Source organism: Pyrus communis, chromosome 1, assembly GCF_963583255.1.
Source record: "Pyrus communis chromosome 1, drPyrComm1.1, whole genome shotgun sequence".
NCBI classification, from domain to species: Eukaryota; Viridiplantae; Streptophyta; class Magnoliopsida; order Rosales; family Rosaceae; genus Pyrus; species Pyrus communis.
Window position 1 is genome coordinate 20,974,046 of NC_084803.1, and position 72,089 is coordinate 21,046,134.

Consider the following 72,089-nt stretch of genomic DNA (forward strand, 5'->3'; position numbering starts at 1 on the left):
TTAGCACCCAAGTCAACTGCAGCCTCTCTTCCATAATGGTGTGAAACTTGATATTTCATATCTCCAACTAGATATGAAATGCAATGCCCACTCTTGAATTTTTCAATAATTTTCTCAATTCTTGGCCCCACAAAACCTTTCCATTTCAAGGCATCAACTCTTCTATTTGCCATCCTCACTGTCAGGTTCTTTCTCCAAGGACGAAAGATAAAATGCTTCGCGGGGAACTCGTTTCATGTCTTTCATTGGGGGAACGGGCCTGGGTGCTCTAGTTGGAGCGGGATTTGCAACATTGTCAAAATTGGCTTGTCCCTTGCCTTGACAATTTATGCATTGAAAGCCTCACACAAGTTGTTAAGCAAGATGTCACATTTGTAACATGTCCTAAAATGTGACCTACTCCAATTATATGCTAGTTTAGCATGTAACCAGTCCCCAAGCATCTTTATTTTCTTGTTGCAGGTTATCCACAATGTTAGGGATTAAATTTATTGATTTCAAATGTCAGGGACTAAAATGATGAGTTAAGCCAATGTTAGGGACCATTTATGATAAAAATCCACAAATATATATATACACCAAAATAAAGAGAAATAAATTAATTTTGAACTCATCATTTACGAGATTTGGATTTAAAGCATAGCAAATAAAAGTTATATCATTATAAACATGGTATACAAATTATAAATTAGCTAAAACATCTATCCTAACCAATACCAATCATATATCAATTTGTACAATTGAAATATGATTATTTTTTCCGCAATTTCTAATTAAGAAGTCAGACATGCATATTAGAACATCTATCCTAACCAATAAGCAATAATAGGAAGAGGCTCAAGATTATTTATACTAGTAGGCAATGTTTTTGGTCTCCCACGTTGAATTCATACTTTGTGCAATGCATACAAATAAAAAGTGGATGACATAGGGTTGGTTTGGGATTGTGGTGATTATATTAAAAGGAGCTTATTAAAAAAATCTAGATTATTAAATGTGTTCAGTAAAACATACAAAAAGTGTTTTTTTTTTTAAACTGTTGTCAATGGCAGTAGAAAAGCATAGAAAAAACTGAAGTAGAGTCTACCATGTTTCTATAAAAAGTGTTTTTTTTCAAGGTAAAGTAATTAGTGCTCATTTAATGATATTTTCAAATGACAAGTATATCATCACATGTTTTACAAAATTACAATCTTTGCTGTTACATTTTTGTCTTTGACAATTATTATATCACATTAAATATTATATCATTTTTAGTCATTTAATATATTCAAAGCAATTTATATAAAAATTTACTAAGCACTCAGACACTGCTTTTTTTTTAATTAAAAACCCTTTTATATAAAAAAAAAAGTTTACCAAACACTTAACAACTTTATTTTACAGCTGTTTATTCTCATAACAAATTAGAAACTGTTTTTTTTTTTTAAGCACAACAATACCAAATTAGCCCATCGTTATTATTATTAATTAATAAAATTGACGGAATGCAACAACGCCAGTTGCATCATTAAATTTAAAATAAACGATAATGAATTAATATATTGTTCCTTTTACAATTGTGATGCAAATTATGTTACCTTATATTGTAATTAGGCCTAATTGGAGTAATAGTCTCCATGGTGATAGGGTAGTTGGAAGATAGCCCCTGTAGTAAAAAAACTAGGATTTAAGCCCATGTGGTAAAGTCTGTTAGGATTTACGAACTAAATTAAAAATTCTGTCAAGTTTCTGTTAATTATTAGCATATGAGCCGCACATATTAGGCTAAAACAAAACTCTCCATACACATATTAGGCTAAAACGGACCTCTCCATTAATTGTTAATGCGTGGGGCTAGCTCACGTGCTAATAATTAACAGAAAGTTGACGAAATTTTCAATTTTCGGCATAAATCCTAACAAAATTTACCACATGGGCTTAAATTCTAGTTTTTTTACCACATGGGTTATCTTCCAACTACACTATCATCACAGGGACTATTAATCCAATTAAGCCTTGTGATTATGTTTCACGTCATTAATAACACTTGGCCTAAAACGGCAATCTTATTATTTGTACTTCACCATCTTCCTTTAGCAACAAAAAACAAAAACAAAAAAAAACAAAAAACAAAAAAAAAAAAAACTAAATAAATAAAAGAACAACTCATTTATAAAAGATGGCAAGTTCCAACAATTTTCAAACTTTTTGCTGCAATCTTGATTTTAATTTGTAGTTGTGAGATGGTGCCATGGTGGTTTTGTGAGGACAAGCAATAATAGGTATCACACTTCATCCATGCAAAAACAGAACTGCAGCGAAGTGTGGAAAAGAAATATATGATGATACTAAATTGTTGGCATGTCAATGACACCCACCATTATTGCATTCAACTTGTAAGAATGGATCAATATCGTTACCATGTATTAGCGTTTGACGTTCTTTCAACACCTCTTTCCAAACTAGCCAAGTCCGAGGCTTTGGTAAAGAGTGCGCAAATTTGGGTGAATTGTGTTGAATTTTCACACTATAACTTGCCATCTTCAACTCCTTCTCTAAAAGCATAATTAGTGTTATCTATCTACTCTCTCTATATCAAAATGTAGTTCCGAATGAAATAAAATAGTGTTCCAACATAAATTTTGACCAACCAGACAGAATACCTTACAATAAAAAACTTTGAAACCAACTGTATTGACTAATCAAACGTGCTAGTCAACCAAGTACAGATTATTAGGTGCTCACAAGTATATAAACCAAGCAAACTTATAATGCTAAAACAATGCAGTGTGATCTTCAGTTATGTTTTAGCCTGAATTCTTGAGTTATGTTTACTTGGTTAACAAAGTGTCAATACTAGCAAACCCTACAATGTTTACCTCTAACAATGGTTATTTGGTCATAAAGGAGCTTTGTAAAGTATTGAACACAAGGAAGCTTTTGGCCAGAAAAACCCACCTCTGGGATAAGAAACTGGGGACTCTCCACTGAGTCCAATCCACTAGTTTAAACAAAGATTCATACAAAGACCACACAAGTTCAATTCCTAAATCCCTATCTACATAGCAGTTTTACCTTTGTGCAACCTTGCCTTACACCAAATGGACTCATTCAGTCTTCACGAAGTGGCAGCTCTTCTTGAGCTCATCACCTTGTCGCACCGAGATCAGCACGATCAATGATATGATAATGATTTTATGATATGCTTATAAAATCTAAATTCAAATGACCAGTTAGATTCTCCAGTCAAACAGTTGAAGGAAGATCTAACTTGAATCCAAAAGCTTGGTCTATGAAGGATATGAAACTTAAGGTATAGACCATAACTTAATGTAAAACCATGAAAACAATGCAACCCTAATATGCAGTGATTGGGTGTTTGTGCATGAGATGGTTTTGTGGCTAGGGTTTCAATTTGGAAGCTTAAGAGCTAGTTATAGGCTAAATGCACTCTTTCTCTTGAAATGTAAATAGCTTAGTTGAATACCAAATGAAACCTTGGTACCTCTTTTAATGGAAGAGTTTGATGTTTCAGACAAGAGGAACCAGAGAACACGTGTCACAAACCAAAGAAACCTTTTCAAATCAAGGGTGAGAGATCCATGCACGGAAAAATGTGTTAGATGGCCCATGTGGGCTGTCTTAATTTACGTGTCTAGACAACTGGACAACAGAAGGAATTTCTGACTAGACAACTACACTAAACAAAAGGAATCTGGAAAAATAAGCTTGATATGCATATGCAAATGTATAGTTCAAACCTTTTGCATTGAAGAAGGCTAGTGCTTTGACAAGTTCAATCCCAATAGTAATCCCAGATCAACATTGTACTCTAACTCTAAATTATGAGCATGTGTGGTAGCATTTACAAATTTTGACAAGGGAAGTCAAACAATAAACCTAGTACTTAACAATCTCCCCAATTGGCATTGCTTGACAAAATAACCCCAAACCTATAACTAAATTCACACTTCACCACACCCAAGAAATCATGCAGTGACAAGAGAAGAGCAAGTAACAACTCCTGCAACAAACATACATTTCTCGACAAGAGACAAGTGAAATTCATCATGGATTATTATAACATAAGCTCATCTTAAAAATGACACCATTGCATGAACAACACAGGTTATTCCAGTCTTACATTTAAAACACTTATATTTTTTTTTCTCCCGCATTTTTTCATGGTAAGACAAAGGAAGAACAATGAAGGAATAAACAATGAAGCATAACAAGAACAAAGAAGGGTCAATGCATCTAGGAAAACCAAAACAGTTGTTGTGCTCTTTTCAAGTGCAAAAATAAGGATAGTATAATGGCATAAGTAAGGATGTCGAACCACATGGACTAATTAAACCTCTACAAATTACTAGTTTTATGTGAACCCTAACTAAACAATGAAAATGCAAACTGAATTTAGATTTTTCAATTGAAAACTAAAATAACTTAAAAATGCAAGAAAGATAAAAAATAAATGATAGGTCTATTCAGAAATAATGGGAATGGAACTAGGGATACCGATTTCACCGTTACAAGCCAATTCCATGAAAATTAAGTCAAAACGCATTTAACTTTCCAATCTGCAACTAGGGTTCGTTTTACTCATTTATGATCATCCATTTGATGTGTGGTTATGATCAAGTACTCCTAATCTGCAACCTAGTTGTGATGTTCAACTTAGATTACCAAATAAGAATCCATCAAGACCTCGAAAACTTCCAAGAATCAAAGAAATCACATGGCAGGATGCATGCATAGCAGTTTCTTCATTCATTCACATGTCTACCAAAATTAAGCATGATGTGTACTATAACCTTGATCATATAATCTATAAGAAACCATAATGGTGATCAAACATTAAGATAAACAAACAAATTAAACTATAAAATCAGTGAATGAAACAAGAAAACAGATTGATGAATCGAATACTTTAACTTAATAACATAGAATAGTTTTGCAAGGCTACATCGAAATCCCCAGCTATGAACTTAATTACACAACATGATTACAGAATATATAAATATGAAGAACAACATGAGTTGAATTAAATTCATAGAAGAAACCCCCTTGAAGCAATTCTGATGTTGAACTTCTCCAAGAACAGCGTTGCGGCGTGGTTTATTCTGTGGCAGCGGATGGTTAAGGGAAATAGGGTTTTGTTTCTGGAAGAAAGGCCAAAGAAAGAGAAGAGAGAGAGCTCTGGGCAACCCCAAGGGGGCTTGAAAAAGTGATCTGAAACCCTAGTATTTATAGGCTAAATGAGGTTGTAGCTGATTGCAAGGTGATCTCAACCATTAAGCCAAAGTTTTGAACGTTTTTCCTTATTTGGCTCCTCCAAATCAGGCTCGATATTCCAATTCCTTTCCCATTTTGCTTCTGGTCTTCTAACAAGCCAAATTTGTCTTGGATTCTTTATTTGGGCTTTAAAACAGGTCACTAAACTTTTTTCCACGTTTGAATAAGGGTCAACCCCAAAAATGGCATGTGTTAGTGTACATGTAACTGCACACTAACACAAAATAAGGTAAAATGCAACCAATTTAACTCAAAAACATCACAAAGAGGCTAGAAATGGATGGTATAAATGCATGAAATATATGAGTTATCAAATACCCCCAAACCTGGTTTTTTCTATTCCTCGAGCAAAACTATAACTAAAAACGCACAAAAATAATAAAATATAACTATACCAGTTTTGCTGGCTAAACCATTGCACTGAGCATGTGCAACAAGCCTCTAAACCTCTAGGTGTCCCTAGTCGGAGGAGTTGTGTCTCCTGAGGGTTTACAGTGATGATGCCCACAAACATCTACAGACTCTGCAAACAAATTAGTTAAAGCATACTTGAAACAAACTCACCCCACTAACAGCCATTTAGTGATGACAATAAGTGGGAGGAAATTCTAAAACAATTGTAACCCTTTGGGCAGCCTTTATGCCCATTACTCTCACTTAATTTTTCATTTCCTCTGATATTTGAATAGGTGTTAGCTGGCTTGTTCTTGGCTGCATCAGTTTTGGCTGTTAGTTTTATGGGATTTATTGCTTTCAATGCTTTCTTGTTAGTTACAAACTGCTCAGCCTCCTGGGAACCTTTCAGTGTTAGAACGACCATAACGTTTTCTAGAAAAATGATATTAACAATCCGCGAAATGTTCCAGAAAATAGACATCCGTAGCTTTCCAAGCATATAAGGCTCATTCTCTAATTCATTCTGAGCTGTCCGCAACTTGCTTCCAAAGTCAGCTGACCTGCACAGGAAGTTTTGACGAATTTATTACTTAAAATTCCACTTGTGTTATTTTTCTTTTCTTTACTTGACAAATCCTACAAAATACAAAAACAAAGTAAATAACTCAAAAATATAAGGAACTAACTAAGAAAAGACAAGTGAATTTGATATAAAATATATATAAATATGAGCTTATCAACGAGATTCAAGATAAAACCAAACTAAGAGTAGCAAGATTAATTACAACAAAATCCAAAAGGAAATGGAGTTTCAACTTTAACAACCACTGTTTAAGATTTAACAAAATGGAACTCTCCTATAACTCTTGCTCTCAAATAAACTAAAAATCCCTACAAGAATTCCCTCATAATCCTAAAACTCCTTCAATTGTGACGAGTCATCTGAGCCGACAGGAGATCCAACAATAATAACATCTTCAATAGGGGCATCTCCAAGGCCTGTACCACTACCAAAATCTTCTGCATCTTCATCTTCATCAGATGAATAAGTAAATCTGATGTGTTTGCCCTTCGAGGTAGAAGTGGAAGAGACATGCTGATGAACATTGATGGTCACACATTTTCCTTTAGCAGCATAGATTGCTTAGCAGCAATGGCACTTGAATGCCCGGATGATAAAGCTAAGACACAGAAGATGGATCCACGGGACGTTGAGGGGCAAGTTTTGTAGGTTGCAGAGATGGCTCGAGGACAAACAATGGAGGATTCATGGATGTTTGACTCATAGATAGTGTGGAGAACGAATGACTGACAAGTGGTGAAGACACTAATTGACTGACCAAGGACTTAAAATAAAAAAAAATTGTTTTCTAAGGGAGTTGATTTCGAACTCAAGATATATTATTTTCTATCTTGGAAAGCATTTAGTGGATGGACTGGTCTAGGATCACCCTAAGCAACAACACACATTACATTGCCCAGGTTCATCATATTTATGTCAAGATCCTTAGTGGTTCTAGGACACAAATCATCCAGGACACTTTTGAACACTAGCACGCTCACATAACTGAGTGATTAGACAAGGATGAATAGTAGAGCCCCTCTGTTGAGTTCCAGAGTGTTTAGACTTAGACAAAATTGACTTGAAAATCAGAAAACCAAAAGGCACATCACAACAACACTATGGCTGACTCAAGGGTAGGGTTGCCATTGTTTGACCTTAGTCTGATCAGTGCAATAAAACAAGATTGTGACAAATGATTCCTTATAGGCTTAGTACCTAGTGTCGGAGTAAGGTGGTACTCCAATTATCGCACTGAAACTCTTTATAGATACTAATTTTGGGAAGTGATATCTCTCGGAATCAACGTTATCTAGGGGGCTTCGAGCTCTGTCTTGGGCCTACAAACTTACTCGTGTTTCGCCTGAATACTCCATACTCCGAAGTAAGCTTACTTCAGAAAGATTGGAGGATTATACTATGTTTCACAATGTGGAACCAAGTGATGAGAAATTTGAAGTATTCTACTCTATCAGGCTTAAAGATCTAAGTAGGACTACTTAATCAAATACGATCAACATGCAAAAGATCAATTCGTTCAAAGAAAAGGTGCAAGAACCCAAGTCCATGACTTGGGCACATTTTCAAATTATAGAAGAAACAGGCCCCTTCCAGGCCAATTAAATCGTCTTAGAATTAAATGTAAAACTACATCTCAGAACTAGTCCCGACATCGATGACATTACCTTATCTGCAGCAGACAGAATTCCACCGGGAGCCTTGGATCGGTAGGAGTGGCTTCATCCAGTGTTGCCTCGAAGTCGAAACCTGACTCAACTTCTTCAAACACCTCTAGCTCCGCGACCTCCCCTATATATATGTATGTATGTATGTATGTATGTATGTATGTATCAAACTCAGGCTGTTTGATTCCTATATAAGTATCACACTCACTAAAACTGCTATGAAGGCTTACAAGTAGAGAGAAATATTTAGATAGTACATATTCTTTAAGAGAAAAGCTTAACTCCTTAAGATTGAGGAGGAGTTCCTCATCAATTTACTTCATGTTCTATTCAGCAAACTTTTTATTTATAATCAAAACTGTTATGTTATAAATATCTTTTCTACAAAAAATAAAAAATTAAAATCAAGACCGTTTATTTAATTGAGTTACAAGTTAATTATGAATCACATGACACATACAAATCCTGATAATATTAAACTTCAAATTCAATATCTAAAATAAAAGAACACCTCAATTTTAAGTCAGTTAGAAGATGACAGATTGACGGTTGATGATGAACACTTTTACCACTGAAAGACTGCCTTGGCTTAATCATAAAGCACGGTGATAAAATATCTTCATTTTTATTCATCACGAGACAAGTCATTTTCCTACAAGACGTGCCAAACTTTGTAACACTTATTAATTGGCGACCCAATCGACCTCCATCGGCATCTCCGCATCTCCCCAATCGAATCTCTACCCTCAATTCCCAAATCTCTATTTTAATAACCCATGTCCACGTTCCCCTCGTGGGTTCTTCTCATAATCCAATTATTTTTTGTTGGCACTTTCTCACAAGGACAACTCTCTTTTCTCTGATTATCACCGCTCCGTTGTTTACACAAATATATATAAAAAGGACGAACTCCGAAAGCCCCATCTGGGACAGAAGAGGGATCTCCGTCTGGGGGGCTGCTTTGATTGTTCTCAGCCGGCGGGTCTTCAATTTTTAGGTATGTTTTCTCATCTGGGTTTTGCTTGAAATGCTTTGATTTCCCACCATTACTTACTAATTGTGATTAGATTGTTGATATTGGATTTGCATGCCTTTAATTTGGCTTTGGTTTCCAAGAAAATGTGGCAAAAGAAAATGGACAGTGAGATTAGGACTAATGGGTTTGCGGATTCTCTCTGCAAGTGTTGAATTTTGACTACAAAAGTAAAAAAATTGATGCAAATTTGGATTTTTTTTACGTTGGATTTGATAAAGATCATTGCTTTAGGATCTGGGTTCACTTTTTGGTATTTTATAATTTTGTCTTGCGACCAAATGGAGAATTTTTAATTTCTGTTAAGTGTGACATTGTATGATTTGGGGTTGAACAGAAAATGGGGAGCGAAGTCGAAAATTTTGAAGATCCAAAACTTGCACCTGAAGCAATGGAGAACAATCGGGCATCTTCGTCAAAGGAAGGCAAAGGAAAGCGGCTGTGGAAGAAGGTGAAGTATCAGTTGGTTGAGTACCACAGTTTGCCGAACTACTTGAGGGACAATGAGTTCATTTTGGGCCATTACCGGTCCGAATGGCCATTGAAGCAGGTCTTGCTTAGTATGTTTACCATCCACAACGAGACGCTAAATGTTTGGACGTAAGCCTCTATCCGTTTACGAGTAATATTTTTTGAAAATTGTATGTTTGTACATAAATGGTTAATAGGTCTGATGCTTTCAGATAAAAGCTATTAATCGGGTGTTTTTTCAAACAGTTTCTATGTTTCCCCCTTTGAACTTTGCAATATTTAATGAGAAAGTAAAAACTGTTTACAATATTCCTTTTTTCTTCTGAAGTTAACTATAGTGGATTAAACTGTGAATATGACAATTTATTGCTTTCCAGGCATTTGATCGGATTCTTCCTTTTTCTTTCCCTGACCATATACACTGCAATTAAGGTTCCAGAGGTCGTTGATCTTCATGCTTTACAGCATTTTCCTGATGTGCTCAAAAAGGCTGATCTGCACAAATTAAGTGAAGAATTCATGACATGCCTCCCTTCCCTACCCAACATGCCAGATCTAAACAGACTTAGAGAAGAGTTAAAGACATCATTAACTTCAATGGATCTGCTGCCGTCACTCTCTGGTTGGCATGTTATGGAACTTCTGAATAATTGTTTGCCACAACGATTCTCCCATGGCAACCAAACCGATGTTTGTGTTCTGGTAAATGCTCTACCTTTAAAGCCCCGGTACCCCATTTATAAGGCTTTGATGTTCTAGCATAATGTGCTTAGAGTTTTATCATTTATTGAGATCATTTTTAGTATAAATGTGGTTTGCAGAACTGTTTCCCTTAATGGTTTGGCTTCTTAAATTTTTGTATAGCTATCCATGTAAGATGATAGGTAAGAAAGTCGAGTGATTGTTGCCCATTATTTCCTAAATGGTTTATCTCATGTGGTGGATATGTTCTTAACGGTGAACGATCCATTATAATCTTATTGTGTGACTAAATAGTGCTAGTTGCAAAGCATCCGTAGCCCCTTGATATTAAATTTAACACACACACCCCAATCCATTATAATCTTATTGTGTGACTAAGTAGTGCTAGTTGGAAAGCATCCGTAGCCCCTTGATATTAATTTTAACACACACACACCCCGATCTATTATAATCTTATTGTGTGACTAAATAGTGCTAATGACTAAATAGTGCTAGTTGCAATGCATCTGTTGCCCATTATATTAAAAATAACACACACACACGCACAAACACAGAAACGCACACAATTTAATTGTGCGACTCTTTGGAGAATTAAATTTGTAAAAGGATGAGCAGTTAGAATGCCCAATTCATATAATCCATTGTCAATGTTAATGTAGTTTTGCAGATGCGTCGAGCTAATAGATTACTTTTATTTGTTGTTTGGATTAATGCAGCGTAGCATGAAGGAGGATGTAGCAAACATAATAGCACCACTGATGATTAGACCAATCACAAGATGGCCGTTTTTTGCGTTCTTGGGGGGAGCCATGTTTTGCTTGCTGACCAGCAGCGCATGCCATCTTCTCTCTTGCCACTCTGAACGCATGTCATATATCATGCTCAGGATGGACTATGCTGGAATTGCAGCCCTTATATCCACTTCCTTCTACCCTCTCGTCTACTACACCTTCATGTGCGACCCTTTCTTCTGCGCCCTCTACATGGGATTCATAACCCTCTTGGGAATTGCCACAGTCTTGGTTTCCCTCGTCCCAGTCTTTCAAAATCCCGAATACCGAATTGTCCGTGTATCTCTTTTTCTTGGCATGGGCCTGTCCGGGATTTTACCCGTTATGCACAAACTCATCTTGTTTTCTGATCAACCTGAGGCACTCCATACAACCAGGTATGAGATTCTGATGGGGCTTCTTTACGGGGTTGGAGCCCTGGTTTATGCCACAAGGATTCCAGAAAGATGGATGCCAGGGAAATTCGACATAGCAGGGCACAGCCACCAGCTGTTTCACGTATTGGTAGTGGCAGGCGCATACACCCATTACCGTGCAGGGCTCGTTTACCTCAAATGGCGCGACTTAGCGGGTTGCTGAATTGGTGAAATAGGAAGATCTCCTCTAGACTCTAGTACTAGTGGTAAGGTCTTTGTTGTTATGTTATGTGTAGGTGAAGAATGGAGTTTGTGTAGTGCAGATAATGTAATTTCCAATTTGTGACCGGAATCAGGCACAGAAAATCGTGTTTGGTTAGGGAAAAGGAAAAAGGAAAAAAATTGTATTGGAGCATTTAATTGGACATGTATAGAACTTGTGGTAAATAAAGATTTTGTGTTCATTTCAAAATTCAATAAGATGATGAAGCTGGTTTTCGTTCTCTCTCCTCGCAGTGCGACTGTGGAATACTAGAGCAAAGAGGAAGTGAAAAAAACTGAGTTTTTGCTTTCATTGAGAGTTGAACTCAAGACCTCCCGCTTACTAAACGGGTGCTCTAACCAACTGAGCTATGAAAGCTGCTTGGTGGTTATACCATCAGAATTATTTTTGACAACACTTCCGCCTGTGGATTTACTTTATCCAGACATTTTATCCAATTTTCCTTTTCCAATGCGGTCGCTTTTCCCATTCATCCATACTTTCTGAACTCATTAGCATGGAAATTGTGAGAAGAAAATTTGTATATTTAAGTGATATCCCTATTGTCAGAAGTTTTAAATTTGATTCTCGCAAAATGTGGATTTGAACTACATTCTTGCTACTCTATTGCGATGCTTATCTCATTGCTCACTCCCTTAACGCAAAAGATACCGTTTGTTAAAAAAAATAATAATAAATAAATAGATTCAAGCAATAATTAATAAATGAATTTCTAATTATGATTAATGATTTTTTTTTATTTTTTATTTTTATTTTTTTAATGTGTGTAAGTAATGAGTTTGGTTAAAGTTTTCCTTTAATTTTATTAATTCTTCGATATTAATTTTAAGGATCAACTAAATTGTACAAGAAATGTCTCATATGTGTTCCGGACGTTCAAACTTGAATTAGCAGAATTAGTAAATTATTTAAAGTCGTGAAAATTCCCACTAAATTAAATTAGTAGAACTTCGTCCAAACTACAATAGTCGCAATCATAACTACACAATCAAAGGAGATGATGCCACGGAGCTTTGTTCCCCTCCATACTTAATGTCTCACAATGAATCACATATGCATTTTGACGTGAACTAAACAACAAGAAGTTCATCTAAACTACAAAAGGAGGGAGGTTAGCTCCGAAATATGGTGAGCTTGGCCTCAAAACCCAGTGAGAAGCGTTTCTCAGAAAACAACAAAGATGATAATCCAAATTTTACATTGTCATTTTGTGTTTGGTTGAACCGCAGTAAAGTAGAAGCCATAGTCCAAACTTGACCTTTCTTCTTTCTCCTATCATAGGTCGTTCATTTCTGCTCATAAAATCCCAGACCACAACAAGCACTGCAATTATTACCTGGTCCAACTTCAATTCCCCGAAACTACAATGTATGTCATTTCAAGTAAATGATCCTTACACTCCGGGGTGTGCAATCGCGTAGTCAGGATTTTTAAATAATGGGTCATAATATCAACAAAAAAATTTCATAAAGCTATTTCGTCAAGCACTTAGTAAACACTTGTCAATTCCTGTCAATATGCACCGGAAGTTTATGCCACCGTATGTCGACAACTAATATTACTTGTAGAGATTTGTTGAGAGTGGATGCAAGATACTATGGAGTAATTTTGAAGATTGCCAAGGTTTTTCAACTAAGGTATTTCATACAAAAAGAAAGAAAATGAAGACAGATATGATAAAAGAAAATAGTAGTAGAAGAGGAGGTTGTAATTTAGTTTGTCTTAGTTGTTTATATAGGTCAAATACACTGTACAAACAAATACACATAGGATTTTTGAAGTTATTAGGGTCAAAGACAACCTAAGACCCATCTATCACACTTGTGGTGTGTATAAGTGAAGGTTTGGAATATATAAAGAAATCGGAAGTGCTGCCAAATTGAAAAACTTTGGTCAATATAAAATCACATGACTATTCTTATGTCATTGTTGAAGAGTGTATTCTGGTGTGACGATCGATCACACGCTAAAACATTAGATTTTTGTGTATGTTGTGAATCAGTGTCACAATGGTAATATTAATAATGTGCAGATTATTAACTTGTAATTTTAAAACATTATTTCCCTCTAGGTGTCAAGTAGGGCATTTTCTTCAATTGTTAGATGCGGAGAGAGAGATACATACGATGCTTCTTCTTGTAGCTATTATGTTTCTGGTTATCACCTACTTACAATTTTTCAACTAGTAACTTGAATGGCTAACCACTTGAAACTTGATCCTGCATTCATCTCGAGGTAGGCCGAGAACCAACAGATCTACGTCTTTGTTTTTAATGTTCAATTTTTTTTATCAGCTTAGTTAATTAAAAACATTCATTTTTATATTCGAGATTTCGAGTTCAATTTTCCATCCCCTCATTATAATTTGTAAATATAAAAGAAGAAAAAAATTACTTTTTAAAGTAATATCGAATTTGTTACAAAATTCTCTCTTTTGTTGGTTATGTTTGGAGAAAAGCGAACTCTAAATGTATTCTTATATTAACTCATTATCTGCATGTGGTTAATATCCTTGTAGATTGGATTTTGAGTGTTTTTACCCATGCGCTTTAAGTTTGAAATTCTATCATTCTCTAAATTAATGTACTAATTTATCTATGTTCTTAATAATAGTAAATAAAAATAACTTATTATCTCACAATGTATCATAGTTTGGAATGACCAAAGAGTTTAATTTTACACCATCTTACGAATATAACTAAACCAATCATGAACTGGACTTCAATTAATCATTGAGGCTTTGCTTTGATTGATCACTAAGGCTTTGCTTCGATTTGATCACTGAGGCTTCCCACATCCGCCTTCAAGCTAACGAGGAAGTACACCGCCTTGGTCGTCTCGTTCCGGAATTCGGATTTTTTCCGGATCTCTTATATCAAATTCATCAAATCTATCAATATGGGTATTTAAAATTTAATTCAATGACTAAAATTATTATAACTTTTAAAGGGGGTTTCTGTTTATGACTGTTGAATCAAATTTCAAAGATCCGAATTGATGAATTAGGTGGATTTAATGGAAGGGATCCGAATGATCCCTTTCCCTTCATTCCGGCTATGATTTCACATTGTTCAAGAAACCCCCTCTGTAATTTGTGATCTACTTATGGGGTCTCCTCCAGTCATTGTACTCAGTAGCCTTTTAGCCTTTTAATGAATCTATGCTTCTTATTTTAAAACAAAAAAAAGAAATAAATTATGAACTTGATTTCTTTTAGGATAATGTTATTCATACACTTATTGTTATTTGTCACACATCCTTATTAACTTCGGTCATTGATTTTTTTTAATTCATTCAACCTAATAGTCGAAAATTAAGAAATATGTGTAAGAAGTATAAATAGATGTGTGAATAACACTATCCTTCTTTTATACAAGTGATATGTGAAGTGGCGAAAATCAAATCCTTAACCGCAAATGCAAGGATACACGCTGCTTGGTTACTTGAACTAAAATCTCTTTGCTATGATCTTGAGATCATGCGACAATGATTTGCATTAGTGGGTTGCAAATTTATAAGCTGAAATCTGATGGATCATCACTTGTTTGAAAGTTGCCACCGAAATATAAATGGGTTATTACCAATCAACATCATACCTAAATCAATTCGAGATTATGCCCACTCTAATTACCAAATCAATTCCTTCCCAATACAAGTTTCGAAACATCCCCATGTTCATTATGACACGAAGTGGGTCCATGTCCCTTCTTCCCTCACCAAAATGACCGTAATACCCTCACCCGTTCCACTCTTGTGAACCATGCCCACATTGTAAAAACTGTATATGGTCTGGGTTATAAAAGTAAAAGCACAAAATTCTAATTTCCACCCCGAAGTGTCGGTTCGTAAACACATGCATCCACGTGTCAGCTTGATGAAGGCGTAAGCCAGACAACGGGACCCCAACGACTGCCGTAGATCATGGCGCACTTTAGCATCTTTGGCTCTACTAAACCGATTATGCACTCTACACTCCCCCGCTTAAACCCTTCTGCTAACAAGTCCACAATAGAAGCTGTACGAAACCCTTATTCAGTGGCCGCAAAACGACACCGTTAAGAACCCAACCCTGTCGCATTTGCCATTTCCAATACTCTCCTCTGAGCTTCCTCCAATGTCGAAACCCTATACCAGAACCAGGCCTTCTTCCTGGGTCGCCGACAGCCTGCTCTTCTTCGGCGGCGCATTTCTCGCTCTTCTCCTCTTCCTCACTCTCCGGACCTTCGTAAGCCCTTCTTCCATCCCCAATTTCAGTCGGACGGTAACTCCGCCGCCGACCGCCGCCGAACCTGATCAATGCGCCGACGACGATAACCTGCGCCTGGACCCGACGAACCAGACCTTCTACGACGACCGGGAGGTCCGGTACACGCTCGGGCAGCCGGTTCAGGACTGGGACGAGAAGCGGCGGCAGTGGCTGCTGCACCACCCCTCGTTGGCGGCGGGAGCCGAGGGAAGGATTCTGATGGTGACGGGATCCCAGCCGTCCGCGTGTCGAAATCCTATCGGCGATCACCTGCTATTGAGATTCTTCAAGAACAAGGTGGATTACTGTAGAATCCACGAACACGAAATCTTCTACAACAACGCGTTGCTGCACCCGCGGATGGGGAGATACTGGGCCAAGCTCCCCGTAATCCGGGCCGCCATGGTGGCCCACCCGGAGGCCGAGTGGATCTGGTGGGTCGACTCGGACGCGTTGTTCACCGACATGGAGTTCAAGCTCCCGCTGGACCGGTACAAGAACCACAACTTCGTCGTCCACGGGTGGACCCACCTCGTCATGGAGACGCACAGCTGGACCGGGCTCAACGCCGGCGTGTTCCTAATCCGGAACTCCCAGTGGGCCATGGACTTTCTCGAGGTGTGGGCCAGCATGGGCCCGCAGACTCCGGACTACGAGAAATGGGGGGAGACCCTCCGGTCAACGTTCAAGGACAAGGCGTTCCCGGAGTCGGACGATCAGACGGGCCTCGCTTACTTGATATACAAGGAGAAGGATAAATGGGCGGACAAGATTTATATGGAGAGCGAGTACTATTTCGAAGGGTACTGGGCGGAGATTGTGGGGACGCTGGATAAGATCGAGGCCAGGTACGCGGAGATAGAGAGAGGGGAGGAGGACAGTGCAGTGCGTTTAAGGAGGCGGCACGCGGAAAAGGTTAGTGAGCAGTACGGTGCGTTTAGGGAGGAGTACTTGCGTGAGGCCGGGTATGGTAAGGGAAGCTGGAGGCGGCCGTTCGTCACGCACTTTACCGGATGCCAGCCTTGCAGCGGGGCCCACAATGAAATGTATTCCGGGGAGTCGTGCTGGGACGGGATGCGGAAGGCGCTGAATTTCGCGGATAACCAGGTGCTCCGTAAATATGGGTACGTGCACCCGAGCACAGGGGATAGTGCGGCCACTCCGGTGCCGTTTGATTACCCGGCCGAGTTCTGAAAAGGTGCGCATTAGCATAGAGCTTTTTGATTGATTGCTTTTTGCTTTTGGAAAAATTTGTTTGATGAAGACACGGATGGTACATCACGTATTTTTATATAAGTGATGAGAAATTTTATTTTTTAAGTTATTAACTTTTTTAACACACATATCTCATTATTTATATAGTAACACGTATATACCATTCCTGTATGACGGTCACACTGAAAAATCTTTTTTGCTTTTGGGGGTTTGGCTTTTGTAAAGCTGAATTAATTAATTAAGGGAACTGTTAAGGACACTTTAAAAATCTCATTTTCTTTCCAAATATAAAAAACTTGAAATGTAAAATGAGATTTTTAGAATCCCAATAACAATTTGGTTAATTAATTAGCTAAATTATGGTTGATTGGAGTATGATGAGATGAAAGCAGTTGACTTGGACTAAATTCTATACATGGCAACTACGAAGGTACCTAAAATATTGGATGATTGTTCTGAGTTTGGAAGTTAAGTTGCCCATGTCAAATGTTTGTAGGGCAGCTGTTGATGATGATGACAAATTGGGAAAAACCCTAATGAAATCTTAATTGTTGTCAGGAATAAGGATGAATGTAATTGTTTTTTTTAATGGGAAATTTAAGACTTGTAAGTTATATCAAACACGAAAGAAACACATTTATTTTTGTTAGTTTCTCATGATTGTTTTATTAGGGATTTTGTGTCACATAGCTACCTTACCTACCCCTTTTTATTTTGGCATTGTATCAATTCATTCAAAACGATAGCATCTACACTTAAGGAGTGGGCTAAGCTTTACAATTCCTGGCCATAATGATGTGGTTTAACTTCACATTTAACGAGAATCAAATTTAAGATCTCTCACTAACAAGTGAAGAGGAAACCACTAGACTACGTACTAAGGAGCGAGAGACTTGCTTCTTAATCAGAAATATTGACAGATTTGCATAATTAATGACTTTATGTTGGGGCATTTCTAGATAGAGTTTGGTGGATTCAAAATAAATGACTTTATTGAAGTTTATGATGGTTTTTTTTCCTTCATGTTTTGATGGCAGGAGCTTATATGGAGGAGGCACTTTCACGTCACATAGGAGACACTTTAATCTCTATTTTATGTTGAGATTTTCTTCTACATTATTTCTCCCCCTCCTACTTCTTACTCTATTTACATACGTACATATATATATATTGGAGATGTATATATAAGTTATGAGTGCATCTCTCCCTTCCCTTTCGCCTCTGATTTCTATGGATGTACTTCTTGTAAATTCACATATCACTATGCAATAAATTTGGTTCACAAAACTCGCAAGCTCCCACAACTTACAGCCTCTTTACCATTCTAGCCGAAATTTAGCAATACCAAGACTTGTGCCAAAGAACGAACTAGCTCTTAATTCATTGGTACATGTTTTAAGTTTGAAACACCCCGCTATCTTCCCTTTGCTATAACAAGAAAAAATAAATACAAGAAAATGAAAAAACTTAGATGTGATGAATGTAGGACATCAAACGACATTGCACAAAACTGGCAAGTGGCAACGGTACAACTCCTAATCAATGTTCTTGTTCGATATCTAGGATTAGAATGCATTGTCACTTAGTACTACGATCTAGTGGTGTTCCTCTTCACTTGTAAGTAGAAGGTCTTAGATTCAACTCTCACCAAAAGCAAATTTGAATTACATTATTGCTAGCTCATTGTGAGGCCAAGCCTATTCCCTTCCCGTAGTGTAGCCAACATCATTTGTTCAAAATAATAATAATAATAATAATAATAATAATAATAATACAAGTTCAATGAGTATTAAGGGTGGAGGTGGATTTTGAGGAGATTAGACATGAATCAAACTTCTCCCTTCTAATCCTACCATCTTATAGAGATTGGGACCGATAGTATTCTTAATAAGTAATTTATCATCCATCTTCAAGTTGGACATAACTTTTTTATTTCTTCTTTCAACATATCTTGAATATAGTGGATTATTTATTCAATCCAATCTTAGACATGAAACGAGACTAATAAATTGAAGGTAGAAGATACATTCGTAAGTTACTCCTTTTATTAATGGGAACTTTAAATCCCCTCAAAATAGGAGGATTATAAGTAATAAGTTTTCTTTATTATAATTTGAAAGTCGCATTTATTTCTTCATCCAACATCCAAAAAAAGTTTTGCGTACCAAATCGATTCGAACCCATAATTGCGGTGGAAGATTGGGTAGAACAATGTCAAACCCATAGGCAAACCAAACAATGAAGTTGCTAAGCCGATGGTTAAAATGTTAATTAGGTAGTCCACTAGCGCTTCAACAATAGTGTTCAACCGAGTTACAGTGCCGTCGCTATCTGGTACACAACGTCTGGTTGTCTACGGCGTTTTTGGAGGCAATCAGTTGTTCACGCCGTTTCTCAAATTTCTTCATACCGATCCCATATTTGGAGCGAAACCCACCTTCTTGAGTCCCAGGTATGTCGTTTTTGCCAAAGTTTAACAAAAAGTATGGAACGTAGGCCACATCCAGTGTGCTGAAAATCCCACTTCAGATAACAGTAGTACCACGCCCGGCCAAGTTTCTACTGTTATCTGACATGGGATTTTTGAGTTTCATTTTCCAACAATTCAGTTAAAGAGAATGCCATTCTCTAAAGCTAGCCACAGTTTTCAGTTTCAGTTTGATTTTAATACAATGCAGGAGAACGAAAACTGTGATGGGAAGAGAGAATTCCATGACAGTAATGTAGGTCAATAACATAATTCTTGTATGCGATTCAACACTTACAAACCAATACAAATCATTCATGTAAGCAACATTGAATAGTTTAATATTTGCCCTTCCTTTCAAACTTGCTCTCTTTCTCTAGCCTGCTTCTTTGCCTTCCTCCTTTGCTTTACTTTGTTCTGATTACTGCAAGCAGGTGGCTCATCTCCTGAACAAATGCAGCCTCACGTTAATTTTTGGAGCTGTTTGATAACCATTTCCTTTTCGGTTTCAAAAATTTGAAAACTGAAAACAAAATGGGTATTAATGCCCTTCAGTTTGTTACATAAATTATCAAAAGAAATATGTCAACTTTCTAACCCGGTTCCTCGGTGACAGCAGCGCCAGGTTTCTCAGAGGCATTACGTCGAACACCTTGTGCTTCATTGTCACATTGATCGGTTGCTGAAGGTAATAGAGGCCCAATAATTTCCCTACGGCGAGAAGCATCTTCCTTGAGCTTCTTTTTACGCAGTCTCTTCCTCTGAGCCCTTGTAAGTCTCTGAGCCTCACTTTCGTCATTGCCGTCGTCTTCGCTGCTCGTTGCTGAAGACCCACTTTCCCCTAAGCCGTCTGCTTCAAAGTCCTCGCCTAAAATGCTCAACGGCACGTTTCCAGGCTCATCTTTTGGCTGTAAAAATAATCCATGTATAAAAAGTTGCAGAAAAACTGTAAAATCAGAGAGAGAGAGAGAGAAAGAGAGAGTACTGGAGGTGATGGAGGAGGATGGAGCATGTTGAGGACGGCCTCATGCAGCTTGCGTCGTTTCTCCTCCCTGAGCATTTTTATGGAATAAGACCATCTCCACCAAAGGAAATGTCAAATTATAAAAATCAAATTACAATTGATGGCTGATATGACAATATGAAGCCTTATGTCAAATTTGGTAATTCTCCGACTTGTCAAATGTTATTTTATTATTTAAATAAAGCTTTAAATGATTGTAATTATTAAAAAAATGTTGAAATAAAATTTTTATTGGTTGAAATGTTAGTGGAATAAGGGATCCACTATTAAAATGAATTAAAAATAAATTTGACATCAAATCACTAAGCTTCCAAATCCAGTAAACAAATAACACTTCGGTTGGAGAGACTTTTGATGTCAAATATGCACAGTGACATTCTACCTAAGATTTTGATATCTCCTTTGAAAACGCTAAAAAAAAACCCAATTGGTTCAATTCGATGCTTCATTTACATGTTATTTAACTCAAGCTTTGTGTTTGAAGAAGAAAGTTAGCTAACTTAAGCTTTTGAGTATGAAGAAGAAAGTTTGCCTGCCACTCTTTTTTTATTCACAAGTTATTGTTGACACTAATTTACGGGAGCAACTTACTTAGTTTTTATAAAATGTAGTGCAAAAAAATGTACACATTCAGTCATATCAGTAGCTCAGAATACCAAAAATGACAGTGCAGTCGTCCTAATTTTCAAAGAAGAGATTAAAATTTGAGTGCAATTTTAGTGCAAGAAGCGAACACAGTATCCTGACTAACTGATATCATCAACGTCTACTTTAGTCGTTTACTTTAGTGGTATAACATTGCTTTGCAAATTTGTAATTGCAGCTTTCAATTAAGAAGATTTTTAACATCTAAAACAAATTGAAGTTACATCCACATCCAATACTATTTATGTCCATAGAGTTGTATATTTACAAATTTATTGAACACCATTCCTTATTCAAATGAGTCAATTGTTCTAAACTAAACCAAAAACCAATCAAGCATTAAACAAACACACAATGATTTTAGAGTTCCTCCAACAGAGGAGTACTTCTCTAACAACGCAAACTTTATTGATTACCAACGAATACAAGAGAATTCACAAACACAAAGTGTTCTCAAGTACACAAACTTATGCCTCTCACAACTTTCACACTCAAAACTCTATCCCACATCCATCTATTTATACTAATAGATGTCACAGGCTTACACAAAGTCCCTAGAATATAGGAAACCAAATCCTATACTAAAACCAAATCCCAAACCAACTAGGAAACACAAATCCAAATATCTTGCGTCCAAGATATCCTAATCTTTGTTTGATTCTTATTTTAGTTTAGGCATGTTGATTTAATGCCAAATCCAACAATCTTCACCTTGGCATGAAATCTATAACGAGGCATCAAACAACTTCCGTTGCTCCACCATAGTACAAGATCAAACTTGCTTCAACTGCACCAAATCTAAGCAGTGCTCGAACTTAGCTGCATTAACCACCTTTGTCAACATATCAGCTGGATTATCTTCTGTAGTAACCTTTTTTAGACGAGTTTCACCTTCAGCTACCACTTCATTCACAAAATGATATCGTATATTAATGTGCTTATTCCTAGCATGATGTACCTGATATCTGGCCAAATAAATGGCACCTTGGCTGCCACAATATACATCCAACTTGTGTTGTTCTACACCCAAATCTCCTAACAACCCCAGAGTCCACATTGCTTCTTTGATAGCTTCAACGATCGCCATGTATTTTGCTTCTGTGGTTGATAGTGCCACCGTTGGTTGTAATATTAATCTCCAGCATATAGGACCTTTGCCATAGTAAACACATACCCAGTCATCAATCTTCTCTTGTCTAAGTCTCCAGCAAAGTCTGAGTCCACATATCCAACTAAGAACCTATCAATTTCTTCATCACATCTTTCAAAACAAATTCCTTTGTCCCTCGTTCCCTGTAAATACCTTAGTATCCACTTAACAGCATTCCAATGCTCTCTTCCAGGATTATGCATAAATGTACTAACAATTCCAGCTGCAAGTGCTATATTAGGATGAGTACACACCATAGCATACATTAATCCTCTAACCAAATTAGCATATGGAATACCATCTATCTTCATCTTTTCTTCATCAATTTTAGGACATACCTTTGCACCATACAATTCTCGAATCACACCATCATGATGCTTGATCTTGATGCTTCCAATTCCTTGAGTTGTACATGGGTTATCATCTCCCATATACACAGTTCCATTCATAACTTTGAAGCTTGAAAACCAATGCCTTTAAGAAGTCATGTGATGAGTACAACCTGTGTCGAGCACCCCTCATTTATATAATCCACAATGCTCAATGCAATTAGGGTGTAGACAAATTCCTCATCCTCGACTTCAACCATATTTGCTTATGAGTCATCCTTCTTCTTTCTAGTCTTTTCTTTGATTTTAGGGCAGTCATTCTTCCAGTGTCCTTTTTCATGATAAAAAGCACACTCATCTTTGTCCAAGAACTTCCTATTCTTTGAGACTCCTTTAGTACAAAACCTACTATTTTTCTTGTACGAACCTTTCTTTTTCATTCGATCTCCCTCTTACCATCAAAGCTTCAGAGTTATTCATTTCTTGCCTGTCAAGGTGTCTCACCTAATGATTCATAAGAGCACTTAATATTTCATCATACTTAATTGTCTCCCTGCCATAAATCCAAGTAGTCACGAAAGGCTCATAGGATTCAGGCAATGAGTTCATCAGGATCAAGACCTAGTCTTTATCTTTGATTATCTCTTCAAGATTTGCTAGTTCAGTTAGAAGCTTGTTAAACTCTTCTAGATGGCCAATCATCTTCGTGCCCTCTTTGTACTGGAACCTGTACAACTTGCTCTTGAGATAGAGTTAATTCTCTACACTCTTCTTTATATATTTTGCCTCCAATGCAGCCCACAATTCTTTTGTAAAAGTTATGTTCATCACACTATACTTCTGTTGCCTTCCCAAGCATAGTTGAATTGTAGAACATGCATGAGCATTCAATCTTTCCCATTCTTCTTTTTTCATCGAAAATGGCATGTCTCCTAACACAACAACCAAACCTTGTTGTATCAGGACATCTCGAACCTCACACTGCAATATAGCAAAGTTGTTTGTTCCATCAAATTTCTCAATTTCAAACCTAGCACTTTGAACCGTCATCTTGGTTCCATTAGTGACAAACTTTTCTTCAACATCATCACAACTGGTGGAATCACCAATCTTCGTCATTGCTTGATAGTCACAATTTAAGAACCTAAGCTCTTGATACCACTTGTTGTAAACTAAACCAAAAACCAATCAAGCAATAAAAAAAAACACAACAATTTCAAAGTTCCTCCAATACAGGAGTACCTCTTTAACAACAGAAGCTTTATTGATTACCAACAAATACAAGAGAACTCACAAGTACAAAGTGTTCTCAAGTATACAAACTTATACCTTTCACAACTTTCACACACAAAACTCTATCCCACATCCATCTATTTATACTAATAGATGTCATAGGTTTACACAAAGTGCCTAGAATATAGGAAACCAAATCCTATACTAAAACCAAATCTCAAACCAACTAGGAAACACAAATCCATCTTGCGTCCAAGATATCCTAATCCTTGTTTTAGTTTAGGCATGTCGATTTAATGCCAAATCCAACATCAATATCATGAAACATCTAGGAAAAAACATGGTCCTATTGGCAAGTGCCACTACAACAAAATTGGCTTATTGTGTCGGTTAGTGGTGGTGGTTTTATACTATTACTGTCGGATAAAATGTTTTTCGACAACATGTTTAAAAAGTGTTAGAAAATAAAGTATTACTGTCGGTTATATCCGACAAGAATAATGAAGTGAGCTCTTAACTCCATTAGATACATTTTTTTAAAAATAATTTTAACCAATTCTGGCAGATATCTCCAACATGAGTAAGTAATGTGTCAAATCTGTCAATTATTTTCGAATTTTTTATACTAACTCGGGCTGTTATAACCAACACAAATTTTTTCAAATTTTTTATACTAATTATGGTAGTTATATTCAACACAAATTGTGTCAAAATATTATATTATTTTCATTTTTTTTAAACCATTACTTTTAATTAAACTTTCTTAAGAAATATTATATTATATTAAACAAATAGTGATTTTATTGTTTATAACCGTTGAAATTTTGGATCCCGTTACCTAATCTCTGAATGTTTTTTTTTTTTTTTTTTTTTTTTTTTTTTTTTTTGTGATTTTTTACACATGCTATCTCGGAGTATATACGAACATATTTGACGGTTGGATCGTTGAAACTAGTTTCGTAGAATGCATATCCTATCAAATTGATAGATTTAACACACTTAAAGAGTTAATGTTATACTTCCATTAAGTAGAAAATAAGATTTATCCACTAGTGTAAATATTTTAAATTGAAGATCGAATTCATTCATTGCATTCTTATAGAGTCGAGGAGTGTAGCTGTAAAAAATCATTAAAATTGGAGCTAAAATAACCGTTAAATTGTGATTTTTAGTTTATAACCATCAAAAACTTTTGTTCTGTTACCTAATCTCTGAATGTTTATTTTTTGCGATTTTTTACGTATGCGATCTCGGAGTGTGTACCAACAAGTTTGATGGTTGGATCGTTGAAAAACGTTTTGTAGAGCGCGTATCGCATCAAAACAGTAGATTAAACAAACACTTAGAGTTAATGTTATACTTCCCCATCAAGTATAAAATAGTGTAAATATTTTAAATTGAAGATCGAATTTGTTCAATGCATTCTTATAGGGTCGAGGAGTGTAGCTGTAAAAAATCATCCAAATCAGAGCTAAAATAACTATTAAATTGTGATTTTTCTTTTATAACCGTCGAAAACTTTTGTTCTGTTACCTAATCTTTGAATGTTTGTTCTTTGTAATTTTTTACGTATGCGATCTCAAAGTGTGTACAAATAAGTTTGATGGTTAGATCATTGAAATTTTTTTTGTAGAATGTGTATCGTATCAAAACGGTAGATTATATAAACACTTCAGAGTTAATGTTATACTTTTATTAAGTATAAAATCAGATTTTGTGGTATCCACTAGTTTAAATATTTTAAATTGAAGATCAAATTTATTCATTGCATTCTTATAAGGTTAAGATTTTGTGGTATCCACTACTGTAAATATTATAAATTGAAAATCAAATTCATTCATTGCATTCTTATAGGGTCGAAGAGTGTAGTTGTAAAAAAATTATAAAAACTGGAGCTAAAATAACCATTAAATTGTGATTTTTCGTTTATAACCGTAAAAAACTTTTGTTCTGTTACCTAATCTCTGAATGATTTTTTTTTTTTTTTTTAATTTTTATGTATGCGATCTTGTAGTGTCTACAAACAAGTTTGGTGGTTAGATCATTGAAACTAGTTTCATAGAATGCATATCCCCGTTAAATTTGCCTAAATTTTGAAGTGGGAAAAGTAATTTGTGCTAAATTTTTATTTATATTTTTCAAGTATTGATTAGACAATATTTAGTTTGTGTGATGGCATTTTCATTGCACAATTATCTTTATTTTAAAAAAATGTTTCTGCCGGTTTTAACCAACAGTAATGAAAATTTTCCAAAATAAAACCCCTCTATCTCTTCCTTGTGCCGGTGCCTTCTCCCTTCCCCCTTCCGTCCCCCTTTTCTCCTCTCCTCATTTCCTTCTCCTTCTCTTCTCCCCTTCTCCTTCTCGCTTCAATCACCATGGATGAACAATTCGAGAAGCAACATTCCGAAACCAGTACGTTTTAAATTATTTGTATTACGTTCAATTTGTGTTTTAAATTTTGATTATGTTATTAAATCGAGTTTGTATTTTGAATCTTGACTTGAGATACCTTATCAAATATTATGCATAAATTGAAAATTGGTCTTTGTTTAGATCTTTTATGTAGGTTTTGTTTTTGTAAATACGCATCACTAATGTTTTTTTTTTTTTTTTGTTATTAACAAGGAACAACCTAATTCGGTATACAACCTCTTCAATTTGATGACACTGAAACTTTTGCGTTGTCCTTGGATTTTCAATTTACCCAAGAACTTGAAAAATCTTGTCAACCTAAGACATTTGGAGCTAGATGAAATTTTCTGGTTCAAAACCTTGATGTTGCCACGAAGCATGGGGTGTCTAACCAGTCTGCACAACTTGCACAAATTTCCGGTTTGTCTTTTCTTTTCTTTTTCAAATATATTTATCTGTCTTTCCAATCCTTTTCTTGTTGTTGGGGGTCAAACTTCTGTCTAACTAACTAACTAACTAACTAACTATATATATATATATATTCAGGTTAGCTACAAAATAGGAAACAAACTTGAAGAATTGAAGAATATGGTGTACCTTAGTGGAACGTTGCACATCTCAAAGCTGGAAAATGCAGTGAATGCAGGGGAGGCCAACTTGAAAAGGAAAGAAATAATTCAGAAAGTGGTTTACATTTTTTTTATTATTAATATATTTTCTATCAGTTTTATCCAACAGAGAATGCTCTTATTTATTCATTATTAGTAAATTCTTTGTTGGTTATATCCGACACAAGTTATGTCGGTTTTAGAGTATTTTTTGTTGGTTTTATCCGACAGAGAATGCTCTTATTTATTCATTATTAATGCATTCTTTGTTCGTTATATCCGACACAATTTCTGTTGGTTTTAAAGTATTTTCTGTCAGAAAATTTATTTCCTGACGCAAGCAATTCTGTCGCTTATTATATCCCCCACTGGATCCATTTTATGTCGGATTTTGCTTAATATCCGATAGTAATATATGTTTCTTGTTGGTTATCATAGCAACCCTAGCAACCCTAATAAATGGTTTCGTAGTAGTATACTTCCTGGGGAGAACATATTTTAACATTCCCAACATTCAAAGTGCTTTTTGGGAGATCTACCTTTTGAACATGACAAAGCACTCCTTAAGCTTATATTCTTGAGCTATGTGTCCTCCTCCCTTAACAGTGGCAAACATAAAGTGGTTTGAATATTCAGTTGAGTATCTGTAAGCAGCAAACAATATAACATATAGCATAGTAAGCAGTGGCAGATCGAAGATTTTAGACTTGGGGGGTCCCAATAATAAAGATAAAAAAAAATTATAGTGAAAAATGTCTTCTCCACGCAACTATTGATATCCCATTTTGTTGCGAAGTAGACCCTCAATGATATTCGTAGCAAAAAATGTTATCTCCATTGAAGCAGTTGCAACCCGGTAAAACCAAAGCCCATTGAATAAGCAAATATTTGCTGCAACCTTTCTTCCACCATTTTTTTAGCAAGATTGCTAATCCCTCTTAACTAAGAAAAATCATTATCAGAATGCATAAAATAAATATAAATATCAAGTTTTTTTTTTAAAGGAGAATATAATATCAAGTTGAGGAAGGGATGGGGTGGGATTGCGGGGGGACGTGATAGGGGTTTGGGGTTTTTATTTTCATTTTTTATGATACAAATATAAAATTCATTAGTTACCAAGAAACATTACAAAATAAAGACCAAAAAACGTAACACAAAGAAAAAGTGGGTCCTGAAAACAAGAAAACAAACAACACGACAACCATCTCATCAAAAACCTAAGCAAAATATTAGGCCCACAAACAAAACCAAACAATTGGCCTAAACGAGCTTTATGGGCCAAGACTTAAAACAGAAAAAAAAAAATTTCTTCTTCGTGCAGTTGTCTTCTCCAGGAAGACATCATTGCTGCAGCTGCATTGCCCGTCATCTTCGAGTACAAGGGGTACCCAAAAAATTTCAAAGCACGATTTAGGTTCTTCGAAGGGTCCTGGGACCTCCCAGGTCCTCTTTAGATCCATCACTGACAGTAAGTGAGAATTCAACTCGCAATTTCGTACCTCCACGAAGTGTGAAGCTTTGTTGTAATTAAACCATACTTGACACGTAGTCAATACTGAAAACCTACCCTGCAACTTCACCATCAAACCAGCCACGGTCTCAAGTGATCCACGATGGTAAGGTTCAGAGACCTAATCTACCCTAGGGTTCCGAGGTAGGGTACAGTCATGTCATGATCACCACTGCATAAACACACCGATCGGGCAATTAGGCCTTAGTATATATATACCATCCAGGGAAATTAAACTTTCAGAGGACGTTCACTACATGAGAAGGAACAAGTAACAAAACCTGTAAATTAGAGCTCGATACCCTCGGTTGTTGAGCGAAAGATGATAACTAACGACATTCTGGAAATATTTTCTGTATGGCAAGCTGCTGCTATTGCGTCTCATCCAGTAACTCCTCTGGTGCACTCCCAAAAGTAATTATATGAAATGCCATCAGTTTTTGTTACATCAGATTATTTTGCGGTTGGTGAGTTTATTCACTTACTTTGTGAACGCGAAGCGCCTTTTGAACGTTAACATCATTTGCCCAAACATGGAGCAGCAAATTCTCGTAAAACTGCGACTAAAAGGAGAAGGCCATCATATTTCTGAAGCAGCCTGGTCATTGGAGCTACTAGTGGTTGTATAGAAGATGGGAATTTACCCTGCACCCAAATTTAGGAAAACCAAGTCCTTGAAACTTTGGATTAAGGCTCGTTTGCATCGAGTTGAGTTTAATATGCGACTCTTCTGACCTTTCCAGGAGAGCTTTTTGGTGGTCAGCCATCTTACTATATGCACCAGAGATTGGTCTGCACTGAGGCTCCAAGATGCATTCATGATTTATTTTCCAGTCAACTGCAAAGGCAAACAAAATGGCCCGGAATTCGCTTGAATTTGAATAGGAAAAAGAATATATACGTACATATAATATGTTTATGTATTTTCCCACCATTGTGATAACCTGGAGATCCTTTGCACATTGTTTATTGCCTTGGTTGATTCCTCTGTACTATTGTGCACTACAATTCTTTTTTTCCGACTGAGAAATGCATGCTGCCATTTAGATGTTCATATTGCAAACATAGTGTGTGCTAAAACGGTAGATGGAAACTAGTGTAGATGCATTCTTGGATGATGTATTTGAGAATATAGCTAGTGAAGAGATTGGTTTAACCACCTTGTAGAGTTCATCAGGTGTAAGTGCCTGGCGATGGGCGTATGTGACCCGTGCATTATCATCACTATTTGTATCTGTCAACGGGTTGCCGAGTAGATAACCCTGGAAAATGTTCTATAATTGATAGGCCTCCGGAGTTATGAATTTCGATTGCCTGAAATAAAAGTTAAAAGTTGGTCCTAGCTTGAACAAATACTTTGAAATTAATTGCTGCCATCCTTCTGGCTTCAATACCCGCAGCAAGCTAGGTAATACGTTATAAGTACATGGACTACATTCAATTACAGGAGTTATATTATATCATTTGAATAAGGTTGAAAGTGCACCATTACCCTCTTATATTACTTCAGCTAGAACTGGAATAATCATGCCACAGAACGAGTCACCGCCAATGTAGAATGGAATTGAAATGAATTCAGGGTGACAGATTAACCACTGCATGATGTATAAGAAAATGACGATAGACACAATGTGAATCAAGTTGACGAAACACAGATCTTAATGTGCATATATAAGTCCGGGTGCTTGTGTTTGCATATCATATCGATGCAATTGTTGTTGTGTCAATTACCTTTGTGAGGAAGCTATACATATGATCAACAAACAATATATCACTGGATCCTTGGGTGCTCCTTGAATACGAGAACCCAGTGCCAATAGGGGCATCAACAAATAGAATGCTGGAAACCTTATCAATACATCAGGATTACGTCGAGAACAACATTAGGAAATTGTAGCAGCAGCAGCAACCCAAGGATTAATAGAGACAATTAACATACAGTCGTTTACAACATATGATCTTACATACCTTTGTCCATGAGTACGGAATGAGCGCAAAAGTTGGTAAGCTACCATTGTACTCAACCATGTTAAACTTTATAGGGCCTTAACCAAAAAAACAATTAAAAAAAAACTCACAAAATCAGAAGGCATTGCATTGTGAAGGAATTAGAAGCTGGTAAGCACCAAAGCTTTGAAAAGAGACGGTTTATTATACAAAATGTAACTGTTGCTAACTCAAAGGAAACTTACAATGATAATTGTTGCTAAATTTTGTGCTATATAATAAACGTTCTTTTGTCAAACTCTCAGTCTAAACGCCACACTACATAGGTTGTTGCTCCTAAGTGGGATGTGTGTTGTTCATATTCACAACGTCGCGACTGTCTTGTGATGTATGTGTTGTTGAGATTCACAATCTTAACACGAAACTAGTACGTAGGTCAGAGTTTCACATTAATTGAAAGCATTGGCACAAAACTAGTGTGACTGTCTTGTGATGTACTGTATGTGTACTCAAGAAAAATAAAAAAGGTTCATATCATAAAAGGGAAATTATTTATTCTCCCTCTTTCTCCCTACCTATGTACACACTCTCTTATTTATTTATTTGTGACATTTGGACCGAATAAAGCAGAAAAAAAAAAAAATCAAGGATACAAATAAATTAGGATATATATGAATTAGAATAAGGAGACATACGTTTTTTAACACATTTTAACATGCATTTTCATATGCATATTCTAGGGCCTAATTTGTAATATATTGCAACGATCCAAACCTTTAGTGTATTATTCATATATATGGCTGTATATTTGTGTACGTAGTTGCATATTGTTATTGGGTTAGCACCTATCTCAAACACAAGTTCGCATAGACCAGAGCAAGTAGGACCACCAGTAAGCAAGAGCAAAAGAGGATCATCCCTTGGGTTCCTTTCGGATTCAATCAAGTAATAGAAGAGCTGCTCATCTTCTTTCTCATCAACCCCAATCTACCTACAATTAATACACAACTTTGCTGAAAATTTGGTGTTCTTACAGATTTATGGATTATTTATTATTAATATTGATAGATGTTCTCTTGATTATTTGGTAACCGAGAAATGAATGGTCACTTACTATAGTTGATTTTGGTATCAAAGGAGAAGAATAAATGAACATGCTTTTAATGTTTAATCTGAACTCTGCATATTCAAGATTGGGTGACTATGAAATTCTTGGTTATCGGGTGACTAAGAGAACGAGAATCTATTATTATATATTACACCAAAATAATTGCATATTATGCAGTAAATGAAGAACAAAGAAAGAAATTTTCAATCAGTAGAAGATGAAAGATTACTCACTCAGTTTCTAGTTTGAAGGGAAGAGAACCATGGAATCCTGGTGGGGTTTTGATAATGGCAAGTGCAAGAAACGAGCTGTGGCTTTGAGAAAAGCAGCAGCACAAATGCCGTACGCAAACAAAGCCACCTGAAATATTTGGCAAAAATAAACTTTCCCAGCATGCTCTCAAAAAGTAGTGCTTCCATTTTTTTTTTTCTTTTCATGGTGTTTTTGGAGGGAACGGATCCCCTTAGGAGGCTGAGCCTCCTGAGCAAATCACACGGACCGTTGGATTTTAATCAAACAGCTACAAACAAAGGATCCATCTAAAAGTTATAATAATTGTAACTATTGGATCAAAATCCAATAATTCATGTGATTTGCTCAGAAGGCTAGCCTTAGCCTCCTAAGCTCAGGAGGAGATCCGTTCCCTTTTTTGGGCGCGCTATCAAACTGTATATGTATTTCAGTGTTGTTTTAGTTGCATGGCCGATGCCAGTCTGAACGGTAACATAAATGCTGCACAAGGAAAGTTTTTTCAGTCGGTTAGAAACACGATTCAGCACACAAATATCATAATACATTAAAATTTTATTTTTTAAGTTTCTAACGAATTGTTCATAATGCAGCGTCTATTAGTATGACTTCTGTGTTGGACTCATTTTACATACATAATGCGTGTTCATGTATATTTCCTAATATTTGATCTAGAGCATGTATTGTGCGCTCTTTTCTTTTTCACTTAAATTCTTTCGAGAAGATATTTTACCGGGAGGAGGACTCTCTCTTCTCCTAATCTCTTTCCCTTTTCCTCTCCTCCTATTTGAACGGTCATGATTAAATCATGTCAACATCTTATAATGATTTTTTGTTATAGAAATAATAAGATAAAAAGCAATGTGAGAAGAGGGGAAGGAAAGGGATGAGAATAGGAGGGGAGAGAATCTCATTCCATTTTACTCAGTCTTACATCGATGTTGTATATTGCCTAGTCTGTTGGATTTTCCCTTGGACAATTTTTGTATATAATAAGGAGTGTTGATGCTATTGCAGTTTTATATTTTACGCTGCCCCATGATGATAATCATGCCGCATGCCTTTTATAAAGACAACTCTTTATTGAGTTTAAAGTTTGTAGTATTACATATAGACACTGTTTTAAAATTTTCCGCTAGTGTCATATAGGTCTACTTACTGTTTCGATTAATCTTTAAACGTTTAAAATTAAAAAAGGGCACCTAGACCGCTTAGGCACCCGTCTATCCCGTTGTTGACCCTAAAAATTACAAAGCCTACGTGGCACAAAAGCCGAGTAACTAATGAGCTAACTACATCCTTCAGTTGTATGCGAGGCGTGCCAACTGGTCGGCCGAGCTCGGCCTAGGAGTAAAATTTGTTGACATTGCGTTGAGCACGTTGCTGACTTCTTGATCTTGCAATTGCGGCCAAGGAAGGAACAAGTCTCGGCCTTTGGATTCTCGACCCCGAAGACAAGGCTGCTAGTTCTGTGAAGTTCACGAATCGTCGGTGCCGGATTCGGTCACAGTGATTATATTCGTAAGAGTATAAGCACGTCGAATCGACACCAGACTGTTGGAAATGTTCCCTAAAACCAATCATATGATGATACTTTACGGACATTTCAAACTAATGTAGTTTAAATGTAAAGGGCAAAGATTATTGTTTGAGCCGTCTCATATAAATGTTATATGCTTAAACGATAAGTCCAAGGAATATGTGATTGGAAGAATGCGATCTAAAGAAGTTAGATTCATGAGACCATTCTTTCGTTGACACATCCTAAACGTTCCTGATCATAGGATTGTCAATTGGGCATTGACAGTCCGTTAAGATCAGTACGTGCTATGTCTTCTCTCAGGGAGAGTGACTAGTCTCGAGTCATTGGTGTGTGTGACATCAAGACAAGTACGTAGGTGCTCAATAGAGAATGAGTTCACTGAACACGATCAACGAAGAGTTCTCATATTCATGTCACATGAGAACTCATGGTTGGGATAATGCAAATTAGTCTTTTGACCTGAGGCATCACAGTTGTCTTGTGGTTAGGTCCTTAATCTTTGATTATGTCAAAGTCACTCCATCAGGAGGGTGTCCATGACATCGTTGGGGTTAAGCCACTTAGCCATGGAGACAAGTGAATGCGCAACAAGGGATCTCTAACCTTCAAACTGATTGAGGGAGAATACTCTATGATATGATTTAGAATCTCTGGCCAGAGTATGAATGAGATTTAGGAATGTGTTCCAAATCACATTCAAGATAATCATATAAGCACAAGACTCACATTGGATAGTAGACATGAATAAACTGTCAAACCAAACAATGTGGTCAAGAGTATTGTATTAGAGAAAGACCGTATTGCATTTGTAATCCTAAAACTGAATAGGTTCTCCACCTCTTCTGATTAGCTTGGGTAACCATGACATGCTGCTAGGCGTCAACCATGGTTTGTGGAAGCCCTAAAAGTGTATTATCACTAACGGGAGAATTGAAAGTAAGTTCCAATTCACAATCGATTTGAAAGAGTTTGAATCGCCCACTGCCTCGCTAAAAGGAACCTAATGGATCGTACACCGTGTAAGGTAGAGATTGAAGATTCAACGGAGATGAGTAAGAATAATTAAATGGTTTAATTATTTATGGCAAGGATTAATTAATATGATTATTAATCAAACGAATAAGTTCGTTAAAAGACATCGGGATAGTTTTGGACCTTAAGGCCCAATGGGCTTCGAACGTCAAGTCCATTGACTTAAGTTGTGTGACAACTTAATGAATAATGATTCACAAAGGCCCAAATAGCCCAATAAATCCCATGTTAAAGAAGGAGTGGTTTTGGACTTATTTACAAGTTTGCCACTCAAATGAATTAAGGAATAAGTATGACTTAATAGCCAAAATTCATTAAGGGTAATTTTTGGGGGAAAGGATGAGAACATAAGCTCTCCTTTCTCTCTAAAATTTCAGCCACCTTGGAGGGATCATCTAGCAATCAAACTCCTCCAAGGTCACTTATTTCTTCTACAATATGCCTTGGTGTGGAGACTTAGAGGTTCTCAATTTTGGGAACTTGGAGAAACCTTTTCATCCATCCAAATCCATGGATCTAAGATGCAAGGAATGAAGGCCCTCTCTTTGGGTGATTAGCCTTTGCTTATGCAAAGAGGAATCTACAAAGGTATTGATTTCTCAACTCACTTTGTTTTGAGTTGAGTCTTGGTTCACCTACTTACTAGGCTTTGAAGTTCATGGGTTAAGTTTTGTTTTTGAGTGCATATAAACATGATTCCGCCTTTTAATTGTTAATTGCATGTTGTTGATGTTGCTCAAATGAACTTGTTTTTCACAAATTTTCCTTCAAGTCAGACTGTATGGACACAAGTACTCAAAGAAGATGTATGTCTTGATGGTAAATGTGGTTCGACCGTCAAAATGCTGAACTCTGAAACTCACTTATGAATATCTAATCATAAAATCACTCGACGTTCATTGTGCCGAATGTTGTAACTTGTACCACCTTACTTCGCCGAGAAGGCTAATAAGATGACATCTGCCAATAAGGATTCGAAAACCCTTCTTGACCGAGACTTGGATAGGTAACCAGTCGGCCTCGACGTAGTGCTGTTTATCTAAACTGAAGGTGCTCCTTGATCGGTTGATTCTACGGCAACAGTGCTGTTTATCCAAACTGAAGATGTTCGCCGGTTGCCTTCACAGTGCTGTTTATCCAAACTGAAGATGTGTCGGCGGAAAAAGAAAATAAAAAAAAATCTCAAGATGTTTGAGAGGTTTGCACAGGGCAATTGTGTGTTAAATTGGAGATCCCTTTTCCGTTACCATTGCATCTGTATTTATAGGACTGACGTACTTGCTTGGCACGGCTAGATAATCCTGTAGAGTCCATTTGCAACTCAAACTCTGTCGAACATCACTTCAGAATTGGTGTCTAATCATCTTGGCTGTCAAATATCTCTAAGATATGATAAAGGCTATCTCCTAATTTCCCTCGAAAAAAAATAAATATATATTTCTGCATACATGACCTCACCAAATCAAAGCATCATATTCCAACTGAAACTTCTCTTTTTCCACCATGTTAGTCCAAGTGCAATCGTGCATGCATACTAAATTGCATTTTATCTGCAACACAACCTAATCACTTTAAGAGAACATTCTCTATCAAAACCCATCTGACAAAATCTCAGGGACCTTTATGATTATCCATGACTTTTCAAAAAAACAAAAACAACACCTAGGCTTGTCACATCACCAGGCATATCACCCTGTCGTATTAACTCACACACACAATCATCCATTTGTAGTTGTATGCATGCATAATCCCATCCTTGCCTGCTTCATTGCCATGCGTATCCCAATATCCCATATGTTCAAATCAATGGGGATTTAGACAAATATTAGGTTTAAATAATTTAATATATTATTAAGAGATAATATCATGATTAAAATCATAACATTATTTCCTGATAATAATTGAAAATTATTTCAACCACTTTTGTCATTCAACGGTCTCGATTACTCCGGCCGATAGTGTAAAATCGGGTCCAAACATTGCCCCCCAATTTCCTTGAGCTTCGGCTCGTAAGTCGAATGGTTAAGGAAATTAATTGTTCGTAACCAACAAAATCTCATCGTACTGCCGAAAAAGAAACTTTGTTCCTCAACAATAACATGTATGTTCTGCCAATGCTGCGGCCTTCCTCGACTCCCACAACTCCATACCAGGCTCATCAACTTTGCCAAAAGGTCGAGAAGAATTTGGGAAGGGGTAGAGAGAAATTAGGGTTGAGTGTAAGACAGGCTGAGGCCGAGAAAAACTAGACCGAGGTCGAGAAGAATTTTTCTTGGCAGCTTGGCCTGCCTATGTGTATATATACTGATTGAAGGCCGAAGCTTATTAAATATCCTGACTCTTAGATTTGACAACCCACCTTCCACTATAAAACCTTATGGCCGACTCTTATATATATATATATATATTATTTTATTTTTTTTATATTTTGATAGCCCTCCAGTCCCCCACTTTCCTTTTCTTTTGGTCAAAAGAAAATGGGAAAACCACTTTATTAACAAAGTCTGCAATCATCAATCCCCTTGTCCCTTTCATGCACATGCATACATGCATGCATTTTATTTATTAACATTTGATGGATACCATTTGTCTTCAGCAGGCCATCTATGATGGCAGAAAAGCTGCATTTGTGAGAAAGCTGCCGCAGCGACTTGATGACCAAAGCTATGATCAAAGAAGCAATAATCTTGGCAGCTTGGCCTTTCAGGTCGAGAAAATTCATTTGGACCGAGGTCGAGGAAAGTTATGGCCGAGTACAAGAACTACTGACTTGGTAATCAGGACTAGTCAAAAAATTGGGAGGCCGAGTAATGATTGAGGATTTTATCCTTAGTTGTTGCACTCGGCTGTTTCTAGACAAATTGCTTAGCAGGAAATCCCACACATTTTTGGCCCTCTTACTGCCTGCAGACCACCAAATTCAATTTACGCCGACTTCGACAAAAGCTCATGTGTGCCAGATTTTCATTTGCATGGCACCATTGAAAGCACAATGCACACAGCAAATAGCAGTGTCTACCCCCCTATTTTCTTGGCATTGGCCTGAAAGGCCGAATGGTTAAGAAAATAATTTATTCATCCTTCCCCTTTTTTTTTTTTTTTTTTTTTTTTTATAGCAAAAGAAAACAAAAGTGGCCGAACTATAAAGTGGAGGAGGCCAACGATGTTTTATTCCAAGCCGAGATCTTTTAATATCAAAATTCTCAAATTGATTTCGCTCTAAGCCGAATAAAGAATTTTCACCAAATATTTTTGGCTTGGTGAAATATTTTTCATTTTCATCTGCCGAAAGTGTCGGACAATTATTATGCCCCCCATGCATAATAATTTCGCCAATTTTAGCTTTTAACTCGAACAACTGAGCCGAACGAGATTGCTCCATATCAGTTTTATTGCCAATAACCATATCGACTGTCATGGTTTGGGGATCTAAAACCATGTCTTGGCCCTGTTCGTCATTGGAGCACTCTGATGAATCATTTTCTAAGTTGATTTGTGGCTTAGAAACTTGAACTTTTTCTCCTAGGCCCACAATTTTAGTCCTGATCGAAAAAACAGGTGGCCTAGGTTCTTCTTTGGCCATCTCGACAATTTCCTGAGGCCGAATTTTGATTGTGGCTGGAGTGAAAAATTGCCCCCCGGCTTTTGGACCTAACCATTTTTCAAATGGAATTGATCTGTAATCAGAAACATAAGGAAAACATTCTTCATCTAGCCAGGCATTAAATCGAGCCCTGTCTTCATTTACCCATTGCTCTTGTAGGGTAACATGAGCTTATATTTTCAACATCTAAGTGAATGATTTTTGCCTGGTTCTCACGCCACGAAGAACTTTTATCGCTTCCCATGATTTTTTATCCTTCTCAAGGCGTTTTCTATTTTGCTCAAGGTGTTTTGTACCCTCCTCACTATTTCTTTTCATTTGCACAAGAAGCTCGTGCAATCAGCTAAATGGAGTCGGATTGACATCTTGATCTATCATGTGAACTTCGTAGTTTTAGCACTGTGTCCTACCAGGCATGCCAAAATGTTTTAGCACTTTGTTTTCTGTTACTATGGTAAAATGTCAACTACATATAAAAAAATTAGATTATGTAAATTAATGTCAAAATTGTTTAATACAAGGCTTTGGATTTGATATCTTTTGTGTCAATTGAAGAACTACCATAGTTGCATTGATCAACATGATGGTGGAGATTGTCAAGATTGTTGGGAAAAAGTCATTTAGATTAAATCATAAGAAAAACAAAATTAACAATACAGAAATTGCTTAATTAATCAAAATAACTAAGACATACTTGTTCTCCTAGAAATAAACATATCTATATAGCTTCTGCTTCTTGGTTACACATATTCCTTGACATTGATCATTTCTTCTTCATCAAACTCACAAGGCTTGTCCTCATCAATCCTCCCAATTCCAACACTTCGACCGCGAGCCATGGCGTTCGATCCACTCCCAGCCTTCCGAGACAGCCTAGGCTGCTGTGTTTTTCCAGCAACTAGACCTAGATTAGTACTACCAGGAGTCCTAGCAGAAGCAGCCCTCACAAGCTCCCTGAAATCTTCATCGCTGCTGGCGGTTGATATGGTGGAGCTGGCACTGAGGCTTCTAGGCAAAGCACTTGGGATTTGGGCACTAGGGCAACCCATCATTGCATTACAGTCGAATTGTCCAGAGCACTCTGTAATGCTCTGAACATAAAAGTCCCTGGCCTTTACCAAAAGCCTTATGGAAAGCTTCATTAACTTGCTGAATTTTCTTTGATCTTTCTTAGATTTGTTCATAACGTTGGTCATGAATTATGATCATGTAATTGCAGTATGGCATATTTGTACACCCAATAAATTTTTATTTTTCGGCTTAAATGCATAATCTGGTTTGCATGGGTTTATGCCATGTGTCCATTGTTTGTGATGTGTATCTACTAAATGTTGATAAACATGTTGCAACTTGCAAGTGTCCAACGTTTTTTTGTGCGACTTATCTCATCAGTTTTCACTGGGTTTTTTTTTTTTTTTTTCAATCCAAAAGATGGAAAGAGCCAAAATGGATGAACTTTTTCCACGGTTTGAACATGTATTAAGTTGCTTTCTCAAGTGACCAACAAAAAAAACGGGTGTACTTTTCATGAAAAAAATCTAAAATTTAAAAGACGACAATTGTTGTAGGCCTATTCTATTGAGGGAAAGAGAGAGGGCCAGCGGTTTTGTGTGTGATTTCTCACCCTTCGTGCCTTTATGTACTGTGAGAAGGAAGAAAGAATCTTACTGTCCAAGTAATACAAATACAACAAGGAAAGATCTTATAGAATTCTACATATAATCTACTAAGATTTACACCTCCGAATGGAATTAGAACTACTACACAATCACACCCTGAATGGAATTAGAACTGCAACACTCCCCCTTAATTGTGTGTATACTCAAGTAGATGGCGCATAAGGTCTTCAACGATGATGTAGACATAGTTGATGAAGTCGTCGGTATAATAAATGAATGTGAGTCTAAAAAACAGACAGAAGAATGCATATAGTAGTAAAATTCACAAAACTTAGCTATGATAAATTCTGAAGTAGGATAAAGTCCGAATATATCCAATGCCAGTATGCATGTGCCACCATGCACCGTCCAATGTCATGGGATATTTTGTTCAGATTAAATTATGTGAAGGAGATAATATATCCTATTAAATCGGGGGTTCTTATGCATCCCATGTCCAACAATTATGACTAAAAACATGCTCAATGGCCACTGGTAATTGATATCACAAGAAAAGGGTTTCCGAATAATACTTGCATTCTCCTTCTAAGATGAGCTCTTCCAGTCACTTACCAATAACGTGTTAATTGTGGGAATTTTATAATTGGAACCATTAAATTTCTTAATCTTCATTTAAAAATCATTCTTTCAAAATTATTCAAATCGAAGATTGTTCAGTCATCCACATGTATCAAATATATGGATGATACATTATTAATGTGTTCTTGGTACATACACCATTGATTTATTTGATCCGATTCGAATAATTTTTTGTAGGAATGATCTTCAAATGAAAATCAAGGAATTAAATGGTTCCGATTATGAAAATTTTCCAGTGAATATACGTTATTTGCAAGAAGGAACAACCATTATTTACATTATTACTCTCAGCTGTATTAAAAAGTGGGGAGATAATTTACACCTAAAACATGATTGGTTGAAAATAAAAATACAAACTATGGAGTAAAAAATAATCCCAAAATTCCCGTAGGCGACACGTGAAAAAAAAATGCAACCATTATTTACATTATTACTCTCAACTGGTATTAAAAGGTGGGGATATAATTTACACCTAAAACATAATTGGTTAAAAATAAAAATACAAACTGTGGAGAAAAAAATAATCCCAAAAATCCCTAGGCGACACGTGGATTTTTGGACAAGAAATACGAGATTACCCTTGAGAAACATAGAAATTTGCACGCGCATGCAACGAACAATAACGGCTCAAACAAGGAAGCATCAAAGGTGATCTTTATGAAATTTATTCAAATTCCACTCATCACTCCCCTCATTCATTTTATTCAATAAAGTAACCTCCAAAACTTTCTATTTAATTTGAGAATAATTACCACAGTAATTGCAAGATACTATTTCACATAATATATTGCAATAATTCACCCAATTCCACCATATATGGCCGACCACTTCTATAAATACCTCACTGATCAAACTAAAATGCAAAGCCATTTTGCTACCCACAAACTCCTAATAATATATTCTTTTCAGAATTCTAACTTTGGCATCAAAGATTCTTCGACCAAAGTCCCCCATTGATCACGCATGAGGCTTTTGGCCTTGCTCGAAGGTATTATTATTTTGCAGGTGCATTTTCAAATGAAGAGACAACAGAAATTTGCATCCACACTAAACACCTGACAATCCGCCACTTAGTACCATCATCCAAACTTTGCTCCACCACAATGGTTCATTCCATAGTGCAACGCATTATTGAATGACGTATAACTAGACCTGACATTTTAAACCCAACACGTTAATCTGACTCGACCCACCCATTAAAATTAGCATTCGGGTGAGTATTTAACGGGCCGGGTTGTTAACGGGTCAACCCATTAAATAACAGGTCATTTTGGGACAACCCGCAAAACCTATTAGCACTTGTTAACACTCGTTTTTGTGTAATTTCAATATTTATAATAGGAAACCCTCAAACTCAAAGCCTATCTCTGCCACTTCAAGGAGGTCGCTGATATGCTCCAGGACTGCATTCCCGGCTCAAAATGGGAACAGACGACTCTTCCTCCTCTTTCGGTGGCTCTGACACTTCATCTCAACCGTTTTCTCGAGAGCAAGTGAAGCTTCTCTCCTCCAACAACGGCAACTCATCCTCTGGCTTGCTGGATCAGGATTCAGGATCCTTCCTTCAAGTGCTTCTCTGTCTTGGACTTGAAGAAGAAGGTCATGGCAAACCTTTGTCAAATGGCGAAGAGGATGGACAACAGAGGTAACTATCGAAATGGATTGATTCCATTGGTTTTGCATATTGGCATTGCATGTTGGATTTTTGAAATAGTTTTTTTGTGTTTAGCTTTCTATGACTTCTATGACTTTACTAGTCCCATTATTTATTTTCAGATCAGGCTTCTTGTTGTGCCTTTATGTTTCACTACTAAATGCACTGCCAACTGTTGTAAATGAAATCTGAATGTGAGATTTTGTTTTTACATTAAAATGCGTAATTTAAAATGCAAAATTAAATAAAAAATCAAAAGAAATTGTTAATGGGTGTTAACGGGTGAAACGGATGAAACGGGTGACCAATGAGCTTAACGGGTTAAGTTCGGATGACTCGCTAGCTTAACGAATTGAGTTTAAATGACCCATTAACTTAACAGGTCGGGTTTCACCCAACCAAAACCTAATAAATCCAATCCGTTTCTATAACAACATTTTGATTGGGATTTGGGACCATATATGTATGCGTATACTGTATCACCTATGTTAGCGGCTCTAACACTAGTTATGGTATGTTACTATCATTTTTTAGGGAAGACTTCAATATGAAGATTCTCTTTTCTAACTTTGTGCTAAAATCCAACAGCAAGCAGATCGTATTTAATAAATTTCTTTAGAAACCAACTAACTCTGAAGTTAGTGGCATTTCTTTTCTGATTTCCCAATATTAGAAAAGGTTCTAACTTCTAGAGTCCAGTTTTCTTGATCATTTGGCGATTAAGGATTTGTGGTCGCTCATTGTTTGAATTTTTTCTAAAAAAATAAATATAAAACTACAATAAAATGTCACCAAGTCAATTGACCTCTGCTATATCAACAGTTAGGAGACGTTGATAAGATGGAGGAACTTGCTCAAAAAATACTAAATTCAAATCGCAAGATAAACTTAAACAAGCCAAATCATCAACAACAAAATTAATGTTTCGAATGCCATATCGAATTTCATAAGATCATCCAATCTTAGAATTTAATATCAAAGATTGATATTGAAACATTAAAAGCACATTTATTTATTCCCCATTTGTGATGGATTCCTTGATCAACATGTGACCAATACAAAATTTCTGAGAACTTCAAATCTCTCCTTTTAAACTTTTATTAAAATAATAAATTATCTTACGAAACAAATAAAGACCAACGAAAATGATCAGATAATTAAGGAATTGTTATAACCCACGTGCATTTGGTTTTGGAGTAAAATGCCAATTTTTCCTTGAATTTTTACTCAACTTTCAATTTCTTCTCTAAAATGTTTTTTTTTTTTGTCAAACCCCTAAACTTTTTAATCGGAAAATTAAGTACTCAAACTAATTTTTTGGCCAATGTCCCCCTTGCTGTTAGTTTTCATTCATTTCATCCAAACTTCTCTTAAATATAAGCATGTGCACAACATGTGAGGATAGTTTGATCGCTTCATTTTTTAAAATAATTGAAAACCATAGATTTCTAAAATGTCAACCTATGGAAATATATGTGATTCTATAACTTTTGTGTCTAAAGATCTAGCGAAGTGACGCTTTTGTCCTCAAAGGAGTGCCACGTGGTGTGCACGTAATAAAAGTTAACGTTAATTTGGATGGGATCTAAAAAAACTAACAATAGAGGGGAAATCGGCAAAAAAAAAAAGTTCAAGTCCTTAAATTTCCGATTAAAACTTTTAGGGGAAAAATCTAAGGCTAAGTGAAAATTCAGAGCAACTCCAACATATCAAGGCCCCCTAGGGCAACTTCCTGTTGAATAGCCTCTAGTGAACGATAATTGCCTTTAATGAACAGTAATTGCATTTTGCAGCTCTACCCCTAAACTGAATAGCCATGGCAATATGCAATAAAATATTAGTATTTTTATTTTATCAAATAATAAAAAATAATTTTATTTCAAATTTCGGATATGATTTTTAATCGGTCTCGTTGTAACATGTTTCATTAAATAAGAAATTACAACCCAAAATATTTGAGAAAATATAAAATTGTGGTGTAAGATGGAAGATAATGATAAGATATTTATAGAAAAATTAATTTTTTTTTAAATTTTTTAAAAAAAAATTGGAATTTTTTATTAATTGTTTACATTTAAAAAAAAAATATAATAAATTATTAATTTTTATTGCTTTTTTACATTTTTTTATTAATTTTTAAACTTTTTTTTTTATTAATTTTATAATGTGGCTAACATTATCCTAACGTCAACCTTGCATTATGTATCCTCAATCTCTCAGGTCATCAATTCGAGCTGGGCCTCTCACTCGAGCCTTCCCCGAGCCCAATCGCCCACATAGGCTGGAGTTGCTAGTTGGGGCAATTGGGTTGGAGCAACAGCCGGTCCACCAGGCTATTGAATACGGTGGAGCTGCTCTCAGGAGGGGAATTCACAGTTTACTCTTTGGTTTTGCAGTCCTTTTCTCGTGGATCCAAATGATGATCACGTTGACAGTTCCGATAACTGATGAACACATTTCGTGCTCTATAATATACATCTTTCATTTCACATAATGTTTTACATAGCAAATACTGGTTCAAAATCTGCAGAACTAAAATCTTATATAACAACCCCAACTCTACAATCCACTAGCTCAAGCATTTGAACTAAAAAGGATATTAAGATCAACATAATACAATTGACTTTGATATAAAAAGCTACCCATTCTAATTTGTTCTCCTAGACACAGCATAGCTCCTACTCCTCAGATACACTTCTCTCTTGATCTTGACTTCTTCTTCTTCATCAAATTCACACATCTTGTCTTCGTCGATCCTTCCGATTCCAACACTTCGACTGCGAGGCATGGCGTTGGGCACTCCTGCCACCGGAGGCTGCCTAGGGAGCTGAGCTTTTCGTGCCAGATCGAATTCAATTTTATTCCTTACGTTCCTATCAGAAGCAGCCCTCATAAGCTCCCTGTAATCTTCGTTATCGGCAGTGCTTGATTTGGTAGAGCTTGTGCTGAAGCTTCTAGGCAAAGCATTTGGGACTTGGGCAGCAGGGCATCCCATGACCGTGCCGTAATCGAATCGACCGGAGCACTCGGTCATGCTCATGATGTAGAAATCCCTGGCCTTGATTAAAACCCTTAGGGGGGCCTTCATGAACTTTGTGAGTCTGCTTTCTTTGGTAGGTTTCTTCATGTTTGCCATGATCGAGCATGCAACTGTAGCTAGTCCTGGAAATTTGTATACCAAATAGTTTTGGCTTATGTGATCTCTCCCCACGCTAGAAAACGGGTACGTCAGTATATATCAAGGAAAGGGATGGCGACTTTTCATAATGTAAAGGGATGTATTTCTATTCTTGGTATTATTTTAAGGGGTTTATCTACCGCGACATATATCGATAGGTGAGTTTGGAAAAATTAGTGTACCGCAACTTGCAATTACCCAAAACACGGTCGTATTAATTTTATGGGACACATTTGATACGTAAGATTGACTTGGTTTAGACTAATTATAGGTATCGATTTGGCTTGACTTGGCTGTTTAGGCCTAAATGGTATAAAATAAGCGTACATAGAAAAAGTATAATCTCAGCTTATCTAGTTGTTAATCAACCTCGTGTTTAATCATGTTGTGACTAGTGTTAAATAGCCAATTCAATTTTAATCCGGTCAAATAAACATCTAAGATGGTATTATCCATTTACTTCTTTTTATTTTCACACACCGCTTTTAATTTTGGGAGTTTTAACGAAAAGTTCGTGGTACTGTTCACTTTAACGAAAAACCACATTTTTACACTAAAAAGCCAAACCTGAGATTATTTACTTTACTCTTTATTTTGTCCTTATCGTTAAAACTCAAAGTTTTCAAGCCTTTTTCATTAGTTTTCCTTTTAATTTTTGACTTTCGGACCAAATGAATTAAAAAGGATTAAATAACAAAAATAACAATAGTGTGTAAAAGATAAAAAATATAAAAATATAAAAAATAAAAACAAATGAAAAGGGTTTAAAAGTGAATAGTACCAAGATTGACTTTTTAGTGTAAAATATGATTTTTCATTAAAGTGAACAATAATGAAAATTTTTTATTTAAGTTCCAAAAAAATAAAGTGTAAATAGCACCATCCAAATTATAAACCAGGATAATAGTCCCAAATCTACTGCCGATTGTGAAATTACTGACAAAAAAATTATAATTTCAAGGGAGAGTAAGTGCGCGGTCTGCTTTGTGCGAGTGAGGTAGTAAACACGAACAGACGGAGTAAACAAGTTGGAGGGATCATGGACTTTGTCAAAGTGAAGCCGGATCAGAATTATTTATAAGCGTACATGATAAGAACAAGAGTACCATTCACGAAATAGTATACTTTATACTAGATACCGTAAAATACAATTAAAGACAGAGTGTTACGAATATAAAAAATTAATAAGGACGGTGGAACAATGGGCGATTTAGAATCATTCTTTCTTTTGTTTCGTGTACTGAAATTTGTCCCTTATAAAATGGATGGACGATTTATAAGGGACGGACGAGTATTTTTATGCTTACAGCAACATACACGCAACAAAATGTGATGTTAAATTTTATTGAGAAATTTTATTTGATCTTTAACAATTTATACTTTGATATTGAATACTTATGTTAATTAGGTATTAAAATCTAATGGTAATTCTGCTGCATGGTTTCCAATTAGTAATTCTTTAGGTCGTCAAGTTTAATAAGTGCTTTTCATTCTACAAGCTGAAGCTACATCTTTAAGGAGACCTATTGAATGAATCATCCGAATGAAGTTTGATAAAGTTTACACTGAAGTAGACTTTAAAATTTTAATAAAAGCGATCAAGAAGGAGATTCAAATTCCATGGAATGATAGAGACTATCTTCTCTCGTCAAGGATATATATGGCATTTGTTGAACGATTTCCTAATTATATGATGAATCACATTTACAAGGAAGGCAATATGGTGGTTGATGGTTGGTAATCTAGCACATACTTGCAGTCAATTGTGTATTTGGTTTTGTATTTTTTTCTCCAAAAATAGTTCATAGGCTTTTATTTGATTTGTATGTAATAGGATCCGTGGAGGATCCAGTCTGAAATGTTTTTTGTCTTAAAAAAATTCTACTTTATGTAATATTATTAAGAACAAAAATATTTAAAACAGAAAGTAGAGGCGGTTAGATTCCTGTCCAAAAACAAGCTAACCAAAAGTGATGGAGTGATCCAGTAGCCTCCTAATTGTTGGGGTCCAAAAATATCATGCACAATCCTAACTACATCTTGAAACCCAATTGTCGTAAAAATGCTACGAGTTAAGTTTAAATATTCAACAGGATCTTCTCCGGATTCTTTTGGTGAGAATCCTAAGAATTTGTGTATCGTGTCCGTTCATCATATATCGTGTAGTTAGTTTTTGTCAAGTATTGTTTGTGTTTAATTTTAAATAAAAATATTTAAAATAATTTTCGCCCACACGATGTACGATGAACAAACAAGATTGACGGATCTCCGGGATCCTCACAAAGAGGATCTGACGAGGATCCAGAATCTTTAAATATATGCACGAGTGCAAAAGCGAGGGATATGTTAATTTATGACCATGCCATGCCAACAAAATAATAATTTTATAAATTAGATGTTTGTATAACCACGCCGAGCCCATGTAAATTTGTGCACATTTATCACGCCATGAAATTTTACGCCACCAATGTTGTAATTAAATCACCCCAAGTACGGTACACGTTAAAGTGGGCCCAAACCACATATAAGGGCTCACCAAGTTGATTATGGTGTTAATGGCTACGGAAGTTTATTGGACCCATATGAAACTAAGGTTATAGAAGACTTTAAGGCTGCTTAGGAGTACCCAAAGTTCAAACCATATTTTTTGGTTTAATTGGGTAAGTTTGAGAGAGAACAAAAGCAAGTTTCCCTTACCCTTGCAAACCAACTAGGATACTTAGGAAGAAACCAAAACCCAAAGATGAATTGCATACAAGATCATGTGCAAACAACGAGCTCCATTAATGAGAGAAGGATTTTTCCATTCCAAGCTTACATAAGAAAACGAGGATGGAAAACAAAGAGACTACTGTTTCCAAAAGAAAAATATTTGGGAATTAACCATAGAAAAGGGTGTTTGACCAATGTGCGCAACCCAATCTTCACGAGGCTAGCAGTGTTTTTTAATGTTATACCGAAAGAGAAAGCCATAAATGCGCCCAGGGAAAAAAGAAAGGGAGTTTTAACGAAAAGCCCACGGTACTGTTCACTTTAACGAAAAACCATAATTTTACACTAAAAAGTCAATCCTAATACTATTCACTTTACCCTTTATTTTGTCCTTATCATTAAAACTCAAAGTTTTCAAGCTATTTTCATTAGTTTTCCTAAAAAGAAATGAAGACTTAGTCAGAATAGGAAGAAATGAGGAATTCAAATTATTCCTTGGGGAAAGATGGAAAGTAGTTCTACACCTATGAAATTAGAAGGAAACTTTGAATTCTGGTCAATGTATTAGTAAAGGTAAATCTCGTATTTATAATGGGAAATCGGCTTCTGCACGTTGTTTGCACATTTTATCCTGGCTCAATGTCTCTGAAGGTGAGCTTCCATTTACTTATTTCACATGCTTTGGGAAATCGGCTTCTGCGCGTCGTTTCCTTCTAATTTCATGGTTGTAGGACTACTTTCCATCTATCATGAAATAGATTTATCTTTTCACCTCCAACAACACTTTCTATTTTAGCAAACTTTGAATATTTTATTATTAACAATTCAAACACAACCCACCCATTTGCTTAGAGTAATGCTAGGTAGACTAACTATTTAGATCAAATTTGCAAACCATATAATGTGTCACCAATAAAAAATAAGCACGTTAATCAACATTTAAGTAATAATTCAATTATCAACAACCACATCATAGAATTTAAAATTTTGTTTAAATAGTTGGTCTTCATAGTATTACCCTTTTCTAAAACAAAATGATCTCTCTTCCTTTCCTCCTTGCTCAAGGGTTCACCTTGAGTTTTATTTTATTTTTTTTTAATATTAGTCGATGAACAGTTGCTCTATAAATTTAAAGAGTTACTGTTCATTTTGCTATTAATAGAGACTCTTTTATAGAGTCTGTTGGAATTGTGTTTTCTTAAATTTGACTCTTTAAAGTAGAGTTTTGGCTATTTTACAGGATCTCTTGAAGATACTCTTACATTTTAAAAAGATTTTGCTTTCTATTAAATATTTTTTTTTAGGATATGTTTACCTACCTGGAGTTGGAGAAGCAAAGAATTGAGAGTAAGAGAATGAGTGTGAAATAAACAAGCATCGTCTTGGTTATTCATAAAATCCATATCAGAATTTTCTAGGTACCTCATACATAATCAATAAAGGCCTTACTTATTTATTCATTCTTCATTTGTTAGTGTAGATATTGAAATTTCAGTGAAATAAATGTTGACCAATGTATTAAAATTACAACCTTTATTCATTTCACCTACATCACACACTCATTTCACCTACAACTTCCACTTACTTCACCAACCTCACACACTTATTTCACCTACATCACATACTCATTTCACCTACAACTTCCACTTACTTCACCAACCTCACACACTTATTTCACCTACATCACACACTTACTTCACCTACCAACTCCATTTATTTCACCTACAACATCCACTCACTTCACTAAAAAAACGGATGGTGGTGATTCACTCTCAAAGCCTATAAATGGGCTTCTCCATCAAGAGAAAAAGGAGGGAATTGACATCACACCAAAACCTTGAAGCCTTGAAACTCTAAAGCTCTAAAGCAAATCCCGAAGGATCAAGAAAGCACTATTCGTTCTTCGTCAAATCCTCCTTCAAGATCAAGCCCCAGCGGCCCTTGAAAAACTTCCACCAACTCAAGATCAAGCCCCGACGGCCCTTGAAGAAAGTGTTCATCGTTCATCATCTGTTCATCCTAAGATCAAGCCCCAACGGCCCTTTGTATCAACAACATCAACAAATCCACACATCCAATCGTTCTTCAAGATTAAGCCCAAAAGCCCTGGAAGATCCACTCATCTATCAACCTTTAAGATCAAGCCCAAAAGCCCTTGAAGAAATCCACACAACCATTATTCAAGATTAAGCCCAAAAGCCCCCTTGAAGACCCATTCATCAACCTTCAAAGATTAAGCCCTAAAGGCCCCTTCAAGAGCTTCCACCAACTCAAGATCAAGCCCCGACGGCCCTTGAAGAAAGTGTTCATCGTTCATCATCCGTTCATCCTAAGATCAAGCCCCAACGACCCTTTGGATCAACAACCTTAACAAATCTGCACATCCAATCATTCTTCAAGATTAAGCCCAAAAGCCCTTGAAGATCCGCTCATCCATCAACCTTCAACATCAAGCCCAAAAGCCCTTTGAAGAAATCTGCACAACCATTATTCAAGATCAAGCCTAAAGGCCCCCTTGAAGACCCATTCATCAACCTTCAAAGATCAAGCCCTAAAGGCCACTTGAAAAAACTTCCCTTAACCTTCAAGATCAAGCCCCAACGGCCATTGAAGAAACTTCAAACTGTTCATCCAAGATCAAGCCTCGACGGCCCTTGGATCAATCGCACATCCACAAATCAACACCTTACAGTGATCGAATCAGAGGATCAAATTATAAAGAGATTGTAACCCCAAAATCATTAATTAATACAAAATATATTTTGTACACGTGTTCTTGTTTCAGGAATTTTTCGTGTTTACAAATTTGGCACGCCCGGTGGGATAATCTCTACCTCACATCTCTTTCTCCGTTCAAGAAAACCAAAGCACACCTCCAAAATCAATGGCATCAAGCAAGGGATAAGCCGTTCTTGCAACCACCAAGGGAAGAAGCATGAGCACTTCCGCCACGAATGGAGCATCCATTGGTGCCACAACCACTCCTCAATATGCCGCTGCAAAGTTGATACCGTTAAGCAAGCAAGAAGAGCATCAAAGGGGCCAGTCCGTCATCAACCTGACCTTGTTGGGGGCACCAAAGCATGCTGCTGAGGCACACAGGATGACATCCCAAAATGGCCAATGGGGTTCTACATCAGCACCCTAGATGTCTGAAGGAAAGTCGTGTCTATTGGTTGCACAAGTCATAACCATCAGCGTCACCTCTATTGAAGAACAACTGGCTCAAATGAGTGAAGCAATTGCAAAGCTCACACGGATTGTGGAAGAGAAGGATTTGCAGATCGCCACACTCATCAATCAACTAGATGCGCGGCTCGACGTGAAAGGCGACCCAAATGTTGGTCCATTAAAGAAAGAAGTCGACGAAGAAGAGGAACCTCCAGCAGAGAAAATCGAAGAGAAGCTGAAGCTAGACCAAGCAACGGCTTTCATGGGATCTCTCTCTATCCAGCAGCTACAAGAGATGATCGCAAGCACCATCAAGACACAATACGAAAGAAGCTCACATGACTCCGTACTGTACTCAAAGCCTTACTCCAAGAAGATTGATGCTTTAAAGATGCCAAGGGGTTCTCAGCCTCCAAAATTCATGCAGTTCGATGGAAAAGGCAACCCAAAGCAACATGTTGCCCATTTCATTGAAACTTGCAACAATGCTAGGACGGAATGAGACTACCTCGTCAAACAGTTCATGCGCTCTCTGAAGGTAACGCCTTTGACTGGTACACCGACCTCGAACCCGAGTCTATGAACAGTTGGGATCAGCTAGAAAGGGAATTTCTCAACCGCTTCTACAACACTCGTTGCATTATAAGCATGCTAGAGCTGACCAGTACGAAACAATGGAATGGTGAACCTGTCATCGACTACATCAATAAATGGCGTTCATTAAGCCTAGATTGCAAAGATCGACTTTCTGAAACCTCCGCCATTGAGATGTGCATTCAAGGCATGCAGTGGGGACTACACTACATCCTTCAAGGCATCAAACCACGAACATTTGAGGAGTTAGCCACTCGCACCCACGATATGGAGTTAAGCATCACCCGTCATGGGAAGAAAGAACTGATCGTTGACTACAAGAACGACAAAGTTGTGGGGCCAAAGGTGGATAAGGCTATGTGGAAACCCACCAAGGAAGCAATGACGGTCAACACAACTTTAGTCAAAATCCATACACGAGGCAAGGCGATTCAAACCGAAGCTTTTCGTGATCAAGAGCTGCGTAGACGCACTTTGAAGGAGCTTGAGGTGAAGACTTATCCATTCCTCGACTCTGATATGGTTACCATGTTGAAAGACTTGCTTGACAAAAAGGTGATCGACCTACTTGAGTGCAAAAGGCCGGAAGAGATGAACCGTATTGACAGTCCAAGGTACTGTAAATTCCACCGCTTCATCAGTCATCCGACGGAAAAGTGCTTCGTGCTAAAAGATCTCATCATGAAGTTGGCTCAGAAAGGGATCATCGAGCTAGATCTTAATGATGTGGTGAAGTCAAACTATATCACCATCACTTGTGGCTCTTTCAACTCAAAATCTTCACCTCAACCGTTGGGGGCATGCTCCAAAACCATGTCAGTCAAGTTAAGTCAAGTGAAGTTGAAGGATGGACTTATGTCACTCCAAAGAAAATGCACAAGAAACATACGTCTCCTCTATAAGTTCACCAATCGAAAAGAGGGCAAAGCAGCTACTGTCAACCTTCAAAGCTAAATGAAAGTGTTGAGGATGATGAAATTATGACACGAAGATCGTCCGTTGCCATCACGATGCGCGATTTCTTCCCCAAAGACTTCTTCAATCACTCGGTCAAGACTCCTTGCTATGAAGATTGCAAGGAATGCCTCTCTAAGATCGTTTGACAAATTCAAAACGCTCATCGTTCGCACGAGCCTAAAAGGGGACAACTAAACGCTCCTGGCCCGCAAGAGCATAAACTGTGTACGACAAAATAATCATCAAAATCACCATTAAAATCATTTTAAAAAAAAAAATCATCACTCATTTGAACTACGTCATGACTTGATCCCTCCTCAACCGAGGGTACATAGGCAACTTGAAACTTCAAAACTTCAAGTACAGTCACATCATCAACAAAAACACAAACACTTTGAAGAATAAAGAGCAAATTCAAGAATGCAAACACTTTATTTCTTTAAAAGAAAAAAGTCGGCCCCAGAGTATGATTACAAAAAAAGCAGAAGACACTACTTGAAAACTATGTCCCTAAAACTACGAAGGCGATCTTCAAGTAAACCTTCCAAAGTCTTCAAAGTCTTTACCTCGGTGGGAGACAAGATGGGCAATTCCATAGCCATGCCTTTCTCTTGTTCTAGGCGTGAAATCTCCTCTTGGCATTGAGAAAGTGTAGCTCCCTGCTCCCCGAGGACATTTTCAAGTCGTGATGCTTCTATGCCCAGCTGTTCTTCCTCTCGTATCAACGTATCTAGACGCACTTGGACGCAAGCTAAAGAAGTCTATGTGGCTTGATAATCTCCCAAAGCAGCTTGCTGAGAAGACCGAACTTGGGTTAGTGACAAGTCTATTGCTGCAAGCTGGTGATCTCTAACATCTGGACTCAATTTTTTCGAGGAAATAGCATGCAAGGAAAAATACTCAGTTAAGGCGGCCATAAGTTTGGCAATCTTGATCTTCAAGGATGAAGAATCAACGTTAAGCTTGTCAATCGCAGAAACAAGCTTCGACAAATCCTCCTTGAGGAAGGCAAGATCCTCCAACGAGCACTTTGAAATCCCCCCTTTCTCTCTTTCCTCCACCACAAGACAGCAAATATTGCAGCGGCTGTGCAATGGTTACACAGTGATGGTGCGATCCCATATATATATATATATACATATATATATATATATACATATATATATATGTGTGTGTGTGTGTGTACAGGAACCCAGAGAAGTAGATGGAGTATGGCGACTGTGCAAGTAATGATGCGGTGACTGTGCGAGTTCGCATACAGAAAAAGATGCAAGCGAGGAATCCCATTGAGGAGGAAATGAAGTGCAGTGACCATGCAAATAATGGTGCGGTGACTATGCAAACAGCAATCCGCATGCAGGAAAGAATGTAATAAGATGACTGTGCAAATAAATAAAAAAATGGTCCGCATGCGGTGCATCAAAGAACCCAGCAGTGCCAAGCTACCATACTCGTCATCAGAACAATGTACACGCACACAAAAAGAAGGTGCAAGCTACTGTTAGCAAGTCAAGAAGAAAAAGGAAAAGAGATGGTGGCGACAAAATTATTGAAAAGAAGAAAATAGAGGAAGGATGGTGCACGGCACCGCCTTGCAAAAGTATCATTTAAAAAAAAAAAAAAAAAGGCGAAGGAAGTAACACATCTTAATATGTTTTGTTTGTACTTAACACAATACGCTGAATGAAATAAAGCTTGTCTATTGATATCTTCGAGAAATTACAAATGCGTACGAAAAAAAAAACAGAAAGAAAAAAAAAAAAAAAAAAAAAAGCCTTCACAAAGGTTGTTCACATAAAGCCCCACTACTTGGCGAAACCCCAGGAGCGGGAGGCATTGAAGATAGATTATTCGAGGCCTCAATACTTGGCTGAATGCTAGATGACGAAGGCAAAAGGTGCCTCTGGAAGAAAGCCACAAACCTCTGATGGTCACTTTGAATCTGACCTTCAGATTCTTGCAGCTGATCAAGCTTCCTCTTCATGCTCGTCGAATAATTATTTGCAAGCATGTGCAAATCTTTATTCTCGCGCTTAAGCTGTCTACTCTTTTGTCTAAGATTTTCCACCTCGACCATCAATGATTCAACTTGACGGGTTCGAGCAAGTAAGCGTTAGCCCATGTTGGACACAGAGCCCGCACACTGAACACTGAGAGCTAGGGACCCTTGAACAGCCAACTCATCGGACCGTCTTGAAAGCAGCCTATTATCTCTAGGAGTGAGGAGGTTCCTAGCTACTACCATAGCCGTTGTGGCATCCCTCATCATTGAGTCTTTATCTGTAAGAGGGCCATTGGAAGATAAGAAAGACGGGCACCATATATTACCCTGACGCGGCGCACCTGTATCACCGCTGAGACCCAAATCTAAGCAAATGTTAGATGGGTTAGCCATTTTCAAAGATGTTAAAAGAAAAGGGTTGGATGGAGTAAAATCTCAAAAAAAATACACCGGAGACAATTTTCACGAACGGGCAATCTTCAAAGTGTGCATGTTCGATGTGATCGATACCTTTATAAAAGGAAAGGCAACACAACCACCAATTCAAAAAAAAAATCGAAGAGACACCACTCTTCGAATTTTGAAAGCCGGATTTTCCTGCGTAAAGTTCGTCAGCACTTTTCAGACGCAATTTTAGCTTTTCAGATAATGCATGCAACTTTGTCAAAGATCTCTGACAAAGTTAAAAACGCGTGGAGTTCACTATTTCAACTACCACACTTTTGCCGACAAGCGTGGGTGACAAAGCCGCACCCGCACCACTACCTGCTATTAAAATCCCTATATATGTCAACATTCATGGTAAGGCATACATCCAAAACGCCTGACTCTTCTTCCTTGCCAAGAATGCAACTGCAACCAAACCTCTCAATATACTCAGTTTTCTTCTTCCCTGAAAACACCTCTTCAACCAAGTCTTCAAAAGTAAACGTATCTCATATCATTAGGGTCGAAACCAAGAGTATCTCACAGCATGCCTTTTCCACGTCATTTCCTTTGTTCTTATTCTTCCCTGCAAGACAAAAAGAAAGAGAGCGATCAGTCGGCACTTAGAATCAAGCTTTCCGTCTGGAACCGACTGCCTGGAACCCCTTCCCTGATTGCTTACCCAGCACTGCTCTCAAGTACTCATCTTCAACTGTTGATGTACCCCCAAAGAAGATACCAGATGCCTGCAGAACGGATAAGGCAGGAGGAAACGGTGGATCGAAGCATGTGGAGACAAACGTAACAAATATATGTGCTGATTCATCCGCTACTTCTTCGAAAGCAAAAGTATCTCATATCATCAGGGGCGAAAGTAAAGGTATCTCATATCATGCTTTTTCCCTATCTTTTCCTTTGCCCTTGCTCTTGCCTGCAAGACAAGGAGAAAGAAAGCAATCATCTTTTCCTTTGCCCTTGCTCTTGCCTGCAAGACAAGGAGAAAGAAAGCAATCAGTCGGAACCCGAAATCAAACTTTCGATCTAGAACTGATTGCCCAGAACCTTTACCTGGTTGCTTACCTAACGTTACTCTCGAGTGCTCGTCTTCAACTGTTGGTGAGTCTCAAATTCCCTCAGCGAATACTTCAGGACAGGTGACATGATGTCGGCTCTTTACACTGAAGCTGCCAAGCATGGATGAATCGCTGAGAAGTGATGCTCTGAAAGACCAAGGCAAAGGGATGCGCACCACCTCGGCTATGCAAAAAGAAACAAGTAGAGAAGAATGTAATACAAGGAGCTGGAACAAATCACCATAGCACGACGCCCTCCCCTGCAGAACTGCATAATCCAGATGGAGGAGTTTAAGTCAAATCCAAGCTCGACATCGTTGTTCTAATCAAAGAGCTCGAGAAGCCTCAACAACTTTCCGCTGGCATTGTCACCAAAGAACAAAGCCTCGTCGTGTGACGCCATCAAATTGCCAGTACTTCTTTGAAAGCAAGAGTATCTCATATCATGCTTTCTCCATGTCCTTTCCTTTGTCCTTGTTCTTACCTGCAGGGCAAGGAGAAAGAGAGCAATCAGCCGGCACTCGGAATCAGCCTTCCAATCTGGAACCGATTGCCTGGAACCTATTCCCTAATTGCTTACTTAGCGTTGCTCTCGAGTAGTCGTCTTCAATGGTTGATACACTTCCAAGGAAGATACCACATCTGCCTGGATAATAGATAAGACGAGTGACAATGAAACATCAATCTTGTGGATCGTCAGCAAACGCAACAACTGCATGTGCTGATTCATCCCCTAACCCTCTTCAGTATGAATTGGAAAGATTGAACAAAGAAACAGGCCATCACCTCCATCTCGTGCTTGCCTGCCATGTGTTTGAATCCTGAAACCGCTCGTGGTCCTATTTTCATTCAAGATCAAGCCTCGATGGCCCTTGAAGAAATCACAAGTCCGATTCAAAATCAAGTGTTCACCACCCTTGAATCAAATTCAACTTCAGATAAAAGGAGTAAGTTCAGACCTTCGGTGGAGACCAAAAAACCCTCCAGCCCAATTCAAGATTAAGCCTGTGGAAAATCAACGATTGGAGGAAACCAGAAAATCTTCCAGTCGAATTCAAGATCAAGCCTCGACGGCCCTTAGATCGACATCTACATTAAGGGACTTCAAAACGCATCTTCTACACGTGACAAACACATGTATATGACGTGCCTTGAAGTGGGGGCATTTGTAGACATTGAAATTTCAGTGAAATAAATGTTGACCAATGTATTAAAATTACAACCTTTATTCATTTCACCTACATCACACACTCATTTCACCTACAACTTCCACTTACTTCACCAACCTCACACACTTATTTCACCTACATCACACACTTACTTCACCTACCAACTCCATTTATTTCACCTACAACATCCACTCACTTCACCAAAAAAACGGATGGTGGTGATTCACTCTCAAAGCCTATAAATGGGCTTATCCATCAAGAGAAAAATGAGGGAATTAACATCATACCAAAACCTTGAAGCCTTGAAACTCTAAAGCTCTCAAGAAAATCCCAAAGGATTAAGAAAACACTCTTCGTTCTTCATCAAATCCTCATTCAAGATCAAGCCCCAACGGCCCTTGAAGAAAGTGTTCATCGTTCATCATTTGTTCATCCTAAGATCAAGCCCCAACGGTCCTTTGGATCAACAACCTCAACAAATCCACACATCCAATCGTTCTTCAAGATTAAGCCCAAAAGCAACTCATCTATCAACCTTCAAGATCAAGCCCAAAAGCCCTTGAAGAAATCCACACAACCATTATTTAAGATTAAGCCCAAAAGCCCCCTTAAAGACCCGTTCATCAACCTTCAAAGATCAAGCCCTGAAGGCCTCTTCAAGAGCTTCCACCAACTCAAGATCAAGCCCCAACAGCCCTTGAAGAAAGTGTTCATCGTTCATCATCCGTTCATCCTAAGATCAAGCCTCAACGACCCTTTGGATCAACAACCTTAACAAATCCACACATCCAATCGTTCTTCAAGATTAAGCCCAAAAGCCTTTGAAGATCTGCTCATCCATCAACCTTCAAGATCAAGCCCAAAAGCCCTTTAAAGAAATCCACACAACCATTATTCAAGATCAAGCCCAAAGGCCCCCTTGAAAACCCGTTCATCAACCTTCAAAGATCAAGCCCTAAAGGCCCCTTGAAGAAACTTCCCTCAACCTTCAAGATCAAGCCCCAACGGCCCTTGAAGAAACTTCAAACTGTTCATCCAAGATCAAGCCTCGACGGCCCTTGGATCAATCGCACATCCACAAATCAACACCTTACAGAGATCGAATCAGAGGATCAAATTACAAAGAGATTGTAACCCCAAAATCATTAATTAATACAAAATATATTTTGTACACGTGTTCTTTTTTCAGGAATTTTTCGTCTTTACAGTTAGTATTTACATGATATCACAGAAATAAGAATCATACACATTGCTTGCAAATGTATATCTTGTCAGCGTTTTGCTTGACAATAGGCTTGAGGTAAGTTGACATGTTGTTGATCATATTCAATAGTTTCCCTGTCTCTTAAGATCGGAATATTGGTTTACTCATTTTTGGGCTCAACTCATATCTAAAGTGATGTAATAATAGGTATGTGCTATTATATTAAGCAATTAATATGTTATGTGCAATATAGGTAGTATAAAAATTGAGAATAATATATAGTTGGTAAAAGCACATGACAACTTTCTAATATGTTATGTGCTTTTACTAATATGTTATGTGCAATATAGATCGTAAAGTTGTCATGTACTTTCTCAGTCCAGGCATTTGACTTTAATATGCATATGACTATTTAAATTAACAAGGTGTTATCAATGTATTTATGTTATAACGCATATGTTTTCGTGATGCAATATGTTAAATTATAAACTCATTAAAGATCCATATTATATATAACGCATGATTATATAATAGACACACAAAACTAATCACGACACATTTTAATATTTGTAAGTCCCATGTATAATGATAAAATTACCTATATTAAAGAATATGTAAACAATATAATTAATTTTGTATGTTTAAATAACATTATTGATTAGTAAAAGCACATGACAACTTTACGATCAAATGCGAACTTTCGTCCTAATAAACATGAACAGACATCGTCATACTCATACCTCAATGCATCAAAAGGATAAATTTTCGAAAGTATGGATAAACGTCAATGACCATTTTTCTGCATGACACAAGTATTGGGCTTGATGGCATTTTTGAAAAAAAGGTTAATCTCAGTTTGTTATCTTAAAATTTCTTAATTTTCAATATTTGGTATAACAAATTTTTTTTGTCCCAGTTTAGTACCTAAAATCATAATTCTGGAACACTTTCATACTTCCATTATGTTTTTCGTCAAAAGTTATATTAACTAATGATGTGATGCCGACATGGATAATAAATGGATGTCACGTGTTAATATAGTTCACGTGGATATTAAAACTTAAAAATTTAAAATTTAAAATTTTAAAAATAAGAAAAATTAAAAAATTAAAAAATTAAAAAAATTTAATTAAAAAAAATATATATATATTCTTGGCAGTCTGCTACCTCACCTCCCTCCCTTCTCTCATCTGCACCCACCCAACCCTCTTCTCCACTTCACTTCCCGCACATCCACCTTTCCCTCCCCCTCTTCAACTCCATCCACCCACCCAAACCTCCTCTCCTCTTCGACTCCCCACACTCCGAACGCGACACTGTCCCCCTCCACGCCTTCTCCGAATCCGACATCGATGAGATCGAACCTAATCAATGCCAACGTCTGATCGGGCCCCACCACTATCCTCCCCGTTGTCATGAATTTCGACCTCCTCTGCTTGACGGTGGTGTTGCAAACCCAGGGAAAGCTGGCAGCCAAGCTCTCGAGCTTCCACGGGGGAGAGGAAGAGGAGACGTTGGGGACTTGGGCAATCTTCAGGATGCGAGAATGTGAAATCTTAGATTTTGGTATCCTTCTCTCCCTCTTTTCCTGTTTGGATTCCCGGAAAACCGAGACAAAAATCTGGGATCTGCGGGGAAGAGATTGGGGAAGAGGAGAGGAACGCGCAAGATTTTTTTTGAATTATTTTTTTTTATATTTTAATATCTACGTGGGTTCATATTAACACGTGACACCTAATCATTGTCCACGTAAGTGTCACGTCATCAGTTAACGGAGCTTTTGACAAAAAACTTAACAAATGTATGAAACTGTCCAAGAATTATGACTTTAAGTATCAAACTGGGGTGAAAAAAATTTGACCTACCAAACTTTGAAAACTAAGAAATTTCATGGTAATAAACCGAGATTAATCCTAAAAAACACAGTAATGGGCTTGGTAGCATTTAAGAAAAATAATGGGCTTGGTGGCTTCCACCTAGATGTGGCATTTTCTAGACCATGAGGAAACGCCACAAATATTCGTCTTCCCTTGTGAATAAAATGTTTTAGATCGAAATCTCATAATTGATAAGTTCGATAATACTGAATGTAGTGGAGATGAGAATCATTTGTTGGATGTATAGGTACACGAAAAATGATAGGATTAAGAACGAAGATATTTGAGGTAAAGTAAGAGTAGACAAAATTAAAAATAAACGATGAGAAAAAATTAATTAAGGTGGTTTAGACATGTGAAACGAAGACTTACAGATGTTCTGATTAGAAAATGCAATTATGAGACAGATGCTCAAGGCTAAAAGGGCTAAAAGGGTCTTTATACTACTTGAATTAGAACACCTAAACCCAGTATTAGCAATTTAGCACTATAAAGAGGCCCCCATATCATGTCTTTAACACACACCAAAAAAAAAAAAAAAATGTTTAGGCACTTCAAAGTGTAGGTACACTTTGATCACTACACTTATCAGCATTCAAACAATTTTCACAACTTTCCACCGTTACCCAGTATGTACTGACAAAAAAATTGAAAAACTTAAAAACCAACCCTTGGGGACAACCCCTCTTATCGTGAAAATCTCATATGACCAGTTCACTGTGCTGTAATTGTTTATTTAAGAGCGGAACTATAACCAAACATAATAGTACTTTTGTTTTTCTTTGTGAACCATTATGACACACCAAAAAAGATAGACATTGTATTTCAGAATTTTCCGTATTAAGATTTTTTGGAAGGACAAGAATTAAGATTTGTGTGTGTGTGTGTGTGTGTGTGTGAAAGAATTGGGATTTCTTTCCTATAATCTTCTAGGCTATAAGATTACTTCCTGTTTGTTTATTGCTATTCAATTTGCATCATTGTGAACATGAAAATTCCTGAAACAAGAACACGTGTACAAAATATATTTTGTATTAATTTTAGGGTTACAATCTCTTTTACAATTTGATCATCTGATTCTATCTTCGTAAGGTGTAAATTTGTGAATGAGTTGCTGATCCAAAGGGTCGGTGCTTGGTCTAGGAATGAACAGTGGTGCAGATTTGTTGATGTTATTGATCCAAAGGACTGTCGGGGCTTGATCTTAGGATGAACGATGATGAATGGATCTTCAAGGGCCTGCGGGACTTGGTCTTGATGAACAGTTGTGTGGATTTCTTCAAGGGCCGTTGGGCTTGATCTTGATGAACAAGGATGAACGGATCTTCAAGGGCCTTCAGGGCTTGATCTTGATGAACGAGGATGAACGGGTCTTCAAGGGCCTTCAGGGCTTGATCTTGATGAACAGTTGTGTGAATTTCTTCAAGGATTTGACGAAGAACAAAGAGAGCTTTCTTGATCCTTCGGGATTCTTGGGAATTTGGGAGGTTGGATGCTTGAAAGCTTTTAGAGTTTCAAATCTTCAAGGATTTGAGGAATTCTCTTCCAATTTGGGTGTAGAGAAATGTATATGTGTATTGGTCCCTTGAAATGGATGAAATGGCCTTGTATTTATAGAAATTTTCAAGGCCTAGTTTTGAATATAATATTCAGATGAAATAAATCATTTCTGCCAGGTGTTAGCATGTGTCCTATTTGATGACTTTTCTAATTTTTTTTCAATTTTTTGTTGAGTCACACGACATGTGTAAAATTTATGTAACACGTGAACGTTGAAATTTTAATGCATCGGTTAACATTGATTTCACCAAAATTTCGATGCCTATAATCATATATATTTAGGTCTTTACAAGTACATCTAAAGTCACTCTTATATAGCTAAATGGTACATGAATGCATGCATGATCTATAAATGTGATAAATTCTCTCTTGCTTGTATTACGTCAACACGACTTTCCATCTTCAACAGTTTTCTACCCCTACTTCTCAAATCGAACCTCTTTTTTTTTTTTAGCTTTTCTTCCTAAGAAAATACCTCCTTCTTGACTTCTTGTCCTTCATTATATTAACTTTTAAAGATAAAATGGAAAGCAAAAAATGGATACTGAAATCAAAGTACTATTATATGTAGAAAAACCTTAGTTTCTAAGGCAAAACAATGAGACAATTGAGTTGGATATTGACCACTATATTTTTACTTCTCACACACTCATCTCAACTTTCGACTGTATGAATGAATGGATTGAAAAAAATTTAATGACAAAAAATTAACAAGAGTGTGTAGAAGGTAAAAATAAATGCTTGAATAACACTATCTTTTAATATACTGAAAATTTGATATTACCCCTTGAAACTATATTTTCCTCTACTAAAACCCATCTCCTTTTGTTTTCTTGAATAAAGCCCATTGACTAACCTTCAATTAAACAAATTCTTTAATTAAGTTTGACTTTTCAAATTGTGTATTTTTCGAATGCCTAAACTACCCCTATTAATACTTGGATGGGGGTTTTTGGATCAATTACTTGTTATATCCATTTAATTAATTTTATATATTTTACAAAATAATTCATGCCATTCATTGTATATTCAATGTATTAACTTTCAAATTGTTATAACATGCTAATTGAAAAATAATAATAATACTAATTTCATAATTTTGTGCATTACATATATAAGTTAATTTACCTACCAACACAACAATAAACCTAAAATAGCTTCGGCTAATATTCCAATCCCTAATACACAAAACAAAATGTCACAACCCGTCCCGGAATTTTAATTCCGAGGACGTGAAGTTATGAAAATGCCCTTAAACGGGACTAAGGGGCGTAAAATATGTTGTAACTTGATGATTTGGGGATTGGGTAGGATCCCACCTCCCTCAAATCTCTCCCTCATTCCCGTACCTTGTCTCTCTCTCTCTCCTCCCTCACAAATCTCTTATTCTCTGTCAGTTCTCTCTCTCTCCTTCGAACTCACACGGACCAACCACAAAACCACCCTAAAACTATACCAACGAAGGATCTAAGACCACCATCGTACTCCTGAAGACCACACGAACAAGATGGTACCAATTTCAGGTGAGTTTCACTTCGGAAAACAGGGATTTCAATTTCACTGTGCGTGTGCACTGTTCATGCACACGTAAAACTTGATGTTTTCTGGGATTTTGAAGCTTGTAGGAAGCTTGGTGAGGTCCTAAGGAAGCTCGGAGTGCTTCGTTTGAAGGATTTGGACGTCGGGATCACGAACTGTAAGTTCGGCCGAATTTTCGTATTTTTGGAAAAGTTTGATTCCGTTGTTTTTAGGCCCTAAAACTAGTCCAACGTGGTAGATTATGTTTAGGGCTTCATTTTGGTATAAATTACGTGAAAAATGGACATAGGAACACGGAGAACGACAAGTTCAAAGTTTGGCCGGAGCTTTCGAGGGTTTTTCCGGCGAATCCACGGCGAGTTAGGGGTCAAGGCAGGTATGGATGTGTTCGTCTCGTCAATACCTTCATTTTGATATATTGTACGTCGAAAATGGTTAAGAAATGAAGAAGTTATGACACTTTGAAATTTACCCAGAAATTCTGGCAAAACACCCACCGCCGGCGAAACCAGTCCGGCGACGCGAGGAAGAAGACGCGCGCGTGGGCAGCGCGTGAACAGGGCGCGTGGGGGCGCGTGAGAGCTCCAAATTGAGTTCTAAAAATTGTCACGCGTTCGTGACGTCGTGTAGATCACCGTGGTATATTCATACACCCAAATTGAGCAACGTATGAGAAAGTTATGGACGAATGTTTGGTGTATGTGCGTTAAATAACGTCAATTTGGTTACTTTTTGTATAGGTGAAAATTATACAGAGGAAGAATGTAACCAAGCTAGGGGAGGTTCAGGGACCTATGAGACGTCGATGTGATCAGTGAGTGGGCAGTTATTTTTCAGTATATATATATACGTATGCTTGACGTATTTAAAAGAAATACGAATTAAATATCCTGTCATATATGCATCATATTTTAATATGTGCATTACCATAATTATGCATACTGTTGCATGGTGCTGAGGAGGCCCAGGTAAGCTACGATTGAAATACTATCATCACATGCATCAGTAGTGGCATACAATTATATATGTGTATTTGGTGCTGTGGACGCACAGGTAAGTGCCAGGTAAGTGGTATTTATGTTTATATTCAGTAGTAGCTTGAGATGTTTAGAGAGCTCATAATCTGCACCCCCGGTGTTAGTGCTCCCGCCCAGGGCCAGGACATAGTCCTTCACGTGTATGTTCACCAGCACCACACGCTCGCCTTGGATCCAAGTTAGGTGCAAGCCTTGTCGTGCAGACCACATTAGGTGGTTCCGACTCGTAGGTGACCCGCGATTATTCGCACAGTCTTCACGTGATCGTAGCACTAGAGCGTATATATTACACCCAGTCCTGTCGTACAGACCACGTTAGGTGGTTCCGACTCGTGTGCAGATTCAGATATTGAGTTGAGATTGGAACTCTATATGCAGCGGTACATGTCACGTTAGGTGACTCCCGGCTGCCAGATTATATGTTATTGATGTGAATTATGCTTGAGCATTTACATTTATTATGAGATTCTAATGTGGCATATTCTCAAGCATGAATGGCATATTCTTGAGCATGAATGATATACCCTTGAGCATGTTGGCATATTTATACATACGTATATATGTTTATTTTCTGAGAAAGTATACAGGTTTTACGGAGAGGGGTTACAAAGTTTTGAGAAGTGTTTGGAATTGGAAAAGAATTGTTTTACTGACCCACTCAACTTTGTTTTGCGCCCCTCCAGGTTCAAGAATTGCAAAGGTGTGGTGACTACGAGGAAATTCAACGGTGTTCTGACAGAATGGACCAAATAAGGACTTACCTTCGGGTGTTTCATTTTAGAAGTTGTATATTTTTAAAGCTTCCGAACTGTGTAAATGGTTACGTCACTCTCACGTGACGGCCAGCATGCCCTCCTTCGGGACGGGGTGTGTCAGTTGGTATCAGAGCCTAGTTTCAATCTTGGACATCTTGAGAAGTTCTAGTGAATTCTGTCAGAACTACACCGCCTCGTAGCAAACCACGTAGTTAGAGGAACTTAGTCTCCCTGATTTAGCTGTTGGGGGAAATTATTATTTTGGTGATTCAGTATATTATCTAAAAGGGACATTTTAAGATGGGTTATGAGTTGAATTTGAATCACCTTATGAAATGATGAACCTGAGGGAGCAAAGTGATGGATTAATTATTTGGAAAAGATGTTTTAGATTATGCAAGTCAAAGGAATCTTCCTTTTGACAGAAGGGTTGAGACGACTACCTGGTTTGAGTTATGAACTTGTATCCTGGTGGAAACAGGAGTATAATTCGTTGTCACCGAAGGAAACAGCCGATTGAGAATTGTTTAAGGACTTGTTTAAAGAAAAGAATTATTTCCTTTGCCATCTTATGGATGATAATAAGCAAGAGTTTGCGACGTGAGACAAGGAAAGCTGACGATCAATGAGTATTATAGAAAGTTCTCAGACTTGCCTTGTCCCATTCGAATATTGCTGCTATTTTGATTGAAGTGTTATATTGTTTTAGGCTGGGTGGCATAAGGCAGTGGTATTTTGGGTGACCACTATCCATTGTAATTCTTACCAGGAATATACAAGATGTTGTTGAGCCTTGAGGACTCTGAGAACATGTTCAGCGAGAGTAAAGAAGAATGATAAAAGAATGGGAATCAAAAGAGGACGATAAAGTTAATGATTCGTCATATCAAGAATATAGAAAGATTCGGAACTTCAAAAGAAGTGAAGCTAATTCTAGTTCTTTTGGCAAAGGTTTTAATGCCATTGACCAGAGGCGAAGTGATAGATGTATTGGTAATCCCAGATCTCAGAGACAAGGTGATTTTGGTAAAAGAAATGTACCTTTGGGTTGTAGGTTCAATAATGGACACCTTTGAGAATGTAGACAAGAAAGCAGTGGACGCTTTACAAGTGGATAGATGGGACATAGAACTGCGAATTATGTCCAAAGCCAACAGAAGCCCTAGCAGTCTTCTTTGCCACAACTAGCGCCGATCCAGCAAGTTCCTGGATCTATTAATTATGGTCAGTTAGGCCGTGGTGTACATGAGCGAAGTATTTACACTAATAGAGGTTGTGGGAGGCAACAACAAGCCCAGGGATGTGTTAACCACACATCACTGCAAGATACTCAGAATTATTCGGATTTGATTAGGAGTACGATAATTATTCTTAATGACTTAGCTAGAGTCTATTTGTTATTAATGTAGAAATTTTACGTTATTATTGTTATTGCCTAGAAAGTAGTAATTAAATGCGGTTGAGACGTGTGTATGTATTTCCCAGTGAGTGGCAAAATAGTAATATTACACCCTCAAGAGTTGTTGCTTACTTATCGACACAACGATGATTTATCAGTATTGCGGGCTGCAGACCGTAATATTAATAACTTATTCGTGGATTCGTTAAGCAAGTAAACCGATAGGTTATCCTATGTTAGTATCGTACTTATTCAGAGTGCTCAGTATTAGTAGAGTATGTATTGTTGCTAGCTACTTTTGTTCCATTAGATCGTGGATTTCGATGTTATTCTAGAGCATATTATGTTATATACATGATATGATGAGTTGATTATGAGTTATATATGCAGCCGAGGGCTGAGTTGATTAGAATGAAAGAGTATGAGCTATGTTTATAGCCGAATGTTGAATTGATTATATGTTATTTTCCATCGGTCTGGATGACTGGAGATTACTTTTGTAAGTATGCAAAGTGGAGTGAGGCAGGCCGTTATTTATGCTGTGAGAGCAAAGAGATTATTATCAAAAGGCTGCCAAGGATACTTATCTCATGTGGTGCTAAATGATGTCACTTCTAGTAGTGTGGAAGAAGTGGGAGTAGTCAAACATTTACCTGACGTTCTCCCTGAGAATTTACCTGGATTGCCGCCAGTCAAAGATGTAGAGTTCACTATGGATTTGTCTCCAGGTACAAACCATATATTATAGAATGTTGCCTTTTGAACTAAGAGAATTGGAAATTGGTTGATAAATGTTTTTATTCAACCTAGTACATTATGTTGGGGGGAACCCCAGTTTATTGGTGAGAAAGAAAATGGACGTTAACGCTGTGCTTTGATTATAAGCAGTTGAATCGAGTAACAAGTGAAAACCGTTATTCGTAACCTCACATTGATGGTTGTTTGATCAGCTTCTAGGTGGTTGTATATTTTCTAAGTTTGACTTGAGGTCTGGATATTATTAGTTGAAGATTATCGGTGAGGATGCCCTTATGATAACTTTCAGGACTCGTTAAGGTCATTTCAAGTTTTGGTGATGCCATTCGGAGTGACGAATGCATCTACTACCTTATGAATTTGATGAATGAAGTATTCCAATGATATCTAGACCGATCTGTGTTGTTGCTATTGAAAGGATTGATAAGACTAGAGCAAAGTATGCTAAACATCTTAAATTGGTATTGCAAAGATCGAGGGAACGTGGTTGTATGCTAAGTTTAGCAAATGCTAAAGTTAAATGAATCAAGTGGCATTCTAAGATTTGCTATATCTGCTGAAGGTATTCAAATGAATCCTTAAAAGGCAGCAGGAATTGAGAAATTGGAATAACCACGAGCCGTAATTGAGATTCGGAATTTCTTAGCTTAACAGGCTATCATGGACGGTTCGTGAAAGATTTTTCAGTCATTGCTTTGTCATTGACGAGATTGTTGAGAAAAGAGGTTATGTATGAGTGGGAAGGAAATTGTGAGCAAAGAATTCAACAACTGAAGTATTTCCTCACTCATGGACGTAATTTAGTATTCCCAGAGAATAATGGTAATCATAAATTTTTAGTGATGTTTCTTGAATGGTATTAGATGCATGTTGATGCAAATGTTAGGGTGATTACATACGTTTCACGACAAAAGGAGCTTCATGAAATGAATTACCCTACTGGTGATTTGGAAGTCATGATTACCATTCTTGCTGTGAAGTTATGAAGACATTATATGTGGTAAGACTGCAAGATTTTACGAATCCAAAAAGTCTCCAATATCCATTACTTGGAAGGATTTTGATATAAGGCAGCGAAGGTGGATTGAATTGTTTAATGAACATGATTGTACGACCAGGGTGATCGTAAAATTGTTCTAGGTGATGCACTTGGTGAAAAGACGGTGGTAAGAGTTGATGTCTGGCACGCTTGCCAAGATTGTCTTCTTGTGGATTGGAAATCAACTGAAGTAAAGTTGAGAATGGAAGTTTGAGAAGAAGTTGTAATTGCTAATTTTCAAGTTAAGTCTTTTTAGTAAGGTCGTACTCAAGACTCAAATGGTTAACGAAGAAAATTAAGAATTAACCAAGGCAAAGAAAGAAAAAAAAAAAAAAAAAAAAAAAAAAAAAAAGGATTGCTGAGTTCGAGAATAGGATGGTTATGATTGAACTTGAAGTGATAGTTGATCAATGTACCAAGTTAGTACATTTACTCCAGTGTTGAGTAACAACCACAGTGCAACAGTACTTATATGTTTTATGGAGAAGAGATTTGGGTTACGGAACTGCTGAGTTTCTTAAGTATGTTGGTTGCACAGTTTCCAAAGTAACGCCATAAGGACCATGAAATGTGCCGATTTTTGTTGATTTGTGGAAGAAATACTTCTGGATAGAGAATATTCGATCACGAAAGAGTTTTGGTAGGCCCTGAAACTATGGATGAGTCTTCTCAAAGTATTCAGGTGATTAAGTTTAACCTGAGAGTAGCCAGGAATGGCAAAAGAGATTGATAGTTGAACATGTCACTAATCGAGTGTTTAACGTAGATGATCTTATAATTTTGAAGTTTAACTTTAGAAAAGTATGATTCGGCTGGGAAAGGAAAGCAAATTAAGTCCTAAGTACCTCGGACTTTATGTGATCATCGAAGAGTAGGTGAAGTTGCTTGATTTACTTCCAGAGTTATTATAAGAGCATGATGTGTTTCATGATTCAACATTTTTAGAAATTTCATCACGAAAAGAAATAGTGAGATTTGGAAAGGAGACAAAATAAGTCTTAAACACATCAGACCATTTTTGACCACTAAAGGAATCGATGAAATTGCATACAAGTGGTGATGTTTTCAGAATTTGCTAAGGTGCATAATGTATTATATTTCGATGCGTTGTCACTAGGTGGCAGATTCGTCACATGGAGTTCCGGTGCAACTGTTGAGAATTAATCCGGATTAAACTGGTTGAGGAACCAAGGACGACTTTGGATTGGAAAAAGAATGTATTGAGAATTAAGACAGTGTAATTGGTAAAGAATTTGTGAAGAAAGCATTCAGTGGAAGAAATTACGTGAGAGAAGGAGAATCGGATGAGAGAGATTTATCCGAAGCTATTGTATGAGTTTAGATGATTAAGTTGGTTGTTGGAATTTCGGGGACGAAATTCTATAAGGAGGGAAGGTTGTCACAACCCGTCCCGGAATTTTAATTCCGAGGACGTGAAGTTATGAAAATGCCCTTAAACGGGACTAAGGGGCGTAAAATATGTTGTAACTTGATGATTTGGGGATTGGGTAGGATCCCACCTCCCTCAAATCTCTCCCTCATTCCCGTACCTTGTCTCTCTCTCTCTCCTCCCTCACAAATCTCTCATTCTCTGTCAGTTCTCTCTCTCCTTCGAACTCACACGGACCAACCACAAAACCACCCTAAAACTATACCAACGAAGGATCTAAGACCACCATCGTACTCCTGAAGACCACACGAACACGATGGTACCAATTTCAGGTGAGTTTCACTTCGGAAAACATGGATTTCAATTTCACTGTGCGTGTGCACTGTTCATGCACACGTAAAACTTGATGTTTTCTGGGATTTTGAAGCTTGTAGGAAGCTTGGTGAGGTCCTAAGGAAGCTCGGAGTGCTTCGTTTAAAGGATTTGGACGTCGGGATCACGAACTGTAAGTTCGGCCGAATTTTCGTATTTTTGGAAAAGTTTGATTCCGTTGTTTTTAGGCCCTAAAACTAGTCCAACGTGGTAGATTATGTTTAGGGCTTCATTTTGGTATAAATTACGTGAAAAATGGACATAGAAACACGGAGAACGACAAGTTCAAAGTTTGGCCGGAGCTTTCGAGGGTTTTTCCGGCGAATCCACGGCGAGTTAGGGGTCAAGGCAGGTATGGATGTGTTCGTCTCGTCAATACCTTCATTTTGATATATTGTACGTCGAAAATGGTTAAGAAATGAAGAAGTTATGACACTTTGAAATTTACCCAGAAATTCCGGCAAAACACCCACCGCCGGCGAAACCAGTCCGGCGACGCGAGGAAGAAGACGCGCGCGTGGGCAGCGCGTGAACAGGGCGCGTGGGGGCGCGTGAGAGCTCCAAATTGAGTTCTGAAAATTGTCACGCGTTCGTGACGTCGTGTAGATCACCGTGATATATTCATACACCCAAATTGAGCAACGTATGAGAAAGTTATGGACGAATGTTTGGTGTATGTGCGTTAAATAACGTCAATTTGGTTACTTTTTGTATAGGTGAAAATTATACAGAGGAAGAATGTAACCAAGCTAGGGGAGGTTCAGGGACCTATGAGACGTCGATGTGATCAGTGAGTGGACAGTTATTTTTCAGTATATATATATATATACGTATGCTTGACGTATTTAAAAGAAATACGAATTAAATATCCTGTCATATATGCATCATATTTTAATATGTGCATTACCATAATTATGCATACTGTTGCATGGTGCTGAGGAGGCCCAGGTAAGCTACGATTGAAATACTATCATCACATGCATCAGTAGTGGCATACAATTATATATGTGTATTTGGTGCTGTGGACGCACAGGTAAGTGCCAGGTAAGTGGTATTTATGTTTATATTCAGTAGTAGCTTGAGATGTTTAGAGAGCTCATAATCTGCACCCCCGGTGTTAGTGCTCCCGCCCAGGGCCAGGGCATAGTCCTTCACGTGTATGTTCACCAGCACCACACGCTCGCCTTGGATCCAAGTTAGGTGCAAGCCTTGTCGTGCAGACCACATTAGGTGGTTCCGACTCGTAGGTGACCCGCGATTATTCGCACAGTCTTCACGTGATCGTAGCACTAGAGCGTATATATTACACCCAGTCCTGTCGTACAGACCACGTTAGGTGGTTCCGACTCGTGTGCAGATTCAGATATTGAGTTGAGATTGGAGCTCTATATGCAGCGGTACATGTCACGTTAGGTAACTCCCGGCTGCCAGATTATATGTTATTGATGTGAATTATGCTTGAGCATTTACATTTATTATGAGATTCTAATGTGGCATATTCTCAAGCATGAATGGCATATTCTTGAGCATGAATGATATACCCTTGAGCATGTTGGCATATTTATACATACGTATATATGTTTATTTTCTGAGAAAGTATACAGGTTTTACGGAGAGGGGTTACAAAGTTTTGAGAAGTGTTTGGAATTGGAAAAGAATTGTTTTACTGACCCACTCAACTTTGTTTTGCGCCCCTCCAGGTTCAAGAATTGCAAAGGTGTGGTGACTACGAGGAAATTCAACGGTGTTCTGACAGAATGGACCAAATAAGGACTTACCTTCGGGTGTTTCATTTTAGAAGTTGTATATTTTTAAAGCTTCCGAACTGTGTAAATGGTTACGTCACTCTCACGTGACGGCCAGCATGCCCTCCTTCGGGACGGGGTGTGTCACAAAAGCTATATGTTCCGCACAATTCTTACCCACAAAATAGTCTAATTTACCTATTACATCAAACCAAAATTTAAAGGGTCTAGTTTACTTTCAAAATGGTCTAATTTACCTACATGATTTATGTGCATTAGATTAAAAGTTTATTTAATTGCCTACAAGCACAAACCCACAACATTCGAACATTATCTAA

General features: G+C 37.3%; 5 protein-coding genes, 1 non-coding gene and 1 pseudogene across 6 annotated transcripts; 2 read left to right on the top strand and 5 right to left on the bottom strand.

Moving 5' to 3' along the window:
* Positions 1-8,626: 8,626 nt before the first annotated feature.
* On the top strand, positions 8,627-11,659 carry LOC137734130 (heptahelical transmembrane protein 4-like). The gene is made up of 4 exons (XM_068473428.1): positions 8,627-8,917; positions 9,291-9,553; positions 9,802-10,126; positions 10,843-11,659. Exons 2-4 carry the CDS (start codon positions 9,294-9,296, stop codon positions 11,494-11,496), a joined length of 1,239 nt encoding a protein of 412 aa, XP_068329529.1. The 5' UTR covers positions 8,627-8,917; positions 9,291-9,293; the 3' UTR covers positions 11,497-11,659.
* Positions 11,660-11,839: 180 nt separating this feature from the next.
* On the bottom strand, positions 11,840-11,913 carry TRNAT-AGU (transfer RNA threonine (anticodon AGU)). Its single transcript has one exon. It is a non-coding gene; the product is annotated as a tRNA-Thr (tRNA).
* Positions 11,914-15,354: 3,441 nt separating this feature from the next.
* LOC137734141 (galactomannan galactosyltransferase 1-like) lies at positions 15,355-18,304 on the top strand (annotated as a pseudogene).
* A 1,400-nt stretch (positions 18,305-19,704) lies between these two features.
* Positions 19,705-20,554, bottom strand: LOC137728671 (uncharacterized). The gene is made up of 3 exons (XM_068467403.1): positions 20,470-20,554; positions 20,083-20,392; positions 19,705-19,930 (listed from the first exon to the last, which is right to left on the bottom strand). Exons 1-3 carry the CDS (start codon positions 20,542-20,544, stop codon positions 19,842-19,844), a joined length of 474 nt encoding a protein of 157 aa, XP_068323504.1. The 5' UTR covers positions 20,545-20,554; the 3' UTR covers positions 19,705-19,841.
* A 9,343-nt stretch (positions 20,555-29,897) lies between these two features.
* LOC137723487 (serine carboxypeptidase-like 7) lies at positions 29,898-37,863 on the bottom strand. The gene is made up of 6 exons (XM_068462720.1): positions 37,684-37,863; positions 31,718-31,816; positions 31,194-31,335; positions 30,370-30,446; positions 30,133-30,249; positions 29,898-29,996 (listed from the first exon to the last, which is right to left on the bottom strand). The coding sequence occupies exons 1-6, from the start codon at positions 37,861-37,863 to the stop codon at positions 29,898-29,900; spliced, it is 714 nt and encodes a 237-aa protein (XP_068318821.1).
* Positions 37,864-38,624: 761 nt separating this feature from the next.
* On the bottom strand, positions 38,625-39,080 carry LOC137723582 (uncharacterized). The gene has a single exon (XM_068462816.1). It carries the CDS (start codon positions 39,078-39,080, stop codon positions 38,625-38,627), a length of 456 nt encoding a protein of 151 aa, XP_068318917.1.
* Positions 39,081-44,443: 5,363 nt separating this feature from the next.
* Positions 44,444-44,932, bottom strand: LOC137723686 (uncharacterized). The gene has a single exon (XM_068462913.1). The coding sequence runs from the start codon at positions 44,930-44,932 to the stop codon at positions 44,444-44,446; it is 489 nt and encodes a 162-aa protein (XP_068319014.1).
* Between the last annotated feature and the right edge of the window lie 27,157 nt (positions 44,933-72,089).

Bases quoted from the DNA above. Each gene is read 5' to 3' on its own strand.
- LOC137734130 (XM_068473428.1), top strand. From the start codon at position 9,294: ATGGGGAGCGAAGTCGAAAATTTTGAAGATCCAAAACTTGCACCTGAA. The intron at 9,554-9,801 runs GTAAGCCTCTAT...ATTGCTTTCCAG, and splicing joins GAGACGCTAAATGTTTGGAC to GCATTTGATCGGATTCTTCC. The intron at 10,127-10,842 runs GTAAATGCTCTA...GGATTAATGCAG, and splicing joins AAACCGATGTTTGTGTTCTG to CGTAGCATGAAGGAGGATGT.
- LOC137728671 (XM_068467403.1), bottom strand. From the start codon at position 20,544: ATGCTCAGGGAGGAGAAACGACGCAAGCTGCATGAGGCCGTCCTCAAC. The intron at 20,393-20,469 runs GTACTCTCTCTT...TTATTTTTACAG, and splicing joins ATCCTCCTCCATCACCTCCA to CCAAAAGATGAGCCTGGAAA. The intron at 19,931-20,082 runs GTTAGAAAGTTG...GCATTTGTTCAG, and splicing joins TGCTGTCACCGAGGAACCGG to GAGATGAGCCACCTGCTTGC.
- LOC137723487 (XM_068462720.1), bottom strand. From the start codon at position 37,863: ATGGCCAAAGAAGAACCTAGGCCACCTGTTTTTTCGATCAGGACTAAA. The intron at 31,817-37,683 runs GTTATTGGCAAT...CAAATATTTCAG, and splicing joins AAACCATGACAGTCGATATG to GTGGCTTTGTTTGCGTACGG. The intron at 30,447-31,193 runs GTGCTAACCCAA...TTTTTGGTTAAG, and splicing joins CGAACTTGTGTTTGAGATAG to GCCCTATAAAGTTTAACATG.
- LOC137723582 (XM_068462816.1), bottom strand. From the start codon at position 39,080: ATGACCAACGTTATGAACAAATCTAAGAAAGATCAAAGAAAATTCAGC.
- LOC137723686 (XM_068462913.1), bottom strand. From the start codon at position 44,932: ATGGCAAACATGAAGAAACCTACCAAAGAAAGCAGACTCACAAAGTTC.